This window comes from Homo sapiens, chromosome 18, assembly GCF_000001405.40.
Source record: "Homo sapiens chromosome 18, GRCh38.p14 Primary Assembly".
NCBI classification, from domain to species: Eukaryota; Metazoa; Chordata; class Mammalia; order Primates; family Hominidae; genus Homo; species Homo sapiens.
The window spans coordinates 71,196,316-71,268,404 of NC_000018.10; the positions used below are offsets into that span (position 1 = coordinate 71,196,316).

The 72,089-nt window shown below is 37.0% G+C and overlaps 2 long non-coding RNA genes and 1 pseudogene across 2 annotated transcripts, besides 2 other annotated features; 2 read left to right on the forward strand and 1 right to left on the reverse strand.

Annotated features, from left to right (window-relative positions):
- The first annotated feature begins 1,622 nt into the window (after positions 1–1,622).
- LOC105372188 (uncharacterized) lies at positions 1,623–12,051 on the forward strand. The gene is made up of 4 exons (XR_935610.4): positions 1,623–1,785; positions 3,068–3,205; positions 6,095–6,187; positions 6,917–12,051. It is a non-coding gene; the product is annotated as an uncharacterized LOC105372188 (long non-coding RNA).
- Positions 12,052–19,310: 7,259 nt separating this feature from the next.
- LOC105372187 (uncharacterized) lies at positions 19,311–40,843 on the reverse strand. Its single transcript, NR_188047.1, has 4 exons — positions 40,707–40,843; positions 27,816–28,002; positions 26,742–26,842; positions 19,311–20,586 (listed from the first exon to the last, which is right to left on the reverse strand). It is a non-coding gene; the product is annotated as an uncharacterized LOC105372187 (long non-coding RNA).
- LOC100132647 (signal peptide peptidase like 3 pseudogene) lies at positions 29,370–30,598 on the forward strand (annotated as a pseudogene).
- Positions 33,950–34,119: an enhancer, noted in NCBI's record as "experimental_49614 CRE fragment used in MPRA reporter constructs". NCBI's record gives its function as "activates a minimal promoter by MPRAs in K562 erythroleukemia cells, with activity observed for both the introgressed and non-introgressed 18:68897586 variant alleles {active_cell/tissue: K562}" and the evidence as "EXISTENCE:reporter gene assay evidence [ECO:0000049][PMID:34662402]".
- Positions 46,366–46,535: an enhancer, noted in NCBI's record as "experimental_49625 CRE fragment used in MPRA reporter constructs". NCBI's record gives its function as "activates a minimal promoter by MPRAs in K562 erythroleukemia cells, with activity observed for both the introgressed and non-introgressed 18:68910002 variant alleles {active_cell/tissue: K562}" and the evidence as "EXISTENCE:reporter gene assay evidence [ECO:0000049][PMID:34662402]".

The following is a 72,089-nucleotide window of genomic DNA, read 5'->3' on the forward strand; positions in this document are numbered from 1 at the left end:
CCACACCTGATGTATGAGAGGAGACAGGGGTTAAAGGAGACAACCAGCTTGGGTCTCTCTCACATATTTTTGCTTCAGTTCTTCTTGGAGGCAGTAATCCATGCCCGCCTCTAGGTAACCAACCCCCAAAGAATGTATGTTATGCCTGGGATAACAGCAGGACAAAATAACTCACTTTACTTCTTTTTGTATTAACTTATTTTGGGATTTTCCTATACCCTCCACACATATGGATAATATATTTCACTGGACATGTGTAATTTACTGAGCTTTGTTATTACTATGAAACCCAATTATTATAGAAAAAGAAAGATTGCTCCCATAAATACTCTCATGCTAACCTTATTTCAGACTAGCACTGCAGGTACTGTGCCAGGTATAATACGTTCTTGGTAGGTGCAAGGTAGGAGGAAATTTTTTCTGATGCGAGATGCTTACACGGCCAAAGAAATACAGGAAGCAGGTTGTGGCATTTTTGTGTTTGCTATTTCTTTTGATTTGTCTTACTAATGGTAGAGTAGTGAATAGATAATGAAAAGTTCGAGTAACAAGAATAGTTGCATATTTATTAAATAGAAGAGTGGGTGTGGTGATTTAAAAATACCTGTTAAATATTGGGTTTTTGAAATCAGTAGTTTGAAGAGTCGTGCAACTAAGAAGAGCTGAAATGTGTAGTTACATTTATAAACAGAGATTGAAATACATTGTATGTTTAGAAGTATCTTAATCGATATTTTAAAATATGCTTTCTAAGTTTTGTATTTGCTTGACTATGTTGTCCCACAGTCACACCGCATGTGTGGTTGTATAGATTGTTGAATCTTCCTGGAAATGTTTGAGTACTTTGTTCTTTATACTTTTAATTGCAGCAATTTAAGTATGTATATTTTATACATAGCTGCTTTTTAATCGTATGTATTAATTGCAACAACTCAAGAATTAAATGTTCTGTAGGATTTAGAATGTAACATATGTTCAAGAGGAACCAAAGGAACATAGAATCCTGCACGTATTTCCTCCAGCTTTTTATAAAGCAAAGCTTCAATTTTAGCAGTACTCATTGCCCTCTGGTTGCCTGTATGAAATTTCCTATAGTAGATAGTAGTGTTTTTTTCTTTCTTTTTTTCTTTTTGACGGAGTCTTGCTCTATCGCCCAGGCTGGGGTGCAGTGGCACGATCTCGGCTCACTACAACCTCGGCTTACTGCAACCTCCACCTCCTGGGTTCAAGCAATTCTCCTGCCTCAACCTCTCGAGTAGCTGGGATTACAGGCGCCACCATGCTGGCTAATTTTTGTATTTTTAGTAGAGATGGGGTTTCACCATGTTGGGCAGGCTGGTGTCGAACTCCTGACCTTGTGATCCACCCACCTCAGCCTCCCAAAGTTCTGGGATGACAGCCTCCCAAAGTTCTGGGATTACAGGTTGCATAAGCCACCACCCTGGCCAGTGGGTTTCATATATATATATATATATATATAATGGTGTGATTACAGGAAGAAATTAATTCTACTTTATATTGTTTACTGTATTCTCCATTGTCCCAAAGCAGAAAGTGTGAGCTTTACATACATTGTAATTATGGATGCTTTTGTGTTTTTATTACTTCCAAAATTTTTCTAGGGAAACAGGTGAATATTTCTTCAATGTCAACTCAAGCAAAATTGGGAGCAAGTGATACACACCCATTTAAAAACCAAGCTGAGAATGGAGTTTTACCTCTTCCCAAAATATCAAACAGAGGAAATTAGAAAGGAGACTCTTCTGACAGAACTTACCCCTGAGAGTAAGAAAACACCTTTCTTTATAGCCAACTACTTACCAATTTATGCAGAATAAGATACTGAGTTTAAACTTGCCTAAATCGTAGAATAATCTTAAATAATGAGAGACATTTTTCTAGACCTCCATTGCTAAATTATCAACTTTGGCTTTGATTCAACATTTCTTGTTACAAAGGCAGTATTAAGAGGATTTTGTCTTGGAAAAAAAATATATATATATTTATATATATTTTATATATTATTATATATTTATATATATTTTATATATTATTATATATTTATATATATTTTATATATTATATATTTATATATATTTTGTATATATTATATATATTTATATATATAATATATATTTATATATTTTATATATATTATATATATTATTTTATATATTTATATATATTTTATATATATTATATATATATTTATATATATATAAAATATATATATATATATAAATAATATATATAATATATATGGACATCAGTGGCCCAAACTGGGACTTTGTTTTTTTTTTTTTTTAAAAAAAAGAAGAAACAATTGGTTGTGAAGGGACTGCTAGAAGTGAAGGAGAACAAAGCTCTGCTTCCAGTTTGTTTTCTGAGAGCTGGTACATCCATTATTCTTTGGAATAACGGAAGATGATCCATTCTAATGGAAGAGTAGAGTTTGAGTTCTTCAGAGCCATGCCTGAGGAAACCCAAGACAGACTGCATTGAAATGGCCCACACTGGGCTGGATGAGGGGCCTCTTGTACAGAGATCACGATGTGCTGAAGACTAGTTTTTCCACCCATTTCTGAGACACATAGTTCTCTTTCCCCAGACTTCTAGTGGATTTGGTGCTCATACACAACTGAGATTGTGAGACCTTATGATCAGAAATAATATGACTTAGAAAAGTAAAATAATGTGGTATTTCTAATAATGTGATATTTCTATCTCCTTAGTGTTTGGCAGAGTAAAATAAATACTAATTATAACTTCTATTAGGGTTTGATCAGAGAGCTATGACTCTATGAATGACACACAATAAGCAATTTATTATAGGAATTAGATGTTATGTGATTGTGCGCTGGTTAAGAAGTCTATGCAAAGCAATTGACCTAGTATCTGACTGCAAGGCTGTTACAGGTAACAGGTGACAGGTTGCAGGTAAGCCAGGTTGGCAGCTGAGACATGCAGTGAGTCCTAAAAATCACACGCACTGAAACCTATTAAGATGAATTAAAATCGATAAGAACAAACTGAAACTTACATGAATTTCTCACCATCTTCAACCCAGGTGATGTCGATGAGCTACAGGAGAAGCTGGCAGCTTTCCCCACAGAGTTGGACACACACAGGCTCAGGACTCAGAAGTGAAGAAAGATTCCGTGGGGTTGGAAGAGCTGCAGGCCTGGATGAAGTCCCCAGAAACAAGGTGAGTGGGCAGAATGTATGTGAGCTGTTCTAGGGTCCAACCCCCTACACTGAACTTTAGTGTGTGAAACTAACATTTGGTGACAAGCAGAGCCCCAGGCAAAAATGTTGCTAGTGGATTACCAGAAGTAATAGAGAGAAGGACCACTCTTTGTTTCTACCCCTTAATATCTAGATCCTCAGACTATGGCTATGGGGGAAACATTGTATAGCTTTTGCTGACTTAGAGCATGCTCCACTTCCTGGACAACATTATTCCAAGCTCACAAACTGTTTCCACTAGCTAGCATGGTAACCAAGTCTTTAGAAGTCCGTTCCACTAATATATCAGGTCAGCTACATGAAGGTGATTTATTGGAGACATAAGACCAATGAATTTCGTGCGCTGGGCCCCATTTTTTTTTTTTTTTTTTACTTCATTTGCTGAAAATCTAGTTCCTTGGTCAGAAGCAATACTATGAGTAATATCAAGATAAAGACATTCTGTAATTTCAAGGATGACAGTTTTAGCAGAATCATAGTGGATAGATAGAGAAGGAAAATCACATCCAGAGAAAGTGTCTATGTTAGTGAAAGCAAAGATTTGCCCCTTTCATGATGGAAATGGTCCAATATAATCAGCCTGCGGCCAGAGGCTGGCTGAACCCCTCCCCCAACCCCTTCCCATGGGAAATGTTGTTTTATTGAAACTTAGTGGTGTCTTATTGGCAAATTAGGTTTCAACATTGGCTGCAACTAGATTGGCTGGGTGCGTGGAAGTCCATGTTTCTGAATCCATGTTATTTCCCTACCCATCACACAATGGCCACTTTTATAACAATCCTATTGGGCAAACATAGGATGTTTCCAGAAACAATGAAAACTGGCATCAAAAAATATGTCATCTGGCCAGGCATGGTGGGTAGCTCATGCCTGTTATTCCAGCACGTTGGGAGGCTGAGGCGGGCAAATCACCTGAGGTCAGGAGTTCAAGACCAGCCTGGCCAACATGGTGAAACCCTGTCTGTACTAAAAACACAAAAATTAGCCAGGCTTGGTGGTAGGCGCCTGTAATCCCAGCTACATGGGAGGCTGAGGCATGAGAATCGCTTGAACTCAGGAGGAAGAGGTTGCAATGAGCCGAGATCGTGGCACTGCACTGCAGCCTTGCTGACAGAACGAGACTTCGTTAGAAAAAAAAAAAAGTCATCTGGTCCTTTTGATTATTATGCTGATCCTCTGTTCAAATTTCTCCTTGGTAAGAATTTGCACAGGGCACAAATGTATTCAGGTTTCCTTTCAATTCAGAGTTCTATTCTCATCCTTCTTTCTGGGGCCTTCTTGTTAACAATTTTCTGATGGTAATTTTCAATTCCCTTTTCACTCATTACCAAACCGTTAGCTACTGCATGAGCATCCATGTAGATGGTTCCTCTGCCCATGCCTCCTTGAAGGCAAAGTGAATGACCAGGTACGCACCAGGTTCTGTCCACCAGGAAGTGCCCTGTATTGAGCACTGCCTGGAGTGGGGCTGTAGCACTTCAACTTTCTACCTGGAGTTACTGTAAGCATATCATGTTGCATTTTCTGCAAATAGGCTCAATTTTGCTTCACCTGTAAACTGTTTATATAGTTATTTACTTACAGGTTGGTAACAGGTATACAGGTCATGGGCATATGAACAATTTAGTCATGCAACTTATTGTATCTTTAGGACAAGCTAGAGCTGAATTAGCATATTATACTTTCATTTGATAAGGAGTCTGGGTTATTTCTCTATGGAGCTAAAAAACACTTGGTCCAAGATTCAGAGAATATGTGTAGTGAGACAGAATGGGAGTTGGAGAAGCTATGGCCCATGCCAACAAGGTGAAATAGCAGATCTGTGACAGTGACATGAGCTACCACAATGCATGGCACTCTGTGCAGACCTTCACAACATTAACAAATTGCTTTTCATGTTTACTATGTTTTATTTCTTTGGTATATTACATGTAAGTTGCTGCTGCATTTGTTTCTTTCTAAATATTTTCTTTCTCAATTTTCTTTATAAAACCATTTCCACTTTCCAAGAAGAGGCCAATGTTATATGCATCAGATATTCCACTGCCGTGCCATTATCGTGGTAGATTGCAAGACCCAGTGCTGTATAGAATGTTATTGACAGCAAAATACCACACAGTGTCTCCCAAAAGATGAATGCTAGTTTTCCTTTAGCCAAAAGCAAAGTGGAGGGATTCGATTTCCAGAAATAACATCTGAAGTCCTCAACAGAATAAATTTCTCCAAGGCAATACATATTGCAGTAAATTTCTGCCATACTGAATGCCAAAATAGGTTATCTTCCGGGGACTTAAACCATACAAGTCTGCCTGTCAGACTGTTGTCAGCAATAAATAGGTCCTCACTGCCCTTTAATACATATTCAATATGGCAGGATGGTAAACCAAACTCCTGCTTGCCCTACCCAAGAATTTCAGCACTGAAAGGAACAATAGGAATTTTCAACCTCAAGCCTCTCATTTTCAGTTGGAAAACTGAGACTCATCAAAGTGAAACGGTTTGCTCAGCATTAGCTAGGAAGGAATCACACCTGGAAGTGAAATGCTGCACCCCGTAGGCTGAATTCAGGGTAACTTTTATTTCACAGAATGAGTTGTGCCCTATTATGCTGATTCTATGGGCACAATTAGAAATCAAAGAAAAACCAGTTTTGGAAAGTGGAGAGGATAGAAATGACTAATCATCTTTCTTCGTTTTGGAGGGCAATAACAGCATTTTCTAGGCCTTTGATGGTTGAGCAGGGTCACTGGATTTGTCCTGGCTGATAGATTGTGAAAGGAAGGGACCCGCAGCACATTCAGACTGAGCAGTAAAGGGCTTCTCTAGCTTCTTTCTTCTCCTGCCACAGTGACCGTGGAAACATCCTGCTGAGATGGAGAAACTGTGACTCGCTCTGTCTGCATCCCTGAGCTTTCACCTGGAAAAGGCACTGACCTTGTGTGTGAGTAAAAAATAAATGTCTGTTTTGTTATACCACCAAGATTTGAGGGTTTGGTTATTTGTTATAGCACTGTACACTATTTTACCCTGACTAATATATTTTAAAGTATGCTTATATTAAAAACGAAGTGATATATAGAGACTTGGCAGAATGACTAATGAAGAGTTGCCAGTTGTTCTAATTTTGTCAACGATCAGCTTACTTTCAATGCATTAAGTGCTCTAAGCACAGGAAATATATCCCTGATGATAGTATATGTTGGATATAGTGTATTTACTTATTGAATATTTATTTAGAATATGCTGGAGATTTTATAGAAAAGTGAACATGAAATAATGATACTTCAGATTTTGTAAATGCTGAAGAGTGTAATTTTAATTCTACTCATTAAAGTTACCTCTCTTGCAAGTGTGGCTAAATTATATACCTTCTGCTTCTGGACATCACTTGGCCCAAATATCCCATCTTTTTTTCCAGATTTCAGCATAATATAACTCTGATGATTCTCTTTAGAATTGTACATTTGGGGATAGGCCTGCTATGAATGTCACAAGTAAATTCTCTAATAAAATAATAAGCACTTACACTATAGGAATAATCTGCTTGGTTGAGAATCATTAGAGCCTACCAATCTGCAATTATTATTTTCACTTAATTAGAGGACCTTAATGAATGCAAAATGTGTACTTTCCAAAGTATAAATGTAAAAACCTTTTTCTTATGCTTCAGGTCGAAGTCTGCAGACTTTCATTTTGGAGATATATTTCACTCTGAATAGTGAATCAGAGTGGGGTGAAACATCTGGCTTATAAAATGTTTCAAACCTCAAACCACTTTAGATACTTGGAAATCATCTTCTCCACACATTTATTATAAAACAGGAAGAGACCCAGAAAAAATGCCACTCTGTTTTGAAGATGGAAAGTAAGTGTCATTGATGTAAAATTCTTGGATTTCTTTTGTGTAGTTGTAGACTGTGATTGCCAGTATATGGTCCACAAAGTTGTTGGTCATTTTGTAAATTTAAAATTTGCCAGTTAGGCCTAAAAATCATCTCCCACATGTGATGGCAAGCCTAGAGGTGGTCGGCCCATGCTTGCCCCTTTTGTCTCTCTGCTCAGCCAGCTTAGTCTGTGCTGTCCACCCCCATGCTGATCACCAAATGGTCACTCTGTGGTGCTCCAGTTCCACCTCTCAGCTGTGTTCCAGGCAGGAAGAAAGACAAGAGCAAAACTGCATTCAGTAGAGCATGCCCACTTTGAGAGAGAGCTCGTGCAGAAGCTGGCCAGGGCAGCATCTTGCCTCTTCTTTACATTAGATCACTGGCTCCCAGCAGCAGCACCAGCTACAGAGCCTCTTGCTCCCTTCCTTCCTTGTTCTCCTCTGTCTCTATGTGTATGTGTGTGCATACATATTTATAGACACACACACATACACACAAAATACTATATTATGTCATATAGTTTTCTGAATGTGTTGGTACCCTGAATGATATATGTTGGTAGGAAAAGAGGAAAGTGTAGACATTTATGGGCAGCCGACTTTACCAGTTGGGCCTAGACTACCTAAAGATTATCAGTACAATTTATGCTCCAAGAAAGTAGTGTGCATATCTTCGTTACTGTAGTTCAAACACCTAGGAGAATACCTGGCTTATAGTTGGTACTAAGGACATATTTTCGAAGAAAGAAAGAGTCAGGGAATGCATACTTGTTTTAGGAAAGAGTGCTTTCAGCTTCTAACAAAGCCTAATTCCCTTTTCCTTCATTGTTCCTCTATTTCTTCGAACCAAACATATTGTATTGATCGACGATGGATGGTGACTATGAGTTTCTGCTTTCACTGGAGGTGGGGTGGGAGGTACACATCCAAACATGCTTAGCCTCCCTGGGTGGGTGGATCTGCGGATGAATGTTTCCATATCAAAATCTGAACTGACTACTTTCCCTTTGTAGTTTAAATTATTTCAACCACAGAGAGGAGCTGAATATTAAGTTAACTGTGTTCATCTGCCAGAAAAATTAAATATCAGTGTAGAAAATAATCTTAGCGTTCACTTAAACTGCCTTAACAGTTTTAAAAAGGCACTTAAATGTAGCAATCATATGTTTTGGTTTACCTGGAAGTTTCTGTTTGTTGCTTTTGAAGTAGCTTAATTATTCCTGTCTGAAGAGTCCTGGTTGGTGTGGTATTCAATGCTCATGCTACTCCAAGAGGGCCTGCTGATATTTACAGAGTCACAAAAGTCACCCATGATCTTTGACACTTGGTTTAATGATCTTCCCTCTATATTGTACTGGCAGTCTGCGTGCTTCCCTAAATGACTGTGCATGAAAATCATATTCAATTTTTTTTATTTTAATTGCTTGGGGGACACTTCCATAAAAATCTGGCTCAGTGTCTGGCTGGGGCATTTCCAGCAAGAACCCTGAGTGATTCTGGTGCAGGTGATACTGAGATCACAAACTGAATAACACTAAAATAAATGAAACGGGGCTTAAATTTTACAGCTCATGGAAGAGCTCATGAAAATTCTTAACAAGTAGAAACCTAGATGAAAATTTACTGCATGAAGCTAAAGACAAGTGTTTTCCTGATTAAAAAATCAAAAGCACAACATTTAAGTAAGAAGTATCCTGCTAATTCTCACCATGATAGTGCACATGCCTAATCTACTACATTGAAACATACATTTTATAAACTCTATGCCACTTGCATGGATAATTGATGTAATCGAATTGCACTGGAATTGGAATTTTCACTGCAGAATACCAGCTGTGGCTGCTGTCCAGGGGAGAACCCTGCTCCAAGTGCTCAACATTGGCTGCTGTAGTTCATGGAATATTTAATTGTCTGCTGAAAAATGAATTGCAATTAGCATTAACCAGCTTTTAAATATTTGCTTGCATTACAGTTTTTCCTTTTTATTTTGATGAAAAAGAAAAAAAATTAGAATGCTAAAGAATACAGAAGGCTTGGTTTATTTGAGAGTAATACAGACATGTTGTCCAGAACCATGCTAGTTGCTTTATTTTCTCTAATTTTTCAGACTAATGCCATGGGAGATACCCTCTCCATTATATTAAATAGAAAACTGAAACTCAGGCAGATAAAATAATAAATCCAAGTCCCCATTGAAAGTAAGAATTGAAAACCAAGACTATCTATGGCAAAATGTGATCTTCTCAACACTTACAGTGTCTTTATATCTTTGACTTCTCTTTTTCTGTCTCTCTTTATAGATTTATAACCTATTTCTCCATCCATCCATCCATCCATCCATCCATCCATCCATCCATCCATCCATCCATTTATCCATCCATCCATCCATCCATCCATCCATCCATCCATCCATCCATTTATCCATCCATCCATTTTTCCATCCATCCATCCATCCATCCATCTATCCATCCATCCACCCATACATCCATCCATCCATCCATCCAACTATCCATCCATCCCATTGCATGTTGTTTCCTATCTACATTCCTAACTCTGCCTATCATACAATTATTTGGCATTATCCTTTAATTGGCAATAGGGTTGCCAGCAGGTGTCCTGAAATTTTCCTATGCCAAAAGTTCTATTCTGTAAAGAGTAATAGACTTTTAAGGTGAGAAGGTTATTTTGAAGACTGATAAATATCTTTTCTGTTGTATGTGAGGAAATTTAGGCCCAGGGAAATTAAGCAACTTATTTACACTGGCATATTAAGTTATTGGCAGAGATTAAATATAATTAAGTCTTTTGACTCATAATTTATTTTTCCACCTGGAACTTTAGGTTAAAGGCTACTAGTTAAATATTGAATAAGCTCAAATATAACATTTCCAGGTAACCAAAAAAGGGAGAAAAAATCTATTCATAGAGTCGATTTGTTTTATAAGTTAATGCAAGGATTTTAAAAATCACATGGACTTACAAATTCCAGGATAAATACCTTCCTTTCTAGAGACTGACACTGCTGTGTAGAACACAAGGCAGCATTTCTGAATGAAATTGGCCTATTTATAAGGTTTGCCTCCAGTAGATTCTGCTAAACCTATGGTGTCAGCCAGATGCAGTGACTCATGCCTATAATCCCAGTACTTCAGGAGGCCGAGGAGGGAGGATCACTTGAACCCAGGAGTTGAAGATCAGCCTGGACAACATAAAGACACTTCTCTACAAAATAACAATAAAAATAATAATTTTAAAAGTAAGTAAAATAAAACCATGGTTTCTCTAGTGTTAGATTTGGATAAACCAACCCAAATAATATCTAGCAGTTCTTAGAGCTGTAACAATAGACTAACCATTGGTGTATCATAGACCATTCTTAAAATTTTCAAATGTCAGTACTGAATGGCATGGAACAGGAATAATATTTATCAGAGTATCTACTAGTGCCAGTCAACATGAAAATGCTTACATGTAATATTAATGCCAATCCTTACAACCATTTTCTAATTAAACAGATATCTTAGTAATTATAGAAATATTTTGTTACTTATTTTAAATTAGTGTTGTCATTTTACCAATTTTTAAACTAAGATTAAGAAGTGTTAACTTCCTTAAGCTCACATAAAGAGGATTACATGAAATACATTACCTGAAGAAAAATGTATTTCATTCTTGTATGAATCACAATATAGTAGAATATGGTAGAAAACATACTTATCACACAAAACAGCATGTTTGAAAAAAATAAATGTAATGGTTCAGGTTGCAGTTAATAATTGACTTAGACTAGTTTCACAGATAGTAAAATAGTTACGTTAACAATTTTAAAAGGATGGGTATGTTTTTGTTTCTTCCAGAAAATACTTCTCTGTGATTAAAATATTCAACTATATTCAAAATTCAAATATTTACCAAACTTCTAAAATATCCCACTGTGTTTAGCAATATAATAACTGCTGTGGGTTTTAAAAAAGAATCATGACTTAGGACTTTAATTAAGTTTGAAAAATCAGTGGAATCATCCATACTAATTTTTTTTACTCTTAAAAACTTTCAGAAAACTGACTTTATATCACCATATTTTAAACAACATCTTTTAGTGAAAGCATGTCTCATTCAGTGATCTAAAGCAAAGTGCATATAGATGAGGTGTGGAGGCAGATTGCCTGGGTTCAGATCCCAGTTCCGCCACTATTAGTACCTACCTTTGGGGTTTGTTGACATTAAGTGAGTTTAATCATGAAAAGCACTTAACATTTTGCATAAGAAATTGGCTAGCGTGTAAATATGAAACAAGTAGTAGTAATTATTAGTCAACAAAAACTTTATAATTGCAAGTTCTGAGGACTTTTTTTGGTGGAAAAGGGAGATTTTAATAAGTAAGGATGGTAAGGAAAATGTCCCATTTATTCTTGTGGTAATGTGTAATCTTTTCCTAATTAAAATGAGTGTTTATCATCAGACACCAACTTGACAGACAAACCACAGAGTAACAGGAAAACAGCTGAGTGATGTAGGAAAGTTAACTTGCCCCTCTGCCTGGAAACAAATACAACATTGGACATCAGAGAGTGCCAGAGAGACCATCTTCCCATCTCAGGATAGGCACCTAACCCAAGAAATAGTTTACTATTCTAGACAGAGAATCTATCACCTCCCCCGACAACTTACTCCAACATTTAATCCCCTGACTGTGGGAGTCAAAAATTCAATTTAGAAACAAAAATTTAATTTAACTCTAGAAAGAGAATTTCACATTTTTGCCTGAAACGCTTAGCAATTGTGAGATCAATGTTTTATGAAGGCAGGATTGTAATTTATAATTTCATAATTATAATTTATAATTTCAACAAAGTAGGATTAAAGTAGGGTGGTATTATCAATATTTAACGTAGTTTTTAAAAATTTACCACACTTATCACTCATTTATTCAAACAATATCTTTTTTTTTTTTTTTTTTTGAGGCAGAGTCTCCTTCTGTTGCCCAGGCTGGAGTGCAGTGGTGCAATCTCAGCTCACTGCAAGCTCTGCCTCCCAGGTTCACACCATTCTCATGCCTCAGCCTCCCGAGTAGCTGGGACTACAGGTGCCCACCACCACGCCCGGCTAATTTTTTTGTATTTTTAGTAGAGACGGGGTTTCACTGTGTTAGCCAGGATGGTCTCGATCTCCTTACCTCGTGATCCACCCACCTTGGCCTCCCAAAATGCTGGGATTACAGGCTTGAGCCACCCCGCCCCGCCGCAATATTTATCTTGTATCTACTATACATCAAGAGCTATGGTGCCCTGTTTATACCTTGTCTAATTCTCTGGAGGCTATAAATGTTGTCATTTCTTTATTTTTAACTCTCCTAGTGATTAACTCCATAATTAGTAATATACCAGTGTTTGTTAAATTATGAAATTTAGATGTCATATAATGTTTACCAGCATAAAATATAAAAATTTAACTCAGTTTACTGATGAAAAGATACAGTCCTCACTTCTCAGATGACAAGGCACTGGGTATTATTTGATATTTACACATTTTACATTTTAATTGACTTTATAGTTATAAATTGATTTTATAATTTGAATATAAAATTTTATCCACTTTTTTTTAAAGAATTAAAGTGATTTGTAATATGTCTCCCTGTCCTATGAAAATAAACAATATTCTGTGGACTCAAAAGCCATTTGTAAATATCTGAACAATTTTGTTTCCTGTCTCAATGCATTTGTAATTTCACAAGTACATATTTGCACTATCCACATCACTTCTGCTTTTTTCGTTGTTGGATTATAGTCAATACTTTCTTCGCAAAGCTCTTCGAATTCCTATAAACTTTTCCTTTTTTTTTTTTTTTTTTGCGGGGGCGGGTGGAAGGATGAAGAGGTATTGCAACTCTATTGTCTGATTTGCTCAATGTAAAAATAAACTATCCATCTCACAGTAAAATTATATGATTGGTCTTTTTTGCCTTAGTTTTTTGTTTTAAAGTTATAGATGCCTACAATCTCTTTTTCACTATTTTTGAGCAATTTTCTTAAAAAATTCAACAACATTTGTTAGCTCCCTAAGTTTGACAATGTGCTCCGGGTCAGTGGCTGCAAAATGCTGGTCTCTAAATCAGTACTAGCCTGGGTTTGCAGGGTTATGGGGTACTGTAACAAAAATGTACATTTCCTATCACCACACATAACGTTCATATTCAGCATGTCTACAGTGGGGACATGGTGCAGTATTGCTACTATAGATTTAATGAGGGTAATAACTGCAATTTATAAAAGTAAAAATCAAGAAGGGTTTCTGGTAGAAGGCAGCCATCTTCCTTCCTCAGTCCTATGCACACCTTACCTTAATCACTAGGGACCACAATTATTACGGTTATTTCAGTTTTTTTTTCCCTCTCCTAGTAATTAATTTCATGATTATTAATAATATATTTATATCACTCTACTAAAATTGCTAACTTAAAATTTCACCTGTTGACTTGCAATCATGAAATACTTATGAGATATTATTTGATAGGAGAATGACTTTACCTCCTGGTAATAATGCTCCTTATTTATTATGGAAATCCACTTGTAACCATTTTTTTTTTTCCATATGGTTGGAATCGTATTTCCTCTAACCCGAGCTCCAGGAAACTACAACAACTATTAATACATTTTTGTGGCATGATTCAAGACTCCAGCCTGAGAATGGAGTGAACTCTGGAAAGCAGAGGAGTAGTATAGAAAGAAAATAGCCTGTTGTGATACAATTTGAGCCAAAAAATCATCTCTCAGTAACCTGAAATTCCACTTCAGACTTTGTTTATGAGCCCTTAAGTTGAAACAGACCCAAAAATCCCATTGACTGTTCTTTTGGATAAACATAGAAATTGATCTTTCTGATCTTAAAGCTTGAAGCCTACATTTGTTTTATGTGAGTTTCTTCCTCAGGAAAGGACCTTCAGCCCTCTCAAAAATGTATCAAATAACTGAAACTCATCAGATTACCACAACCAGACAATGAGATGTGGACCCCTCCATCATGATTGCTTCCATGCCCCTCCCTTGTTCCTTTTTTCTTATACATTGTTACATGTCTTCATTGCTATATAAACCCCTGGTTTTAGTCAGAGAGATGGATTTGAGACTCAGTTCCCGTCTCCTCAGCTGCAGCACCCGATTTTAAAGCCTTCCTTGGCAATACTTGTCATCTCAGTAATTGGCTTTCTGTCCAGCGAGCAGCAGGACCTAGACACTGGTGTTTCAGTTAACAACGTTATATTTATTTTTCAGTTTGAATTGTCTTTCTGAATTAGTTATAAGGTGGTTGAATTGAATGACTGAATATTGAACTTTATTCCTTTTTTTTTTTTTTTTTTTTTTTTTGACGGAGTCTTGCTCTTTCACCAGGCTGGAGTGCAGTGGCGCGATCTCGACTTACTGCAACCTCCGCCTCCCGGGTTCAAGTGATTCCCCTGCCTCAGCCTCCTGAGTAACTGGAATCACAGGTGCACACCACCACGCCTGGCTAATTTTTTGTATTGCAGATCAATGGAAACCTAGGAATATGGTTAGAGGGGATATGCTGGGGGGTAAGATAGAAAGATTATAAAGAGTTTAGGAAGAAACTTTTGGTAGTGATTTAAATCTTCTTAACTTGATTGTGCTTATGGATTGATGTCTGCATACATGTATCAAAATGCACCTGAAATATGTGCTTTATTGTATGTTAATCATATCAATAAAGCAGTTAAATAACACACTAATTTGAAATTTTCCCATTTCTACCTTAACTTGAAAAGTAATCTGGAAATATTATACCTCCAAAGTGATAGAGACATGTTTAGTAAGTCACATTTAGGTTAGAGTTTTACATTTTTATTAGAAAATATTAATAACTTTTTAAATTTAATTCTTTGCGATTGATAGGATTTTTAAATTTGACATCTCATGTCAAAGTATTTGGCCTTGTATACTCATATTATGATGTAATGAAATACGATTATGTGGACTTTCACACTGTAAATGGGATTTGGGCAATTGGTAATCTAAACTACATGAATTTTATTTCTCTCTTTGGTATTAATTTAATATTGAGTCTTGTTGAAACTTTAAGAAGAAAGAATTGTGTATGGAATTGGGTGGGTTCTTGGTCTCACTGACTTCAAGAATGAAGCCGTGGACCCTCGCGGTGAGTGTTATAGTTCTTAAAGGTGGCGTATCCGGGGTTTGTTTCTTCTGACATTCGGATGTATTTGGAGTTTCTTCCTTCTGGTGGGTTCGTGGTCTCGCTGGCTCAGGAGTGAAGCTGCAGATCTTCGCGGTGAGTGTTACAGCTCTTAAGGGGGCGCATCCAGAGTTGTTCGTTCCTCCCGGTGCATTCATGGTCTCGCTGGCTTCAGGAGGGAAGCTGCAGACTTTTATGAGAGTGTTACAGCTCATAAAGGCAGTGTGGACCCAAAGAGTGAGCAGCAATAAGAGTTACTGCAAAGAGTTAAAGAACAAAGCTTCCCCTCTGTGGAAGGGGACCAGGGTTGCCAGTGCTGGTTGGGGCAGCCTGCTTTTATTCTCTTATCCGGCCCCACCCACATCCTGCTGATTGGTCCATTTTACAGAGAGCCCATTGGTCTGTTTTACAGAGAGCTGATTGGTCTGTTTTGACAGACAGCTGATTGGTGTGTTTACAATCCCTGAGCTAGACACAAAAGTTCTCCACCTCCCCACTAGATTAGCTAGATACAGAGTGTGGATTGGTGTATTTACAAACCCTGAGCTAGACACAGAGTGCTGATGGGTGCATTTACAAACCTTGAGCTAGATACAGAGTGCCGATTGGTGTATTCACAATCCTTCAGCTAGACACAAAGATTCTCCAACTCCCCACCAGACTCAGGAGCCCAGCTGGCTTCACGCAGTAGATCCTGCACCGGGGCTGCAGGGGGAGCTGCCTGGCAGTCCTGCGCCCTGCGCCCGCACTCAGCCCTTGGGCAGTCAATGGTACTTGGTGTGGTGGAGCAGGGAGCGGCGCTCCTCTGGGAGGCTCTGGCTGCGCAGGAGCCCATGGTGGCAGAGGGGAGGGGCGGCGGGGGGCGGGGCGGGGCGGCGGGGGGCGGGGGCGGCGGGGCGGGGCGGCGGGGGGCGGGGCGGGGCGGCGGGGGGCGGGGCGGGGCGGCGGGGGGCGGGGGCGGTGGGCGGGGCGCGCGGGAAGACTCAGGAATGGCGGGCTGCAGGTTCTAAGTCCTGCCCCGAGGGGAGGCAGCTAAGGCCCTGCAAGAAATCCAGTACAGCAGCTGCTGGCCCAGGTGCTAAGCCCCTCACTTCCTGGGGCTTGTCCGCCGGCCGGCAGCTCTGAGTGCGGGCCCGCGGAGCCCACGCCCACGAAGAACTCGCGTTGGCCCGCAAGCGCCGCGCAGCCCTGGTTCCCGCCCGCGCCTCTCCCTCCACACCTCCCCGCAAGCTGAGGGAGCCAGCTCCGGCCTTGGCCACCCCAGAAAGGGGCTCCCACGGTGCAGCGGCGGGCTGAAGGGCTCCTCAAGTGTGGCCAGAGTGGGCTCCAAGGCCGAGGAGGCGCCCAGAGCGAGCGAGGGCTGGAGGGCTGCCAGCAGGCTGTCACCTCTCAGAATGAACTTTTATTAAGAGACTTGGCCATCAACCTGGCTTCCATACTGTAAGTAATCATTGATACAATCTTTTGCCTGCATGTCATTCTTAAGGCTTTTATAACTCTCGCCGAGTTAATGCTGAAAAAAGTAGGCTACACATTGACATCAATGTGAGTCGCACACTCAAGACTAAATCCTTAGGTGTTATTTTTATTTTAATGCCCCTAGTTCTATTGCCTAAAACCAATAGAAAATATAAATTTTGCCCTGTGCTACTCTTATTAGTCCTTTATTCTCCTTAAAAGGTAACATTTATTCCTTCATTTCCTGCTGTATTTGTTCTTTGAAATTCATGTTAATTTTTCTGATCCACGTCGAGATGCCTTATATTCATAAACTTGAATTTTACTCCTCACGTATTCAAACACTAAGAACAAGTTGTCATCATAAAAATATTATTTTGCCTTTTTTCTGAGTTATTTTTGTTTACCATTTTTAATTTATGCATCTTTATTTTTCTAAGCCCCTGTTTTTATTGCTGGCTCATCCCATTCAATACCACCACCTTACAATGTCTCTTTATTTTCACAGTGTGATATGCAAAACATGAATGCATGACAGATGTTGTAAATTTGCCTAATTTGATTTGGGGAAAGAAATTGGGTCATTTATCTTAGTAAATTCAAAACATGATTTCAGTTAATTTTTTTTTTTCTGTAAACATTAAACACTGAGACAAGCCCTGATGCCCTAGCTTTTTAAAATTTTCCCTGTGACTCCACTACTGCATGATGAGAGGGGTTCTCTGTGTTCAACAGTGCTGTTCACATTATTAGTAGAGAGGTTTATAAATTATAAAGTCTTCATGATATCTAACAATCACAGGGACTGTTGGCAGTAACTTATGAGGTGCACTCATTTTCTTTTACAAGATGGCACTGTTTCCATTTATTACTTGATGAATTGCTTAAAATCCATCATAGTTTATAATTATTCATTCGTTCATTAATTTCTTTTTCTTAATTCAATATTGATTTGAGTGAGGAGGATGTTGATGTGGCATTAAACAAGCAGCTATGTTCAAATCTTCTGAAAGACCATCCGTACCTAGAGAATACCTATTTGGAACTAAATCCCTCACCAAAAGCCTATTAAAGCCTTCATACATTTTTATAAATTTCACAAATAGTAGCCAAGATCAGAAATAAGTGTCATAAATGATTGGAAGATACAGGTCTGAGTGTGAAGTCTTTATAATTTGTCATGGTTTTAGATGCATGATGACCCCAAGGAGATATCATAACCTTGGGTGAGACTGCTTCCCAATTAATTCCCAGAAAAGGGGCGATGTGTAAGAGGTCAGATCCAATGCTCCAGGATAATGGGTGTCAACAAATAGGAGGCAACTCTGTAAAATATTTGAAGAGATTTATTCTGAGCCAAATGTGAGGACCATAACCCATGACGCGGCCCCAGGAAGTCTTGAGAACATGTACTCAAGGTGGTTGGGTTACATTTAGGAGGGCAGAAGTTATAGGTAGAGACATAAATCAATAAATGTATGGTATACATTGATTCAGCCTGGAAAGGCAGGGCTTTTTAAAGTGAAAGGTGGCAGGTGAGGGGAGAGGGTTGGGGAGACATCCAGGTTACAGGTGGATTCAAAAATTTCCTGATAATTGGTTGAAGGGGTTAAGCTCTTCCTGAAGAGCTGAAGTCAGCAGAAAGAAATGTTTGTAGTTAAGTGGGAGGGAGAGGGGATTTAGAGGCCAAGGTTCTTATGTAGATGAAGCCTCCAGGTAGCAGGCTTCAGAAGAATAGATGGTAGATGGTAAAGGTCTTTTATCAGACTCTAAAGGGTGCCAGACTTTTAGTTAAATCTCTCCTGGAATGGGAAGAGACCTGGAAGGGGAAGGGGATTTTCTACAGAAGAAAGATTTTCCTCAAGAGACAACTTTGCAGGTGCCATTTCAAATTTTGTTCAAAGAAATATATTTCAGGGTAAAATACTTTGATTAATTTCAGGGACTTCTATCTGTCATGTGATGGTATACCAGAGTCAGGTTGGACTGTGATGTCTTATTGCTGTAAAAAGCCTGTTCTGTCAATGTTAAGATTTCTGTTTTAATGCTAATGCTGATCAGTTGTGTCTGAATTCCAAAGGGAGGAGAGTATAATGAGGCATGTCTGACCACCCCCTTTTCCATCATAGCCTGACTAGTTTTTCAAGTTTTCTTTGAAATGACCTTGGCCAAGAGAAGGGGTCCGTTCAGTCAGTTGGTGGGGGACTTAGAACTTTATTTTTGTCGTACGTGGAGAAATAAGGTTCTAAGTTCTGGTTGGGGGAATCTGGGTAGTGTATGAATGACAGTTGTCAACCAGTGTGGCCTCTCTTATCCTTGGTGCTTACCTGGAATATTTTGTCTTTGTTGCACATACATAATTTGGAGGATTTATAACTGGTCCTGTGTAATTCTTGAACTGTTCACTAGTTGAGAGTTAGTGAAAAACAATCTTATGCTTTGTGTATTAATGCCATTAGAATATTTAGTAGACAGTTATCTCATAATGAACTTGAAAGGCGAGAAACTAATCAAAAGATATTAGCTAAAGCCTTTATTAAAACATTGCAACATGAAACACATTTCAAGATGACTATGGGGACCAAGTAGATAAATATTTCATAAGATAGAATTGGGAAAGGCCACATGTAACCCAGTGGGTTAATCTTGCCCACTGCCTAGACAGAGCTGATTTATCTAGACAGGGGAATGGCAATAGAGAAAGAGTTTAATTCATGCAAAGCTGACTGTACAGGGGACCAGAGTTTTACTCAAATCAGTCTCTCCCAAAACTTGGAGACTGAGGTTTTCAAGAATAATTTGGTGTATAGGGGGTCAGAAAGTTGGCAGTGCTGATTGATCAGGTCAGAGATAAAATAATAGGGAGTCAAAGCTGTCCTCTTATGCTGAATCAGTTCCTAGGCAGAGGCCACAAGTCCAACTGAGCCAGTTTATCAAGACCTGGGTAGTGCCAGCTGATCCTTTAAGCACAGAGTCTGCAAAATATCTGAAGCACTGATCTTAGATTTTACAATAGTGATGTTATCCTCAGGAGCAATTTGGAGAGGTTCAGATTCTTGTACCCTCCAGCTGCATGACTCCTAAGCCATAATTTCTAATTTTGTGGCTATTTTGTTAATCCTGCAAAGCCAGTCTAGGCTGTAGGCAGGAAGGGGGTTTGTTTAGGGAAAGGGCTGCTATTATCTTGGTTTCAAAGTTAAATCATAAACTAAGTTTCTTCCAAAATTAGTTTAGCCTACACCAGCAATGAATAAGACAGCTTGGAGGTTAAAAGAAAGATGAAGGCAGTTAGGACACATCTCTTTTACCTTCTTTTCTCAGTTATGATTTTTGCAAAGGCAGTTTCACAGTCATAGTTCAGTTTTATTCCGAGAATTATTCACTGGCAAGTTCTTGGAAATTATGGGGAAACTGAAATCGTGTTGCTCATGGGATAAGATGCAGGAAGAGCAAGGTGTGGTCCTAGTTAAGCAGCTATTGGTTGGTCAATTTGAATTTAGCAAAAGTAGTGGAAAGAAACAGTGGAAACTAAGTTCTTGTAAGGATCAGTACAACGTTTTAAGTCCTTCTCTTTGGCCAGCATTGGCGTAAAAGATAACATGCTAAGGACAGTTGTCAGAGTCCAGATTTCCATTCGTGCCTTCCAGTATCTTTGGAGATTGTTGAGTCTTGAGTGCATTCAGCAGCTCCTTATGTGACTTATATTTCTGTTGTCACTGTAATAATCTGTCCAGGGGGTGGCAGTTAACAGGTATTTAGGGCTGTAAGTAGGATACGATGTAGAACTCTGAAGCCTAGAAACACAAGAACTAGAATCATTAACAGTCTTTGAAAGGCTGTCTATCCAGCCCACCGTTTTACCTGGTTTTAATCATAAAACCAAGTTCCACCCTCCATCTGGATTCCTTGATCCAGACGACCCAGAATGTGGCAGAAGAGCCAGGTTGTCAAGGTTTGTTTCCTTTGTGTCTCATTTTGTATCTGATTAGTGAGGTATTTTCAAAATAACAGAGTCGCTTGTATAAATCAAAGCATTAGTATTAAAGGAGGACATTTCTTGAAGTTTTTAAATCCTCGTTAATTAAAAATCTTGAATTTAAACTCAAAAGACAGGAATAAGACAGCTAGGAAAAGAAGAAGAAGAAGAAGTGTTTGGTGGTCACAAGGATGCAGGAGTCAAACTGCTAGCAGCAGTGAATTCGATGGGTCTGCAGCAACTCAATTCTTGCCTCCTTGGAGGAGAGAATTCAACCAAGGGACATAAGGCAGAGGGAGAGACTGAGGCAAGTTTTAGCGCAGGAGTGAACGTTTATTAAAAAGCTTTAGAACAGGAATGAAAGGAAGTAAAGTACACTTGGAAGAGGGTCACATGGGCAGCTTGAGAAATCCAAGTGCCCTGGCCAATGGTTGACTTGAGATTTTTACACACTGGATGGTTCTGAGGTTTGTGTTTCTTCTGCCTTGATTTTTCCTTGGGGCAGCCTCTCTGCATGTGCAGCGGACTGCCAGCACTTAAGAGGGGCCTCATGCAGAATGTGTTTACTCAAGTTGTGTGCATGCTCCTTTGAGGCATTTTTCCCTTACCGGTTGAACATTCCCAGAGAATAGTCATATGCCAGTTAAACTCTGCCATTTTGCCTCTTAGTGCACATGCTGGAGCGCACTTGCCCAACTCCAGAGATCTTATCAGAAAGCTAATCACCAGCTTCAGGTGTTTTATATTTATTGGGAGACTACCTTTCCCTGGCACTGGCTGTGACCAATTATTATTTTAGAGAGACAGTTTAACAACCACCTGAGCATCACCTGATGGCTGCCTGACATTCCTGCAGGGCGGGGCCTCTCCTGTCCATGTCTGCAGAGCTACCTGCTCTAACAAAACAAGAAATCTTCGGTAGAGGTTTTCCACCTGTTGCTTCATCAAGGTTCTTTGAAAAACAATCCCCTTTGTGATGTGCCTGCTTCTGAAGAATCCTGAGAGATTCTGTGTGATAGCTCCCATTGGTATGGAGATGCTGGAGATGCATAATGACTTTTAACTGAGAGATGTGACTCCAGAGTTCCATTCTGTGAAGTTTTACTGTAGTATTTATGATTGATAGTGCCTGGTCAAGTCTCTTTCTGTGGCCCAAGAGCATTCCGAGGTTGACGTCATTTTTAGCAAACCAGTAATCTTGGCAGATCATGCAGGATTCTCTTATTTGTCTTTGGAAAAAGCCGAGTGCAACTGGCTTTGTTGATTATATACTTGGATATACAGCATAAAATCTCTACAGCAATTGTCAATTTTGCAAACTTTAATTTTGGGGTAATATTTATTCTTTTAATTTCCATTGATGACTTAAGATGATAAGAACAGTTGAGTTCTGGAAGATGAACTGTCTTTTGCAAACTCCTTGGTTATAGTCCCTACAAAGCTGGTACCTCTGTAACTGGATAAGTAAGTTGGTGTGTCCCAAGTTAAGAATATATAGTCTAGAAAAAAAATTAAGCTAGTGGCAAGGTAGTTGTTTTTTGACAGGGAAAAGCTGCCATCCAGAAAACAGACAATAGTTGGAAGATATTTATATTCATTGGAATGTGACCATGTATAAAATGCATCTTCAAATGTTCAAAGCCTTCATTGAAGCCGTTATTCCTGTTAATGCTTCACCTTTACAGCTTTGCTAGTGTCATTCATTTGGCAGGAAAAACACATGCCAGAAACATCCTCAACAATGTAGAGTAAAATGGCCAGTGTTTTAAGCTTACAGCCAATTTTTCTCTTAACCTTCTAGGCAATAATCTGTGTTATCCAGCATTATCAAGGTGAAAGAGTGAAATCCTCTCTTACAAGATAGCCTGGAGAATTAAGTTACAGTTGGTGATTATTCTGGAAATAGCAGCACAGTGTTCATGATTACCTGGGAGTAACAGTTTGTGAAGCACCAATCCCCAACCTTTTTGGCACCAGGCACTGGTTTTGTGGAAGATCATTTTTCCATGGACAGGGTTGGGGTTGGGGGGATGGTTTCAAGATGATTCAAGTGCATTATTAGATTTATTATGCACTTGATTTCTATTATTACATACTCATCATAAGGTAGGATCAGTGGGAGCCCTGAACTTGTTTTCCTGCAACTAGATGCTCCCATCTGGGGGTGATGGGAGACACTGACAGATCATCAGGCATTAGATTCTCATAAGGAACATGCAACCTAGATCCCTCGCAAGCACAGTTCACAATAGCGTTTGCACTACTATGAGAATCTAATGCTGCCACTGATCACTCACCTGCCACTCACCTCCTGCTGTGTGACTTAGTCCCTAACAGGCCATGGACTAGTACTGGTCTGTGGCTTGGGGATTGGGTAGCCCTGTTGTAAAGGGTAAGAACAGACATGGGGACAAAGCTGCCTGGACTTTCCATTTACATCACAAAGCCACTGTATTTGCCACTGATTGTCCCTGACTGAGATGTGCATTAACGTCGCACAACAAATGTTAATAGGGAGAATCATTCACCAGTTTTGATGCTTGAACATGAATATGTTTCTTTAACTTGAGAGAGAAATATTGAAGTGATTTATACAAATACATTTTATGTGCATATAGTGAAACTATGAAAACTGAGCTTCTCTTAACTGAGATTCTTTTTCCCACTGCATGTTAAATTATATAAACAACAAGTTCCCATTATAGTTACATTTATTAAAAATTGAAGAATGGAGAATGCCAAAGCATTTTATTATCCTTCTATTTTGAAGGTAAGGGAGCAAATTTTTTTGTTATTCATTGGAATTTCAAAGATATTCAAAGATATCTGGGAGAAGTAGGAACGATCCACATGAGTCCACTGTGAGGACAACTGGAAATGCATATCTGGTGACTCCTGGACCCACTCTATTTGCCTCTTGGTTGAATTTAATCTGATCCTTTTGCCACAAAGAAAAAAAAATAACGCTAAATATAATGCCTTTTCTGAATTCTGTGAGTTCTTCCAGTGAATTATTTGAATCTGAGGGTGGTCTTAGGAATCCAAACTTACAGCTAGTATCAAAAGTTAAGGCTGTCTTGGGGACTGCCAAACTTCATAATACGTAAAACCTAAAATATCTGTGACTTTCTTGAGTTTCAAAACCAATGTATTTAGAAAATTTAAAGCATGAAAAGCTTGACCTTGGTATTGAATAAAATTAGACTTAGTGTTGACATTAATTTTATATAATAAAATGTGGAAGGAGATAAACAATATTCTAGAGAATACCCTTATTATATACTAATTCTAATTTGTCAAAGGATTCATGTATTTGTTCAGGACTATTATGAACCTACGTAATTCTCGAATATAATTTATAAACCTCTGAATTCATTAAAAATGTTAAAGATGGCTGGGAATGGTGGCTCATGCCTGTAATCCCATCACTTTGGGAAGCTGAGGTGGGCAGATCACGAGGTCAGGAGTTCGAGACCAGCCTGGCCAACATAGCGAAACACCGCCTCTACTAAAAATACAAAAAATTATCCAGGCGTGGTTGTGGGTGCCTGTAATCCCAGCTACTTGGGAGGCTGAAGCAGGAGAATCTCTTGAACCCAGGAGGCGGAAGTTGCAGTGAGCCAAGATTGCACCACTGCACTCCAGCCAGGCGACAGTGTGAAACTCCATCTCAAAAAAGCAAAAACAAACAAACAAACAAAAAATTTCAAAGACTTTCAAAATCGTAAGTTCCATCCTTTCTATTGCAACTACAGATCTTATAAATAGCAAGAAAGTCTGTAATTAGATTATATTTTGTTGTTGTTCTTACTGTTGCCTTTTTTTACATGGCCCGTATGTTTTTAAGCAAAACAAATGCAGTTTAATAATTTTTAGCTCTTTTTTCAAACTTTGTCTGAGCTAGATATTATTAGGATACATACATAAAGACAAAAAACAAAACTTTGATCACTGAGTCTCCAAAATTCCCCCAGAGAGAAGAAAAGAGTGGGAGAAGAAAAAAGGAAAAAAGTAACAGGAGAAGCAAGTGGGAGCTAGCTTCATACAAATATTAAGTTTTCATCAGTAAAATGTAATTATCTTTCCTCTTCAAGGACGAAAGGTTAGAGGCAGGAAACCCATTTTGACACAGACATACACACTCACACAAACACACACACGTGGACACAAACATGAGATTTATTACAATTGGTTAAAATAAGATGACCTCACTTAAATAATCTCTTTTAGACAAGAAAGAAAATTTCATGAAGGCTTCTCCCTTTTATGCCTCTGAAAGAACAATTTTCTTTATGTCAGAAATTCTTCAAATTGATCATTGGAATTATAAATTCTCCTTGGTGAGATTCATATATTCTATGTTTGGTGTTGTTCACATCAACGTAAATATTAATAAGCAGAGGGCCACTGGCTTCATTGTCTACAACAATTCTAGTGGTGAGAAGCAAACACGTGCTACCGCCCCTCTGTCACAAACAAACAATACATCTTTATCTCACACATAAAAGCCCCTATCAGTGACAATAGTAACAATGTAAAATGTGAGTGTCACTCAACACAAAATGAAAGATTTCCATGCAGAATCAGAGCTCATCTGGTGTCTAGCCACACCGGCCCCAGTCGGGGGAGAGAGCAATGTTGCTTCAGTGTTGTTGTGCTTCTTCACTAAAGTATCCGGTCCAGGTAATGGGAATCTTGTCCTGATCCAGTTCTTCTCAAAGGAGAAGCAATAGTGAATGCCATTACCTCAAATTAAATAAACCCACTGCAGCATGGCAACAGCTCAAGGTGAATGGCTTTCAGAGCTGACAGCATGGATTGGGAAAGGACAGTTTTTCTCTGAGAGCTGTTCTCTGAATCCTTGGAAGGTATGAAAACCTGGATTTATCAATCAGGTTGTAGTATTCAGGGGTAGCAAGTTTTGGGGCATCATTTAACAGCTATTGTTGGTCAATTTGGATTTAGCAAGTGATGGGAAATACAGTAAACGTCTTGCAAGGGTTAGTGATGATTGGTGTGTGTGTGTATATGTGTGTTTCTGTTTTTTTTTTTTTTTGAGATGGAGTCTCGCCCTGTCCCCCAGGCTGGAGTGCAGTGGCGCGATCTTGGCTCACTGCAAGCTCCGCCTCCCTGGTTCATGCCATTCTCCTGCCTCAGCCTCCCGAGTAGCTGGGACTACAGGCGCCTGCCACCACGCCTGGATAATTTTTTGTATTTTTAGTAGAGACAGGGTTTCACCGTGTTAGCCAGGATGATCTCGATCTCCTGACCTCGTGATCTGCCCATCTCGGCCTCCCAAAGTGCTGGGATTACAGGCGTGAGCCACTGTGCCCAGCCGTGTATGCGTGTTTCTTAATCCATCTATAAGCATCTTTCACAAACACATATCTAAAAATGAACCCTTGATTTTCCACTTCAAAATGTAGTCCTCAGATTTCCTCACCTCTGTTAATGGTAATTGTATTAGCCCATTTTAATACTGCTATGAAGAAATAACTGAAACTAGATTATAAAGAAAAAGTGGCTTAATGGACTCGCAGTTCCATATGCCTGGGGAGGCCTCACAATCATGGAGGAAGGTGAAGGAGGAGCAGAGGCATGGCTTATGTGGCAGCAGGCAAGAGAGAATGTGCCAGGGAACTGCCCTTTATAAAACTATCAGATCTCATGAGAGTCACTCACTATTATGAGAACAGCAGCATAACCACTCCTTATGATTCAATTACCTACAACTGGGTCCCTTCCATCACACATGGGGATTATGGGAACTACAATTCAAGATGAGATTTTGGTGGGGACACACCAAACTATATCAATAATCCAATGTTTTAATAGTATATGACTGTAATCTTAGTGTGATCTTTGCTTCTGCTGTTTGTCTTGTTTCCTTAATCCAACATATAAGCAAATTTTGTCAGCTCTACTTTCAAAAATGTGCATACAATCTGACCAGCATTCAGCATATTCACTTACCTTTTGATCCAACACTCTATCATTTCTTATTTGGACAATTTTAGTAGTTCCCTAACGGGCCAGCCTCAGGATTTTATTTCCATAAAGTAGCCAGAAAAGTCCTGTTAAAATATGAGTTAGATCATATCATTTCTGCATTCAAAATTGCCTTGTTGTTTCCCATCTCATGAAGAATTAATTCAAAATCCTCATCTTTTCCTCTAACATATGATTTGGCTCTTGGCTACTTCTCTAATTTCAAAAACTATGAATTTTATCCTTTTCTCATGTGATCTAACATATTGTCATTCTTTGAACAGCCCAAAGACATCCCTGCTTTCTGCTTGTTTTTTTTGAATATTTGAATATCTAGCATTAAACAATAATAGATTAACTCCTAAAATCTAATGTCATCAGCAAATAATTACCTAGTATAATAATAATGATGGACACATAATATACTTCTAGCACTTCAATATAGACAGTAATTAACATTTAATAAACATACAAAAAGTATTAACATTTTACAAAGGAGAAAACATGTTTGGAGGATTTAAGTAATGTGCACAGTATTATCTGACTTATAATTGGGTACTCAAGATTCCATAATATCTGATTGTTTCTGAACCATGTTGCACAATAACTAAATATTGTGCAATGCTACAACTGAGAAAATTGCAAAGGCTATTTGCAACTATCAGAAATGTAAGACAATTTTAGAAAAGTGCATAATCACTTTTATGACATATGTGTTCTCAGTACCTGCTTTGTCAGATTTTCTATGCATTAAGTCAGTGTCCTGATGAAATTTCATTGAAACTAGAAAGTTATCTTTAATCATATGTATATATCTATACCATTAAGTTATGCAAATGAGCATATTACCACATTTTCCAACTTACATCCATTAGCACTTCATGGATATATAGATACTACACTATTTAAGCTCAATTCCCACTCATACTTCTTGTTGAAGTTAGTCTTCTTAAACTCTTAGCACATTTTTTGTAAGATTTTTCTAAAATCAGGGAGGATGGATGCTGTGGCAGTGGACACGAAGAAGAAATGCCCTTGCACATAACCTCCTCTAACTACCTGAGGTGACTTGCCGACAACTTGACCTTTCTTTCCTTGGGTCTCGCCATCTTGAAGAATCCAGGCATCTCACAGGCACATGAAACGTGCTTGGTTTTTTACTTCGTTCCCTGTTTCCTTGGCTTACTTTTTGGTGCAAGCATATTTTGCAGCTCCCAGAAGATAGGGTTCCTCCCTGTTAAACATTCTGGAAGACACAGAAAAGTTGAGAAATTAAATCACCCAGAGGTAACTACACTGATAAACTAATTTCCCTTTATTCACTACAAATGTTTTGCAGCTGCTCCCACCCTGGTTCTGGCACTGAACTTGCCAATGGATCTTCATGAATCGGGGTATCCTAGATCTCTTTATATCTTTAGTTTTATATTTCCAGGATATTGTCACAATTTCATCTCTCCAACTCTTAAATTTAATTATTTATTTAGCAACCATATTTTCAGTTCTTTTTAATTTATTATGGCAATTTTATTTTTAATATCCAAGAGCTCCTTTCCACAGCCTATTGTCTCGTGATGTAATACATCCTAAAGTCCCTGGGAGGTACTATTATACTTAGAGGTTTTTTTGTTTCATTTTTAAGAAACTGCGTCTTCTAAAAAATCGTTAGTGTTTCCTTTGAGTTTTAATCTCCTTTCTGCAGAGAGGTAGGTTCCTTTCATGTCGCAGTGTTTCCTCAAAGGGCCAGAGAGTCTTCTTTGCTCATTCATATTTAAGAACAAGGCAATGCAAAGGCGATTGCTGAGGTAAGTACAGAAGTCAAACTTAGTGACTCATGAGCTTTAAACGGTGAAGATCTGGAGAAATGTCTAAATACTAGCCTTCATTTGTTTAAAAAAGAGTTTCATCTTTCTTCCTGAGTATTATTTCTTGAAAGAATAATTCCCCAATTCTTGCCCAGGGTGGTATGTCCCCGGGCACTCAGCTTTTGTGAAGGTATGCAATGTGCTATCTGTTGGGTGAGTTTTTGATTATTTCTTCCTGAACACATCCACTTGGAGCCATGTATTTTCTGGCTTCTCAGTCTCTGAGTTGCAGTTCTGTGAATTTTCTGGGGTATATACTTCCTCCAACTTGTTTCATCCATTGTCCTCCTCCATTTGTTTTTTGAATTATAGATGTGTGTAAAACTATCTTATGGCCTGATGGTCTTCCATTTCTATGTATCATTATGAGTTTACAATCAACATACCTCATAATTTCACGTAATTTCATGGTATCTTGGAGGCAAGAAGAGATGCTCATATGTGGTCAGTCTGGCATCCTAAACTGGAAGTTTTATTTCTTAAATATGTCATTTGAAGATTAATTAAATTTGTATTTATTTACTGTTCTTAATGATTAGAAATATATGTAGTTAACTTTAATACCAAGTAATGATTTTGCTTTAGATATATGTTTATCAAATTCATCCAGAAAATATATCAGCTTTGGTTTAATACTAAAATAACAATTGTATAGATTTCAGATTAAATACCCTTGAAAAAGGTTATATATCTCTATATTGCAAATTTCAACCTCCGATTCTCAACAGACTGGTGTGTAGAAAAGACAGAAAGACAAGAGAGTACACAGAAAGACAATAATAGTTCTTCTGGGTCTTTCAATGGCAACAGCACCAATAATAGCATCAAATAATTGAATCTACCCAGGCTCTGTTCCTTCCGATTGGAGCATCTGTCTCTCTTTTATTGTTGTTTTGCTTCTTTGACTGAGCTCAAGTAGTTTTCACAATATGTACAGCAGTTCTTACAATGATAACTTTTGCTTTTCTTCTTCTCCTGATGTGCGAGTATTTAACTAGACTCTATTCACCTCAGAACAAGATTTCCCTGGGTTCCCCTGGATGTTTCACTGCTGCTGAGTTGTTGTTATTATCTCTGTCTGTCGTGCTCATACTCACCTGGGTTCTCACTGGCCATTGACTTCTCATGGATGCAATGGCTGTGGGTCTCCGTCTCACTGTAATTTTCTTTGTCTGCCTGTTGGGCTTCAAAGTCCCCTGCCTGCTTCTCTCAGGGCTTTTAATCTATGATGTCTTTTAGGTAGTTTTCTCAGCCTACATCTTTAATAGCAGTGTCATGGTGAATGTGGCCATGGCAGCTGGCCGAAAATCCCCTTTACGTTCTATCTCAGAAGCTCAGCCTGGGGCCTGGTGTTGGGCGTGATGTTCCTCGCCTGTCTCTGCCTGGAAAACTGGTCTTCCCACGTTCTACTGGGAGCCACTTCCTCATGTTGGGCATTGGAGACATTGTTATGCCTGGTCATCTGCTATGCTTTGACCTTCACTATGACAATTACAAAATCAAGCCCGTGGGGACTCCTGTGGTGGCCCTGGACCTGCCAACATCTCTGGGCGCATGCAGAAGGTCTTCTACTTTCACTGCACGCTCATGGGATACTTTGTAGATCTGCTCACGGCTACTGTGGCCTCTCACATTCACCAGGCCGCCCAGCCTGCCCTTCTCTGTTTGGTGCCATTTACCTTATTGCCACTCCTCATGATGGCCTATTTAAAGGGTGACCTCCGGTGGATGTGGTCTAAGCTATTCCACTCCAAGACCAGTAGCTCCCAATTCCTGGAAGTATGATGGATCACGTAGAAAGTGACCAGATGCCCATGATAGTCCTTTTCTCTCAACTTGTGGTTTTGTTTCCTCTCAGAACTGGCCTGGTATTCAGAGATGTACCTATGTAAGGAACTGCTGGGTGACTGGGTTTCACATTTAAAAGGAGCTTGTTTGCAGGAGAGAAGTGCTGGAGCCCTGTTTGGTTCCTTCTCTCTTTTTTTTTTTTTTTTTTTTTTTTTTTGAGACGGAGTCTCACTCTGTCGCCCAGGCTGGAGTGCAGTGGCGGGATCTCGGCTCACTGCAAGCTCCGCCTCCCGGGTTCACGCCATTCCCCTGCCTCAGCCTCCCAAGTAGCTGGGACTACAGGCACCCGCCACTACGCCCGGCTAATTTCTTGTATTTTTAGTAGAGACGGGGTTTCACCGTTTTAGCCGGGATGGTCTCGATCTCCTGACCTCGTGATCCGCCCGCCTCGGCCTCCCAAAGTGCTGGGATTACAGGCGTGAGCCACTGCGCCCGGCCGGTTCCTTCTCTTTCTGCAGATGTAGAGGTGGAGCCCCTTCCAGAGGGACAGGCCTCTCCCTGGTGCGCCTTCCTCCCTGTTTTTTATGGATCTGCACTACGTGGTTACTTTGTGGGTAGAGAGAGATGTGACTGTTTCAAAACTGAAAACAAGGAGTTGTTCAGATCTTTTGACCACTAAAAGGATAAAAAAAAAATTAGTAAACTAAAATTTCTTCAATGAGCCCTCGAAAACTTTGGGACTAGCTTCCCATGGAGATTCTTCTTTCCTATTTTTTGATTTATTAAATATTTTCTGTGGTGTGACGCTTTCTTTCTTTTCTTTTTTTATCCAAATCTGGACAAACTAGAAATAGAAAGTTTGGGTGATCGCAATACACTCTATAGACACATTCTAGCATCATTTCCACTTACCAGGTATCAGAGGATCGTGGTGCCTGCAAATGCGTGCTCCTATATGCAAACACATAATTACCCGAGACTGGGTAATTGATAAAGGGAAGAGGTTTAATTCACTCACAGTTCCACATGGCTGGGGAGGCCTCACAATCATGGCGGAAGGTGAATAAGGAGCAAAGTCACATCTTATATGATGGCAGGCAAGAGAGCTTGTGCAGGGGAACTTCTGCTTATAAAACCATCAGATCTTGAGAGACTTATTCACTACCATGAGAACAGTATGGGGGAAACTGCCCCCATGATTCAGTTATCTCCACCAGGCCCCACCCTTGACATGTGGGGAATATTAAAATTCAAGGTGAGATTTGGTGGGGACACAGTAAATAATACTTTACTGAGGCCCCACTCCATGGAGAATAGGGTTCAAAGTCTTAGCCTACCCCTAAAGGTCTATGAGCCACAGCTTCAGTGCAGCATGTCGTAGAGCACCACACACTGAGGGCAGACTTCCCAGATCATTTCCAACCTTTCACTTAATAGCTTTGTTACCTGTGGCCAGGTTTTTACACACATCTCATAGGGTTGTCATAGGATTTAATAAGGTAATTTTTATCACATGGCTTTAAGTTGTTTTTTCAAAGTAATATCAAATATGACATCATTTGATTATCCAGGGAACTCAATTATTGATACAACTTAGCTTTTTCTCTGAAACAAAAAAAGACACTCAATGACACAACAATAAAATTAAAATAAAAACTATATAAAAATAAAAATGCACCATGAATTATTTATATTTAAAATTAGCTCAATCCCATGACATACGATGGAAGGTAAATATAAATCAAATCATGATCTTCTTAATTAAATAGAGAAGGGAAAACACTCATTATTTGCTTATAAAAGTTGAAGTTAGATGAGGGAACCATTTACCTGAGGCTCCAGAAAAGTCGTTGCTAGATGCTTAAAATAGGAATGTAAGAAAGAGATGTGAGAGAGACAGAGAGAAAGACTGCATAATAGAATCTCAAATATACGCATACTATTCCTTTCAAAATTTTGTGCTGCAATGTAATTTTTAGACAGAATTACCATATACAATTTTCTAATTCCTGTTTATAATGTTTCTCAAATGATTATATAAATAAGTTTAAAGTATAATTATTTTAGAAAATTGGGGTAAATCACTCTCAGAACAATCTTCAGTATTTATGTAACTGCTAACTCTAGAGTATTCCAGTATTCCCAATTAAAAATCCATTTAAGTAGGGAGCCATTGGAAAATAATATATAACAATGGGAAAACCAAAGGATATATTTTGGGGGATTAGTGGTAACTAACAAAATAGTGACAAAAGATGTAGTAATAAACAATAATGTCAATAATATAACCTTATTTACAAGAGTCTGATATGATTGTAAATGCAATTATTCTGAAAATTTTAGACAGGAATAACTAAAAACATTACAATCTCTCTTTGAAAAACAAGAAAAACAATTGAGAAAGGGAAAGGAGAAAATGTCCAAATGTAGATTATAGCATGAATAAAAATTTGTAAATGCTATATAGCTCTACTGGATTTTGAAAATAGAATAATAACTCATTAATTTCTCATTGTCCTAACTTAGTGTGTGTAAAATATTATCAATTCTCCAACTTTTTTCAGATAGATTTTGAATAATGGCCTAAATGTACCTAATTGTGCTATCTTCTATTTTATGTCATTGTAGGGGAAGGAACAGTATATTCTTTTCCTATTGCTGCAGAACAAATTATGAGAAATGTAGCAGCTTAACACAGGTTTATCATCTCACAGTTTCCATAGGTCAGGAGCCTTGCTTGTTTTGGATAGGCCTTCTGCTCAGTGTCTCATAAGGCAGAAGCAGGTCTCAGCTGGATATATCCTCATCTGGAGGCTCTATTAAGGAAGAATCCACTTCTGAGATGTCTCAAACTGTTGGCAGAATGCATTGGCTACTATATGACTGAAGTCCCTGTTTTCTTGGTAGCTGGGAATGCTCTTAGCTCCTAGAGACTCAGGTTCTTGGCGTGTGCTCTCTCCATAAGCCCTGCCCGCAATATGGCAGCCTTCTTCAGTGCCAGCAGCAGAATCTCTCTCATGCTCTAAATCTCCTCCTTCAGATTAGGCCAGGCTCACTCAGGATAATTTTTGATGAACAGAAAGCAAACATATCTGGTGTCTTAATTTCACAAATATTCTATTATTTGAATATTTCAAGATTTGTATATTTGAATTATTCAAAAAAGAATATTGGGGTCTATCTCAAAATTTTGCTGCCACAGCCTGAGTAGGGTAATTTTAACCTTAAAAAGATTTCGATATATACCCAAAGCAAATAAAAATAGTTTTGTGATATTCAAGAGTGACACCTTCATCAAAATAATTGACCAAAAAATTAAAGTATAATTTAAAACCCTAAATATATTTTTTGAAGAATATAGTAGAGCTTAGAAGTATAGCTTTAAATTTAGTATTTAAAATATGTTTCAAACAAATAATGGGAATTGATAAATTCATATCTCAATGAGGTAAAATCATTAGAGAAATAAATTCCCTAGAGGGAAAATTTTTATAGTTCATATCTTGATAAATTGTTTATCTTCTTGCATCACTCTTGTAACCAGTGTTCAAAATAGTAATAGGAAAACTAAAGACTGTAGAACCTAGTCCTCCAGCATATTTATCTATTTAAGAAAACAAAATGTTATATTTTATTCTAAAATAATACAAGATTATAATGGCTCTTTAACTTAGGTAATTGAATATTTAATTTATTGATATTCTTAAAATGTTTCTTTCCAAACAGACTACTTTTTTTCAGTTTGATCTTCTTTCAAATGTAAACATGCAGTTTTTTTGTTTCTGAATTTTTATATTAATTGCAGTTTATTAATCAATATTGATAAGCATTTCATGGGTATCAAGACCATTTGATTTGAGAAGCATTAAATCACCCCTTTATTAAGAAGGGTTTCTCTTATAATATACAATGTATCTTACTTTAAATAATTTGTTGGGTTTTTTAACATGCTACATAAAAAGAACAGCACAAAAACATGAACTTGATTAACCCATGACAGCTTAATCTCATTTTCTCTATTCCATGGAGAAATGCTGCCTTCCATCCATATTCTGTGTCTGTCTCATGTTCAATAAAATCAAATGTGGTATTGCTTGGTGTCACTGAGCCATGTACATGCCTGGGTGGATGCCTGATCATAAAGCTGCTGGGAACCTGCAATAAGGAAGTGGGCTGGGAAGATTTGGAGAACATGCTAGAATGTTTATAATAAAAAAGAACCTAAAGTTAAACAGATAAGGCTTAATGAATGTATCCAGATATCTCACAAAGCATAACTTTGTTTTGGAGAAAAGTACATTTAGTCAACTTAAAATTTCAAAAAGTTTCATTCATTTCATCCAATCATTGATGGCCATGGTTCTACTGCCTGTTTATTTTGCTACTTTTCAGATGGAAATGATTTTCTTGCCACCGTTCTGTTTCACCCCAAATGTTTGTTATAATAATAATTATTATTACTGTGGTCCATCTGACTCATTTTGTAACTTTCTGTGATCATTATTTTGCACAGAAACAGATTAAATAAGAAAAAAATGATGAATGTACTGTAATGGTGAAAGAATAATGATAAGAATGTAAAAACCCTTTAAAGAAAGTAAATATGTTTTATACACAAACATTTATTGTTCTTTCTGCAGTATCCAAATTTTAAGGGAAAGGAATAATGCATATGCACACGATTAAACCTTTATTTCTTTATCAGGTTAAGTAGAATAGCAACAACAACAAAAGCATTTATATTTTGGTTTGTTTAATTCCTCCCACTTGAGGTAAGGTAATGTATTAGAAGGGAATGGGAATGGGCTCAGAAGTTAATTTTGGTCCTACCATCCAAAGTTTCTGGGTTTTGACATTGAAAATGTTATTTATTTAATTTCAGTATTTCTGTTATTTTCAATGGGAAAGTAGAGATGCATATGTATCTTGGAAAGTTGAGATGATTAAATTAGGTAATAAATTAGGAATAGCTGTCCTGATGCCTGCCTTGCAGGAAGGCACTCCATGAGTGATTGCTATCCCTTAAATTGCTCTACAGGTAATTTTATGATGTCCTCATTGCTATAATAGTTGACTAATCCAACTCTAGAGTCCACTAGTTAATGTATGTTCTAAGTACAAATCTTTATTCTCAATTTATGAAAGAGTTAGTATAGGAAAGAGTTATATTCTTTCCTTTTTATTAACTGACTTCTATAAAGTATTAATGACTAACCTTGTGAAAGTGTTAAAGTACTTCTGAAGATGTCTGTTCCCAAGGAGCAATCTGTTTGCTTAAAGAATCTGCTTAAACAAATGACTTTATTAAATAACCAGGTATTTCTAAAAAGAATGGTATTAAAGAGGCAATACGAAGAATATTAATTACAAAATTTTCATTTTAGCCCACAAGGGGGAAAAATAAAATGGAACAAGAAAATGGACATAGAAAATGCTCAGTCTGTTTGGATTTTTACCTTCCAAACATTGCAGAAAAGCTTAACACATAAGAACTAATAATATTTAAATTATAATATCCCCCATTCCAAAGATCCAAGTGAGAACAGTAGGCCGTTGAAAGATACGTGCTTTTATGTGACATTATTTATGATAAAATTAAGGTAAACATCTAGACATGCATTAGATAAACAGCAAAGTCTAGGATCTTATTATTTACATTATTTGGTTCAGGTACTTTTCTCTGAAATAAGCCTTAGATTTCTTCAGAAAAGGTAAATATAGAGGATAAATGCTTTCTATTCTTCTATACCATACTCTTCTGTAGCTTAATACATTGCATGTAGTCATGATATGTCATAGTATAAAATAGTGGCAACATATGTTTCCTTCTAGCAGCATATGTTTAGAACAGTCTCATGCCTGTAATCCAGCACTTTGGGAAGCCGAGGTAGGTAGATCATGAGGTCAGGAGTTTGAGACCAGCCTGACCAACATAGTGAAACCCTGTCTCTACTAAAAATACAAAAGTAAGCTGGGCGTGGTGGTATGCACCTGTAATCCCAGCTATTCAGAAGACTGAGGCAGGAGAATTGCTTGAACCCAGCAGGCAGAGGTTGTAGTGAGCTGAGATCGTACCACTGCACTCCAGCCTGGGCAATAGAGCGAGAGCCCCATCCCCCCAAAAAAAAAACAAAACAAAACAAAAAAAAAACCAGTCTATCCATTTTCTCTTTTTTATTTTAGTTTCTATTTTTAAATTAAATTAAATTAAATTTTTTATAAAGACAGGGTCATGCTACGTTTCCCAGGCTGGTCTTGAACTCCAAGGCAAGGAATCATCATGCCTTGGCCTCCCAAAGTGCTGGGATTACAGGTATGAGCCACCATACCTGGCCTTCTATCCATTTTAGAATCATGTATTTTAAAGCTTTTTTGGAATTCAAAGTATTTTTAATGGAATATAATAAATGGTGGATTTATATGTGGATGCATTAAAAATAATAGAATATATACAAATGTGATTATCTAACTCTATGTGTGTGCATATATAACATTTTTTCTCCCTTTGCCATTCTTTTAAATATGTTTTTCTATGGGGAATATTAACTACATGTATTAGAAAATAAGATCATTATCACCATCAAGAACGTTGGTGGGAAAGCTATGTTGTAAGGGCAGGAGGATTTTTTAAAGTCTCGCACACATGGCAGTTACTGAATAACACGTGGCACAGCGTCCTTGCCCTCTATATGCTTACTAGTATTTGGCTTTAAAGTATGTCCAGCTTCTTTCATTCATTGCCATTTTTTCTTCAAAATGTCACTTTACTGATATTTTTAATTATAATTCAGTGTGCTGCTTAAACTACTAAACAAGAGAAATTGTAAAATAGGGCAATATTTTTGTTTTGCCATGTACACTCACTTGTTTACGTAAATAGTTTAGTATACTGTGATGTAAGGCACAGGTAGAGAAAGATGTGAATATAGTAATTTGAATATGAAGTGTATATATGCATTAATAAACATGTTTTCATGCAATTAAAATAATACATATGCTTCTTATCTTGACATCTAGACATTATCTAGGCATATACATTTTATGTTACAATGTCAGTTATTTGTATTTATTATAAAATTATCTCCATTTAATGCAGTATTCAATATATTTTAAAGTATATGTATTACAGATGTATACTTGTACACGTATATGTTTGTGTGTATATATATATTTTTGTTTGTTTTTTTTTTCTAGATGTAAATGTAGTCTTAGTTTAAATCTGGAATATCTTGCTAGGCTGGTTCTTTTCTTTCCTACATATACGAACATGATATAATAAAACAGATCATCTTGTTAACATACCTTTTATTTTATTCAGAAATAAAAAATCGTTTATTTACATTGCTCTAAAGACATTTATGAGTATTTCTATGCGATGTTATTTTAAACAGAACTTTTATCATTGATTGTGATGAAAGCTATTGTCGATAACCTTTCATGGACTTGATTTAGTGTTATTGGCAATCGCAGAAATGTCAAGAAACACTGTGGTTCTGGAGACTTAACAAGGTGGTGACGATATTTCATAACTGTGTGGTGTACACTTGAAATTTACTGAAAGAGAAGTATTTACTGAATTTACTAATTTACTGAAAGAGAAGTATTTTCATCACCAAAAAATTAAGTGAGGTGATATGTTAATTAGCTTGATTGCAGTAATCATTTAACAAAATATATGCATATCAAAACATGTTGTACACCTTAAATATCTATCATTTTTATTTGTCAATTATATGTCAGTAAAGCGAGAAGCCACTTTGGTCACTTCCTTCACTTTTTATGCCAGATTGAGACAGTTTCTTCTATTTGGGTAATGAGTGCAAGGGAGGTCTTCTGTGATTTCGTGAAGTAGAATTAGTTTGGAATGTTGGAAGATGAATTTCCTGCAGCTTCTTCAGTCACTTTTCTTCAAATCAAGGAGTAATTTTATTGAAGAAAGTCCAGGGTACCCAGAGCCAATAGATTACTGAAGAGTTCAAGAGGTGAACTCTTTTTCAGTCTGTCTTTTCTGAACAGCTTATTTGAAATCTAAATATTTTATATATATGTAGAAGTTTTTTCCAGTTATAAGATCAATATGTTTCTATTACATAATATAATATGCAGTTGTCTCTCACCATCCATGGAGGACTGGTTCTAGGATTCCCTACAGAGACCAAAATACACCGTTGTTACAGTCCTTTCTATAAAATAGTGGCAGCATATGTTTCCTTCTAGCAGCATATGTTTAGAATAGTCTCACGCCTGTAATCCAGCACTTGGGGAAGCCGAGGTAGGCGGATCACAAGGTCAGGAGGTCGAGAGCAGCCTGACCAACATGGTGAAACCCTGTCTCTACTAAGAATGCAAAACTAAGCTGGGCGTGGTTGCATGCACCTGTAATCCCAGCTACTCAGGAGACTGAGGCAGGAGAATTGCTTGAACCCAGCAGGCAGAGGTTGCAGTGAGCTGAGATAGCACCACTGCACTCCACCTTGGGTGACAGAGCAAGAGCCCCATCTCAAAAACAAAAAACAAAAAACAGTCTATCCATTTTGTCTTTTTTTAGTTTCTATTTTTAAATTTAATTTAATTTTTTATAAAGACAGGGTCATGCTATGTTGCCCAGGCTGGTAGAATTTGCATATAACCAATGCACCTTCTCCTTTTAAATCATCTCTGGATAATTTATAATACTAAATATAAAGTGTTATTTAGTTTTTATAGAGAACTTTTAAGTCTGTATTTATTGTTCTATTTTTTTTTTAATATTTTCTATCCACAGCTAATTGAATCCATAGAAGCAGAAGCTGTGGATACAGAGGGCTGACTTTAATACATATAAGCCAAAAAAAAAAAAAAAATGAAAGAAAAAAGGAAGATAAAAGAAGGAAAAATAATAAAACGTACAGAGAAAGGGAGAGAAATCAAAAAGTTGAAACAAAAAAAGAGAGAAAGGAATAAGGAAATAGAGAAAACTGGACATAAGAGGTGAGGAATAGAAGGAAGATGGAAGTTAGGAAAGATGGAAAATGGAAAGAAGTGAGGAAGAAAAATGAAGAGGAAGAGGGAAGGAAGGAAGAAAGGCAGGAAGAAAGGGAGGAAGGGAGGGATGGAAAAAGGAAGAAAGGAAGGGAGAGAGGGAGGGAAGGAAGGAAGGAAGTCTTTATACGTGTTATGCATTTAGTAATACTATAACTTGTGCATCTTTTTCTAAGTTCAATTTGTTTCCAGTCCAGTATGCATTTCCTTACGGATATTGAGCACAGAATGGGTTTTCTAATTTGCAAATTTCTGCTATTTAATCCCAATCATTTCCCCCAGTTTTTATTTTTGCTTGTTTATGTTTACCATTTTTTTTTTTAACAAACTAGGATTTGTCTTCCTATAGAAAAATGGAGATTGTCAGTAAAGAGAAACAGAATAAGAGGCATAAATTAGAGGTTGAGGAATCGCTATTACCTGTCTTGATGCATCACCCAGTGGATTTAAAGGGACACATGACTGAAACAGACCCCAGGTATTTGAGCCAGGAAGATGGACAGAAAGGATATAATCATATGCTTGTGTTTTTGTCTTTTAAAAAAATATTCTTTAGTTACTTTGAGGTGAAGACTCACTGGATAAGTTCCCTTGTAGCTGTCAGGCAGAGATGTCATTTTCAACAATTTTGGAACTTGTGAGCCTACTTTGCAATAATTCTGACTTGTACTTCTGGCTATAGAAATTTCTAGGTTTAACATAAATATTCAGTACCCATTTCTGCTTCCTTCAGCTGTCAGCTTCAACTCATCTTTAAAAGTTTAACACGTTAGATTTGTATAGCACTTAACTGTTTTTAAGTCAATTTCAGGAATAAAATTTCATTTTTTCTCAAACAGCCTTCAGATGTCAAAATTAATATCCTAATTTTAGAGAGAAAGGAACTCAAGTACACAGGGATGAACTGTTCTTTCCTGGGTTACCTGGACAGCCCCAGAAAGAAATAAGGTTACAACTCAACGTTTCTGAAGCCTACGTTAGTGAAATGAAGATGATTCTGTTTTGCTTTGCTTTTCATTTTATAAGACAAGCATCTGTAGGAGGAAATGGACGATCTGGCTAACCTCTCCTTTCCCTAGTCAATGCACTGGATCTTCCTGTGTTTTATCAGTCCCACTCTAATTATGCCTCTAAGTGCCTTGAGTGGGAAGATTTTTTTTTTTTTTCCTCTGTCCTTCCACACAGAAGTGCTCAACTTCTAATAGCAACTTAGGTTGTCAAGTGACTCTGGCCATAAAAGGAACCTGGTAGCGATCCCTTTGACATGCGTTAATACCTGAGTGTTATGGTTTGGCTGCGTCTCCACCCAAATCTCATCTTGAATTGTAATCCCCATGTGTCAAGGGAGAGGGCTTGGTAGCGGGTGATTGGATCATGGGGGGCGGTTTCTCCCATGCTGTTCTCGTGATAGTGAGTGAGTTCTCACGAGATCTGATGGTTTTATAAGGGGCTCTTCCCCTTTTGCAATCTCCTTCCTGTCGCCTTGGGAGGAAGGTACTTGCATCACCTTTGCAATCACCGTGATTGTAAGTTTCTCAGGAACTCCGCAGCCATGCTGAACTATGAGTCAGTTAAACTACTTCCTTTATAAATAACCTAGTCCCAGGTGTTTCTTCATAGCAGTGTGAGAACAGACTTATATGCTAAGATATGTAAGTGGTCAGAGAGATTTAGAAAGTCCCGTCGCACTGAAATCAGTACCCATTTCATTTGATACTTTTCCATTTTTCACTCACTCATGCATTCATTTCCTCATTCAAATGTTTTTGCTGAGCTGCTATTTCTTGCTATGTATAAACCACTGTTCCCAATCCAGCTAATGCATAGCGAAGTAGCACCCCAGATTTCAGGAACATTTGCCACCAACGGACAGGATTTTTTTTTTTCCAAGATAAAACTAAGACTGAAGAAAATAATGTTTAAAGATTCAAAAATAAGGGGGAAAGTATATTATGTAACCCTTAACAATACTTGGAGTGTGGGAGACTCAGCTTGCAATAAATGGTTGAATTCTCATTCCAATTTGTAAGACATCCCTGTATCATCCCTGTGGTTAAGGCTTTTGGGTGATGAATGAATCAGACTTTTATATGCCTGGGTAGTTAGGCTGTTTTTGTTAAATGATTCATTAAACTCTGTAAATCCAGAAAGAAGAGCAAGTTAGAGGCAGTACAGTATTTCATGCATGCTTGTTAAGCTCTTTCTTCACATAATGAGCAGAGTTTCAAAACTTTTGACTACACTGCCGCTAGCAATGAAATACTTTCCTGAGATAAGTGTGGAGCATCTTCCTATTTTGAGAAGATATTTGCTGTGGATAGAGAAAATGGGCAAGAGCCAAGTTACCACACGTGCTCCATTGTCTCCAATGAATTTGTGTTGAGCATCAAAAATTATTTCTTATCCTATTTTGACAACTTTACTGTTTCCTTTAACTCATCAAGTTGTAATTCATTATGACAAAAAGTTCAGCTCTTTAAAACATGTTTGCAAGAAACCTTAATGAAGTATGATTTCTACTTATTAAAAAGAGAAAGTGCAAACACAGTTCTTAAATGTGCATGTATATTTGTGTGTGCTTCTGCTTTACATTAATCCCTGTGAAGTATAGGATTAAGTTTACCATAGAAGTTACATTTTGAAAATAATGTTTTTATGTCATACTTTAACATAAATTTAGATAATACAGTAAAATGCAGGAACTAACAAATCATAGCATTACAAAATATAATTGAATTTGACTGGCTGTTGGTGAATTGGAATTTCATAGATGACTTTACCACTAATTTAATCTATGGTCTTAGCAATATTAAGTAAAAATATGTCTGAATTTTTCTGTTAACAAGAAAGGCAAATTATACACTAACATATTATAGGGATATTTCCATAGGTAATTTATTTCTTTTTATCAATTCACTGCAGTCTTCATTAAATCTTTAATAAAATTACATCTTCATGTATGTTTTTCATATTTATTACAATGGCCCTACTTTATTCTTTAAAGAGATGTACATTATCTGCTACTATGGCCTATGAAATTAAAGCACATCAGAGAATAGAAAATATGTTCTTACATTGGAAGACTTTATGTTAGTTGCTGTAGTGAATTTCTATGATTTTTATATCGCCTTGTCCTTTATTTTGAATATAGTTCTAACCTTTTCAGACCAGAAGCAGGTCTCAGTTACCTGTGACACAGTTTCCAGTTCTCTGCCACACCCAAATGGCTCAAGCTGGTGGCCAGAGTAAAGAACTTAGGGTATCTCTCCTGCCTAGCAGGCGGGGGCTCCCACTTTCCCACTGCCTCCTTTAAAGGGACCATTCAGGCATTTCCCCATGAACTTAAAGTGACCCACACCCTATTGCTTTACGTATACACTGCTGGTTGCCACGCGTATTCTTTTTCTCTGCCTGCCTCTTCATTCTTGCATGAATGACTTGTTACTGCTCTCCTAACTCATTACACTCTCCTTTCCCAGAATCTGAAAGTAATAAATCCTTGAGCTCATTTTCTGCTGTAGTGGTGGGTTGATTTTGCACCTTCCATCCGAAGAAAAAGGGACTTCCCTAGCTGTGGAGAACACAAGGTCAGGCTCCTGGCACCAGAGGGAGAGCCAGGCAGGCATAAACTGCACACGGGTCAGACAAGAGCGATAAGGGCATCTGCTGGTATAATCACCTTCTGGTCGTGGTTGTGAGTCACCTTCTGGTCGTGGGTGAGACAACCAGACATTAGGCCATCCACCAGGTAATAGAGCTGTGAAAGGCACGCTGTGAACACGTGGATCCACCTCCCCTTCATTTCCTAGTGGGTCAGGGCTGCTGGTGGATGTGGTACTGAAACCCCAGTTTAGCTTGGGGCTCTCAAAATAGTTGCATTACTGGGAACTCCTCTTTACAATATGAACATTTAAGCTTTCTGTATTAGGTCTTAAATAGAAGTGAAAATATTTGATTTATATATAATTATTTAATTTCCATAATTCACCTTCTGAATTGAGATATTCTGCACTGATGTAGGAACTTGTGGCTAATGTTAGAAAACCTGTTAATATTGTAATGATGTAGGAATAAAAAAACTATAATTGATTCTAAATTTAAAATATGAAATTTAAAGAAGGCTTTATGCCTTTTGCTTCCCACTTACAGAAATAAAATTTTAAAATATCTGAATGAGAGATGTAATCATTAGTCAATTTTCAGTATGTTATTCTATGTAAGCAACCTAGAAATATTTCTGATTTCTTTTATAGTAATAATATTTGAAGTTTCTTCAGTTGCCAAGTATTTTATAATTGAGATCTCTCTCTCCTCTCAACCCTGAAAACCTCTAACATTTTCTATGGGAAATTTCTATGTTTTACCTTTACAATGTCTGGGGAAGAAGTTGGGATTCTCTTCACCTTTTTGTTAATGGTTAAAGATGTCAACATAATTTTTATTTGTCATATTTAAAGCCTTTTTAAATACATATTGACACTACAGGTGATTGTCTAATTGCCGGCAGGCAGCTGTTCTGATGTCCAAAGCATTAGATTAGGGGTCAGGACACCTGATTCTCATTATGTGTAATACTATACACCTGTGTCCAGGACCAAATTGCTACTATTCTCTGGGGATTATTTACCTCATCTGTAAAGAGAAGAGTTTGGAAATAATTGATTATATCCTTTCTACTCCAAGATTGCATAATTTCTTCTAAGGAATACTACTCATAAGTATGACTATTGCTTCCTATAAAGGAATTCTATTAGGAAAAAATTAGTGATTTTTTAAAAAGCACATGTTACTTGCCAGATGCCCATGGAATTTGCCACATATTTCATATGTTGAGGCAAATTCTCTTAAAAGTGTAAGCTCTGAGACTTAATTACAGAAGGACAAAAAGAATAACGTGGATCAATTTCACATAAAAATTCAAAAACCAAAAATTTGAGGTCATGAAAAATAGGAAGGTGAATATGAGCAAAGCCATTTCTACCCATTGAAACTGTAAAATCAATAATATATGAACCATGGAGGTTTCCATTAAACTGGTATGCAGATAAATCATATCCATCCACAAATGGTTTCAAAACATGGAATTCTGGCATCAAAAAACAATCTGATTATTTTAATCTCTCTCTAATGTTTTCTTTTATTACTTTTCCATGCTTATGTTTTAAATGCCTGCTTTTATCTGAACAATGAAATTAGGGCTAGATTACTTATATTTGCTTATTTAGATAGTGAAAATGAGTCAAAAGTGTATTACTATTAGAGAACAAATATTACTCTATTATTATTTACAAAAGCAGGTGAATCTAAAATTACCTTAAATTAAAAAAAAACATTAAAACAATAAACAAAGCAAGAGAAGCCTTTAATAGATTTCTGTGCAAAACACACTGATTCAGTTCTTAATACCATGTGGTTGCCAGCTATGTAGGGAAACTCAGACATGTATAAAGACTGATTCTAGCCTACTGCTTCCTCTCCTCCCACCCACACCACCCAAAAAGTAGAGGCGATCTAATTTTTAACAAATTCCATATGTAGTATCTGCATATATAAATCAGAAGGCTTGAGGCTCTTGAGTATTAGGCAGCTGTTCTAAGGGGTACACATTGATCTTCTAAATCCTTCCACATAACCTCTAATTCCTATAGGCCACAGACACTTCTCCTGCTTCTTCATTGAATGCTGGGCTTTCCCGTATCTCTTGACAGCACCGATGTTTTCGACAGTCTATTTTTTTCTCTGTTTTGTGATCATTTGTCTCTACTGGTCCCTGAAGGCTGCTTTGCTCCATCTTGACTTCTCAAGGCAGAGTCAACATGGATGAGTTTTTTGCATATACACCAATGGATAACTCTTTGAGTAGAATGAGCCCACAGGATTACTAATCATAATGTAACCAACGCTCACTTTGCAGAATTGTTTTCAGGACCGAAAGTAAGCTTTACATGCTTCTGTGATGTGGAGGTATGTTCTCTGAGCTTGAGCTTTATCTTTTGGGATTTTGAAAAACTTGTTTAGAGAGGCAACATAGTTTGTGAAACGGTGCCCTTCTGTACTCCTTGAGTACCCTGGACCTGGGCCTCCACAAGTGTCATAATTCTTTTGTAACTCTTCTGCTTTAGGATACATTGTTTGACCTGGTGGCATAAAACAATAAAGTAAATGTAGCAATGGCAAGGCTGTGTCTTTCTTGTTTAGATTACTGAATGTACCATAGATGCTCATTAAATATGTGAATGAATGCATATGAGCATGTACGTATATGATGTACCATCACTCGTCTCTCTTTCCACAACTCTAGCTATAATCGAATTTCTAAAGCCATACCTTTCTAGCTCCAGGATTGCCTTAGGAAATCTGTGGCCTAGGAGTTTTAGTGCTTTGCACTTAGATCAAGAGGGAGTTAGAGTCCATATGTAATAAAACCTTCTATCCACCTACATCTGATTACAGGCAACTTCTGATAGCAAGCATTGATTAATCATAGTTTGTAATTGAAACCACACACCAGGTCACTAAAATTCAAAATTATAATCAAAGCTTCTTAATAAACCAAAGCTAAGTAAAAGTCATAAAAATTGTCAGAGGATAATTCTGTCTAGGTTGTATTCCCTACTTTTGTATATAGGGTCTTCTTTTTCAAATCTTCCTGAAAAGCATGTCTCTAATTATTAAGGAAGCATGTAACCACCAGGACTTCCCATTTCATATATGAACAATCTGAACTTGTTAGGGAAAATTTTCTTTAAAGTAATCACAAAGATTAAGGTTTTTAGGACAGAATCTTTATGACATTCTGAATTCAGCCCATCACCTGGAAATACATGCACATGCTCTTTATAAACACATGTGCCCATACACAAACACACTTATAAACCTATCACACCTTAACATGTGACCCAATGTAATACAACCTTAAGAAATTTTTATTTAAGTTCTATAAAGCTAGGTGGGATATTTAAGTAGAAGTAAAAAATAGTATTGAATTCTAGATGCTGTTATTCAGAATATGAGTCCAGATAACCATTTATCTTTAATGAGTCTCCTCTTATCAGAAAATAATGAGACTTTTTAGAGCATTATGAAAAATCTTCACCTGTAATTTTAGGATGGAAGGTCCTTCAAATACCAAAAAAGTGCATTCAGAAAGGTGGGCTTAATTCTTCCCCTCTGCATTTTTTTTCTAATAAAGTTAAAATACCCTTGAAATCTAGCAAAGTGTTGAGCCATGTTATATAAGAAGGATCCAGGTACATCTAACAGGTAACATTGATTGCTCTCTTACGCAGTGCTAAGAATTTCTGTTAGCATGTGTTATCTGCCTTCTGTCGTTTAGGCAACTCAGGCATGGTGAGTTTAAGTGACTTAAACTCACCACTTGCTTAAACTCACCACTAGTTAAGTGCGAGTTCAGGTCAAACCCAGGCAGCGTTACTGGAATGCTGACCTCATATGGCAGCAATCTGACTGGTGATTGCACTGAGAGACAATGCACATGGCATAAGAACAGCTCCTTTACGCTCCTCTTGATGAAGAAGAACAGGTGGAATACTTCATATACTTTAGATATTGATGTCACTATAAGCAGCTTTGACTTTGAGTTCAGAAAGCAATTGATGGGAATGCAGGCTTCTAGAAGTATAGCTGTCACACAGATTTAGGGTCTGAAAGCAGTTTTCTGGTTTACCTTTTGGCACACAAACCTTCTCTGGTAAGGGACTGAACTTAATTGGAGTCTAAGATCCGGTAGAGAGAGCCATATTGATACTTATATGAATTCTAGAGTTTTGGTGAAAAAAAATCAAAGGTAAGTAAGTGCAAAATAAATTGTTTTGCAGGCATAAATATTCAAACATATAAATATATGTCAGGTATAAATATACATATTAATATGTGAATATATTATATATAAATATAGTCAGATATAAATATTTAATCATCATAGATTTAGACCGAAGGAGGACAACATAAAGAACATTACTCATTTCTTTGAGTTGCTGGGTATAGCTCAATGATGGTGGATCTTGGGTACCAGAAAAAAATGTTGTTAAATGGGGGCACTTGAGTGGGGGCATGTCTGGGTCGTGCAGTCCAGGCTCTGTAACTGAACAAGGCTTATGAAAGTGTCCCATATGTCACTCTCTGATAATATGAGATTAGAGAAACCTAACTGGTATTCTTAAACTGTGGGGCTTTGACTACACTTGCCCAGTGGTCATGATTTGAGGCTGAAATTCAGTTCTAGAATAAAAGCAGTTCTCAATGTAAGATTTGCAGAGAGCTAGGGCTGCTTGAGACCTTTTTAAGGTATTCTGGAAGTAAAACCTATTTTCATAGTAATAATAATAATATTAAACTGTTAAGCTTTTCAGAAACTACATGACAAGTGATGTTGCAACAAATTGAATGCAGAGGCATATGTGAGAATCCAGCTGATGTTAAAGGATTTACCAAAATGTAAAATAATGACACACTCCACAATATGTATTTCTAAAAAATGTGGCTATGCAAAAAATGTTATTTATATTAACACATACTGATTTATTATTTTAAATTAATTAATCAATTTAAAGTGTCTTAATTTCTAATATGGTAAATATTGATAGTTATAACCCACATAAGAAAAAACTCTGTAGGGAGGGTTCTCAATAATTTTTAAGAGTACAAAGTGGCCCTGATGCCTAAAATCTTGAGAATACTGAAATTTGAGAAGAGATCAGACCAAGTGTTTTTGCAGTAGTTCTTTGCTGTTTTTGTTTTATTTGTCTTTAGCCCTTTGTTGTGTTATTACTTCAGTATGTGGAAGCAACTTAAAAGTTGAGTGGCAGAAAGGACAACAGGAGATAATAAGAGTAAATCCTTTTCAGTACTTTTTGATATTTAGCAAAGGATACCTTTGGCTGTAATGGCAATAAGAGTGAAGTGATAATTGAACTTAGCAATGAATTTTCCTTCCAGAGAAAGGAAAAGGTAAATAATTTATCTACATATAAATAAGGTATTTTAGAAAATTTCTCTCTATAACTGTTAGATGTAAATAAACAAAATGACAACTTATAAAACACATATAACTTTCAAATCATAGCACCAGTTGTTTTTCAAGGTCCCAGAAAAATGACTGTAGTAAAATGAAGCATATTGTTTGCAGGTAGGCATTAATTATATCATTAGTTAACCAAATACAGAATACAGGACACCCTACATACATATCAACTGAAGCTAATACTAGGTAAGAAAGACCTTTAATGAGATTTAAATGAAAATTAGTTTTGATGAAAGAATTACATATGTAAACATAGGTAAATATTAATAAAACTTTGAGATTAGCCAATGTCTTACAAATTTGAACAATATGGCTATTTGCAATTTTTCCTATTCCTGCATGTCTGAAATCTTAGAGTTTTTATTTTATGTATATAAAACTTATCCTAAAATTCTCCTGGTAGCGTGTTTGACACTTTACATTTTGTGTTTGAGCATAACACTGCCTCAACTTGTTAATACTTCTTTTGTCATTTATTTTACCAGAAGCATTTCACTTTCTTGAACTCTCCTCTCCACAATATCACTGAATACTAAATTGATTATAGTTTTAGCAATAATTTAATATGTAATTGTTGTAAACAAGAAGCATGGCTTATACCATTTCGTGGTTGTATTTATGTGGTTGAGTATTTCATTTTCCAAATCATGGTGACTATTAAGATGATGCCAGAAGTAAAAAATCACTATGGTTTGCAAGAGGTGGACAGTGGGGTTTATATCACCTGAATTGCAATGAAAATATATACATATTTTATAGCTCAAATATTTAGTATGAATGATAAACTTTTCTGAAATTCTTTTTTGTTATGTTGAATCTTACCTTAGTTTAGAAATAAATAGCATTATCCAACTATTAATTAGAAAAAATATTTCCCAAACAAACATAACCATAGTTATCTCCAAAAATAATTTAGAAAATGTATGCAGCATTTTAACTCCTTTTACTTTGACATCTGGGAGTAATGCAAAAGAGCATATTGTCAAATCAGGCTTGAAAGAATAAGATATCGTACTTAGAATTGAGCTCTACTAATAATTTCCACTATTCAGGTAATGAAAAGGGGCACAGTGAAGTTGAAAGAGGCCCAAATCTATCAGCACAGTTCTTCAACTACTCCTCATTTCAAATCTTTGCCCTACATATTGCATATAAGTTTTTTCATGTCTGAAGTCTCCAAATAATGCATGCAGTCACTTTGCTTACACAGAAAGCAAATATTATATTATGAATTAGCACCATTTATAGTTACAAAGTCTAGTTGATATTTTTTGGATGGCTCATTTAATCTCATGAATGGGAGCTATCCCTCATAAATCCATAATTTTCAGGTTTCTTTACTATGAGCAGCTTAGACAGCCCAGGTACATCCTGTGAATCGTGTTCCATCAATAAGGACTCTCCCACAGCAAATACCATTGACTCACTGCCCAATAGTCTGTTATTAGTATATCTACAAGAGATTAAACTGTGATAACTTAATTTTTTTCTTTTCCAGAGTTACTATTTTGGTAAAATGAGAGAGTGTTTATTATTATTATTATTATTATTATTATTATTATTATTATTATTATTTGAGACAGCATCTTGCTCTGTCACACACGCTGGAGTGCAGTGGCATGATCATAGCCCATGGCAACCTTGACCTCCTGGGCTCAAGCAATCCTTCACCTCAGCCTCTTAAGTAACTGGGACCAGAGGCACATGCCATTACGCCTGGCTAATTTTTAAATTATTTGTGTAGACAGTCTCCCTGTGTTTCCCAGACTGAAGAGAGTATATTTTAACTTGTTACTAACCATCTCTTTCCTACTTCTTCTAATTCTTAAATTGCTTAAGTTTTGATCAAATAATATTTAAATAGTCATATAGTGTTATTGTGATTATTAGAAAGTCATACCCCAGATGTTTCCAAACTTCTCAAATGTGATACACATTTTTTATCTGAGTAATAAATATTTGAGGCTGGATGCGGTGGCTCACGCCTGTAATCCCAGCACTTTGGAAGGCCAAGGTGGATGGATCACCTGAAGTCAGGAGTTCGAGACCAGCCTGGCCAACATGGTGAAACCCTGTCTCTACTGCAAATACAAAAATTAGTTGGACATGGTGACACGCACCTGTAATTCCAGCTACTCGGGAGGCTGAGGTGGGAGAATCACTTGAACCAGGGAGGCAGAGGTTGCAGTGAGCCGAGCTCATACCGTTGCTCTCCAGCCTGGGTGACAGAGCCAGACTCTGTCTTAAAAAAAAAAAAAAAAAAAAAAAAAAAAAAAAAAAAAAAACTTAAAAAAATGTTCTTATTTACTTGATTGTGACAAGATTTTGGAATTTTAGATGTAAAAGGTAAGAAAATTAAAGCTTAGAGACCTTAAGCAATTTTCCAAGGTTTCACGTATATTTAGTACGAATGCTTCTTTCACATATAAATCACAAGTCAGTATTTTATTCTCTCTACTATCATATACTTTGGTAAATCTTATTTGTAAAGTTAATTTTGACCTTATTTTCCATTATTTATTTCCTTCCATTGAGTTGTGATATTACTAGATATTTTATTTTTTTCACAGTGATGTACGTGCCATTTTGTATGAAAAGTAAATTCATTGGCACAGGAAATTAAAGAGAAAGCTGAACTTAAATGAGCATATAAGATCATCACAAAAAAATGATGCTATAAAACAACATTTTCATAATTGCACTTTGCCTAAATTTAGATTCAGATAGCTGTAAAATCTAATCTGAAATAATTCTGATATCTTTAATATAATTTATCATAAAGTACTGAGTGTTATTTTGTAGAAAAAATATTTTTTATAGATGAATAAGAATTGTGTGAGAGGATATAAATGTTGAATTACCTTTATTGACATGACTGATGGCAAAATTTATCACTGAGTCCTTAGAAATATTTGCCAATCCACTTCTTTTATAATTGGGAATATTTATAAATAGATTAGGACATTGACAAATTACATGAACATCCATTGGTAAGAATAAACAAACAAGATAAAAGAGATGAAAGTTTATATTTATAATTGAAATTTTTATGTTTATGTCTGTCACACCATTCCTATCAAAGTGGTTGCTCATTATACCACAGAGAGAGAATAACTTTTATGTCTGAAATCCTGCTTATAAAGATTTTGAGCAAAGCATTTTGTGAAGATATCAAGAGCAATTATCAAAATAGATACTGAAATTATTGTGACTGCAATGTGCCACTCACAGATGCTGACCATTTATTGCTTTTTATAGTGGAATGCAGTTTTTTAGAGTGAAAATAGAGATTGAAGATTTTATTCATTCAACGTGAAACATTTTTAAATTAACATCATAAAATTTATTGTTTGTTATTTAACCAGATCAAGATGAAAACACATTCAAACATCTTTCTTTTTCATTCTCAAAAACATTCTTTCTTAACACTTACAATATCTTAAACGTTTAAAGGGGATTGGACATGATCTCTGAGAGCTCTCTGAGGTGAAAGCTCTCTGAGAAAGACCTTTAAATTTTCACTGTATCTTTGCTTTTTAAACTATCATGGTAATATTTTAAAGAAAAGTTCTAGGCCAGCCATTTCTGCCTGGCTTTCCAAAATAGAGAAAAAATAGAGAAATCCAGGTAGAGATATAGGGCAGTATGTGTAAATTCTTAGGCTTTGTCCATTGTGATAACATTGCTTCACAGTCCAATGAAGCCTGTACCATTTGCATCCAAAATCATACATGCAAATACTGCATGTGTTTCCACTGAAGAAGCTGACCTCAGTTTTCTGTTAGTCCTTTAACTATATACACTAAGCAATAGTTTGTCTGGCTGCCCATCTATATTGCCCTTAGGAATATCATAGTCTATTGGCCATCACCATATATTCCTGTAAGGATCTGATCATTCCAGACTGACTGCCATTACAAATGTGTCACCCTCTGTGGTAATTACACCCACCTTGTCTCTGCTTGTCTGGTATCTATTCATCCTACTGGCAATATAGAAACCATCATTTTTTTTCCATCAGCTTCAACCATTGGAAAAAGACAATCTACTGAGTTAGTAACAATGCCAGTTGCCTCTCACAAGCATATTTCTTAGACAAGCTCACAAGGGCCAGAGGAATTGAGACATTTAGGATTCTGTCCAAATATCTCTATTTCTAGCTTCAGTGTAGACATGGGACATTTGCTGAGCCTGAAAATGTTGCCTTCTCTGAAATTTGATCACTCATATCATTGAGTTCTGTGCCTGCTTTCTGCTATATCAGTTCTCCAGCTGCAGGTGACGAGGGTCCTTAAATGCAGTCATGGAACCCTTTAAGCTTGTTTCAAGGTAATAATAAACTGGCTTGAATCTACTCTTTATAATGCATCAGCGGCATTCAGCAACAACCACCACCCAGTTTCATAGTCCTTATAGTTACTAGTTACTCATACCTCTCAAATGTCAAAGATACCACACATGTGAGTGCATCACCTTCAACACGTATTATGCCCCAATTCACCCAGTGTAGACCTTCTTCTGCTGGATGGAGCCAGGTAGGATGTGATACGCCAACGTTCAACTAAGTTGCCAAATCCATATAGAACAGCTGCACCACAACCCGAACCAAGGGAGATGAAAGCTGTCCCTCAGCCGTTGAGCCTGCTGAAGTGCTTCTTCCTCAACATAGAACTGTCCAGGGTGGGTGCAGTATCTAACTCAAATGCCATGGCCTCCAATTGTTCTCGTCTAGCTCTGCAGATTTTGTGGAACAAATGCCTCTCTGTTTGCCATAAGCTCTTTGGTCAATTTCCAGGAAGAATTGACCTGGAGGATTCTCTTTGCTAAGTTTGACCAATTAAATCGATTTCTCTGGAAGAGAGGTTTCCTTGAGCTCCTCATACCACCATTCTGCAAGTCCTGCCTGCCCAGGTCAGCGTTGATCCTTTTTTATGAACTTTGTGTGTCCATCATCCCTGCCAAGCTCCTGTGTGTTTTACTGCTACTTGCACCTGCAACCTTCTTCAGGGGATAATTTCTGGCCACCAGAGCCCCCTTACTCATATGGAGAAGTCACAAGTGCCTAGGACTTTATGTTGTTTCTCTACTCCTGAGGAAGCCTGTAGCCAATAATTACTTATTTGGAGTGCAAACATGGTGCTCATCTGTCTTAACATAGAGCAAACTCAGGGGCATAATTTACATTCCAGAGCTCTCCACAGCATCAGGCAGATTTGGCTTCTCCTGCTTCCCTATCCTGTTTCTTATTCCCTTGCCACTACTTCCTGGGAGCATTTCCTTAATAAATCACTTGCACTTGAATTCTTGGCTCAAAATCTGCCACTGTGGGAACCTGAATTAAGACAAATATTTTTATAACATCCCCATGACTTTGCAAGAGTAGCACCTCACAGAAAGCAGTGAATCCATAAAAGAAATGGGCTGAGACAGAAAAAGGACAGGATTCAGTATTAGAGTCTTAATAAAGAATTTCTCTTCAGGAGGTAATAAACAGCAAGGTAACAGAAATTTATTAAATGAGTCAACTAACTGTATCAAGTTTGGGCAGCAGGAAATTCATTGTTGTGGAACAATGAAATGACATCTTGCATTGTACATGATTTAAAAAGAGAACGGAGATAGGGCAGGGCTACACATACTGTGTTCAGTTCATTCTGGTTTATGTTCCTGGTCAACAAGTGACAACAATGGAATTCAGACAAGTTGTATTTCATGAACCTTCCCTAGAACTTTAGGAGAGTTATCTCAGTTATAAAGACTTGTCAGTTCCAGGAACATGGTAGCAGAGCAAGTCTCTGGATATTTAACTAACAATAAAAAAGGGAGAAAATTTTCCCTTCACTTCTATAAATGCTTATTTGTTTTCCTTGTTAGTGTACCAATTTAGTAGACTTTATCAATTAAAATTGATCCTTCTGTATGTATGTGTGTGTATCATTCTAATGGAGGATTCTGCAAAAATACATATGACATTTATAACAAAAAATTGTTATGAAAAAGGGCTTGATGTATACATATGTAATAAACCTGCACGTTGTGCACATGTACCCTAAAACTTAAAGTATAATATAAAATTAAAACAAACAAAAAAAGAAAAAGGGCTTGAAAGGAATGCTAACGTATTTTCAGGATTTAAGTGGGGAAGGGGCTTGGGCAGGACAATAGCCCATGGATAGAATACAAATAAATGGCATAACGGATATTTTTACCCATGGGGAGAAGGTGGGGGAGGAAGGTGAAGATAGGTCATCATAAGAAAGATTACAGGCCAGGCACAGTGGCTTATGCCTGTAATCCCAGCACTTTGGGAAGCTGAGCTGGGTGGATCACGAGGTCAGAAATTCAAGACCAGCCTGGACAACATGGTGAAATGCCGTCTCTACTAAAAATACAAAAAAGTTAGCCAGATGTGATGGTGCACGTCTGTAATCCCAGCTACCTGGGAAGCTGAGGCGGGAGAATCGCTTGAACCTGCGAGGCGGAGGTTGCAGTGAGCAGTGAGCCAAGATTGTGCCATTGCACTCCAGCCTGGTGACATAGTGAGGCTTTGTCAAAAAGAAAAAAAAAATACAGAGCTTTTATGTTTTGTTGATTTTTTAAAAGTAATAAGCTTAGCAGAAGTTATCCTTTCATCCACAAAAGCCTGGGAAGTACATACAGTACTCACCATTGTAACACTGAAGAGAAATAATAAGCCAGTCTGGAATATTCATGACCAGTTGCAACAAGAGCATTTTTCCAGTTGGACAGTAGAAAAGGGACGTAGTACTGTCTTATTTTGAAGTGTTCACAAGTTGGATGTTAACTGTGAGTCTGTCCTTGATGGCAAACTAATTTAAGAGCATAAATGTTGGGTAATTTTATATGAAGCAATATGTAAGTCTCTAATGCTAAAACACCATCTCAGATTCCAATAACAATGTTTCATTCTTGCCTTTCTCCAGGTTATTGAGTTTCCCCAGGTATTGAGAAGATAACTTATAAGACACCCCAGGATTAAATTAATAAATTTAATTAACATAATGCATCATTAACTCCCTTGTTAGTATGAGAAACTGGCATATTTCTCTCCTGTTATTACCAAGTTCCTGAATTTGTGTGGGTTTGACCTAGTTTACAGTTGCTTAGTATTTGAGAATCATGGCATTTTTGCTTCCACGTTGCCCTGCTAACTTTTGCGGCACTCATGCTACAATACCCTGGGGATTTCTCGCTTATCCCTGGACCACAATACCAGGCAGTGGCGGTCTCAGCAATTAGTTGGCTTGCCTTTCTCACTCAGAAAACTGTGGTTCATCCACCAATCAATCACTAGGGGAAGTGAACACATTTCTTACCACCTGCAGCCATATCCTTTTCTATCCTCTTTTCTTGAAGTCTTTTCTTTTTTCCCTAGTGTCTCATACCCTATTTTTTTTCAATCCAAGCAGAGTATTCTTCCCACCTTCTGTGGAAACATTTTCTCTTCATCTAACCTATAGGATTGCCTCTGTTTGCATCTTCCAGAATACATCATTAGTTCTTCATTCTTTACTCCAAGGTTATAGAGGAAAGTGACAACGTGGCTTTAATTAACATGTTGCACCAGTTAGCTGGAGCAACACTGGAAGAGCAGTAAATGATACGGATATGGTTTAGCTCTGTGTCCCCATCTAAATCTCATGTTGAATTATAATTCCCAGTGTTGGAGGAGGCGCCTGGTGGGAGGTGATTGAATCATGGGGGGCGGACTTCCTCCTGGCTCATGATAAGAGTTCTCACGAGATCTGGCTGCTTGAAAAGTGTGTGGCACTTCCCCCTTCTTTCTCTCTGTCTCCTGCTCCCACTATGTAAGACATGCTGGCTTCCCCTTTGCCTTCTGCCATGATTGTAAATTTCCTGAGGCCTCCTCAGCCACGCTTCCTGCACAGCCTGCAGAACTGTGAGTCACTTAAGTCTCTTGTCTTTATTACTTACCCAGTCTCAGGTAGTTCTTTATAGCAGTGTGAGAATGGACTAATACAGATACCATGTTTGATGATGGCAAAAGGGAAGGCGCTATGCAAGCCAGACAAAGCCCTGCCCATGAGCTCACTCTGACTTAGTGTTATGTACATTTCCTAATAAACATAGTTTGTCATTAATCCGCCACATCACTATAACTATGAACAGTAGTTATAGTGGTATTTTATGTTTAGAATATATATATATGCTTGTGTATGTATATTTATGATTCAAGTCACTGACTTGGAGTCTCTATACATTTTAATCAGAAATATATAATCAGTAATTTTCCGTTATCTTTATTTCATTGTAATGTATGAGTAAGTATTCTCATCACATCTTGATAAAAGTAGGTATATAACTGGATGGGCCCAAAAAGCAATTGTAATAAAGTTGCATGAAATTTCTTTATATGAAATTTAGTGGCCAGATTTTGGCAATGGTTTCTCTATTGTCACATTTAAAACTTTTTCAACAAATCTCATTATCCTTAAGCAGATGACACCATTGACGTTTTTAAAAAAAAATTCCAAAAAATGTGAATTTTGTAAAATCATTCCATCCTGGTTCTTCCCTGTCACTGGCCATTTTTAGTCCTTTCTCCCTCTCTATCCTGTTATTCTGATTCGATGTTAAATTTTTATGTTCTTCAGCTTTCTCTATTCTTGGCTTTTTTCTCCAGATATTCTTTCAGTTGAAGTGCCTTTTCCACTGGTTGTGCAAAGAGAGAAATTACTGGCTGAAGTAACTGAAGAGTCCCGGGGTGGCTTAGCTTCACTGCGGTACCAAAATGTGTTACCAAGATCCACTTCGGCTCTCTGCAGGGCTGACTCTGCTCTCCTGCTCTGCGTGGAGGCTTCATTTTTACACAAAATACGCCAGCAAGTGGGCAAGAGCAGAGCCAAACTGCAAGTTTCTGGATGCAAACCTCGGGGAAAGCCCAAGGTTCCCTCTCTGTGAAGCTCCAGTGGTATTTGACTGATAAGAGTCATTCTAATTACTGTCTAGAGGATCCTAAGAATCAGTGGAGTGTGCTAACTAGCCTAGGTCGGCATTTGGCACTGACATTTTGGATAGGACAATTTCTTGTGCAATAATGTCTGGGCCTTTGGTGGTGCTTAACATCCCTCAATCTAGGGAAATAAATACCTGTAACATCCCCCTGAGAATGGAGAACTATTGGGTGAGACCCATCAGGGGCCCTTAAATTAATAATTCTGAATTGGGTAGAATCCATCTGAATCAATGCTGTGGGCTCTGAATACAGGAGGATAGATTTCTGTTAGGAAATGTATGTACTATTTAAGGAAAAAGGTGTGAATTGTGGCTGCAGTGAATGGATGTCGATTATAGTGTTTTTCAATTTCTATACCCTCTTCTCAGGTATTATCATCCTTAAGACTCTAACGCTCAATGGTCAGCTAACAGCAGGATTCATCTGCTGAGATCTAAGCCAATGTGTGCAAATAACCTCGTCTGGTACTGGAGCCCCCCTGGGGTCTAGTCTTGAGCTTATCATTTCCCCTTCATCCTGAGTTTGTTCTTCCACATTATCTCACTTTCCATTGCTTATTCCATCGTTCAGCACATACTGTATCCTCTGCCACGTCACATTGATTATGTCTCCTACATATTGTTATAACCCATCCTTTCCATTCAAATATTTTTGTAATGCCTTGAGTTATCAAAAGAGAGTAAGTGTATTATTGCAGAAATGATTTATCTAACTCATTCTATCATCTCCCTACTTGTCCAATACATAACTGCCAGAATATTCTTTCAGATATTAAATATTGTTATTTCAGTGCATTGCTATTATTCAGTGATTTCTGATCCTTTGTAAGAGAGATGGAACTACGACTGTTCAATTATAGTTGAACAATTCTATGGCCTGTGGATTAAGTCTGCCCTACTGTCTGTTTTTTGTAAATAAAGTTTTATTGGAAGGCACTCACGCACATTCATTTACACATCGTCTATGACAGCTTTCATGCTGCAAGAGTTGAGTAGTTATCTTTTATAGATTAAATATTTTGACAGTTGCCCCATAGAATAAAATCCTGGTCTTTTAGAGTGCCATGCCCTCTAACATTTTGCTTCTATTATCACATCCTCAGCCATCCATATCTTGAAAACCATCTTACTATACTTTTAAATACCAGATGTGATTGGTTCATGGAACACAGCATGCTATTTCACTAGTTCTTTCCTTAATCCCTGCTGTCTTCTTCATTTGATCTAATTTCAGATCTTATCCAAATACAATTACACTTTATTCAAAACATTCATCTCAGACGTAGCTTCTTCAGAAAGTCTTCTGTGATTCCAGGTAGATAAAATATTAATAATTTCATTTTTGTTTTACTTCTCTACATTAAACTTTATTCGATTATTACAATTATGTTTTTTGTTTATAAATTCATTTTTTGCAATACCCTGTGAAACTTAAAAATAGATATTATGCATCATTAATATTGTTATCCCAAATCTCCAAAACATTCTTCTTTATATGGTAGAATCATAATAAATATTTGGCAAGTGCATAACTGAATCATTTTTAATTCTAAATTGGGGATACCAGATAAACATTATCCATGCAATGGGCTTAACATAGCCTAATTTTGTTTGTGTACATCTCATTGTACACTGTGTTACCTGTGGAGTTTCTATGATGCATGCTGTTAATAGAAACTAATGTAGCTGTAATATTAGTAAAGTTAGCTACCACTTAGTATGAAGAATTAAGTTTGATTTAGATATATAACATGATGATGTTGAGGAGTTACTCTCATAGGTGGATACACATTCTCTTAGAAAGCCAGTACTGTTAGAGATAGGTTTGGTTGAAATGCTGTTAGGATTTTTCTAGCAGTTTCCTTAGCAATGCAAATACTGTCTATTGTAATTTACTAAAATAACAGCTAATGCTCATGGTTCATTATTACAATGCTGATAATACCACTCTCTAACATTGTGACTTGTTTTTTCGAAGGATGATATGATAGAAATCGTAGAATATGATTTCTATGATTGCTTTAATAATAAAATACAAATTCTATAGTGTTTGAGTAACTCTTTGGCAGTCCCTGCCTCTGACTCCCCAACTTCTCATCGCTACATCCTGGGATATACAAGGTTCAGTGTCGCTCACTTTATTGAGCTTTTATTGATAAAGGCAGGAATGGTTTTGCCTTTATCTATGATCTAAAAAATCAACAAAGATTGATAATACTGATGTATTGTACCTCACCTCCACCATCTTGGTTAGATTATAATCAGTTTACTCATGCAGATAGCAGGAAGTTTTGTACTCTTGGAGATTGCACCTGGGAAGAATGACATCGTGGCTGCTTATGTTGCCCTTAACTCAGCTCTCCTCTTCCTCTGCCCACTCCCTTGGTCCAATGAATACAGATGCCTTTCTGACATGTCCGCTATCCCATGTTTATTACTCTTGTGTAGTTTGGCTTGAAGACTAGAGACCTGGCCCCATTCCCATCCTGTTTCCTTGGGGCTCTGTCATCCTTCTTAGAACAGGAGCACTTCTGTTTTCCAGTCCTTGTTTGGCAGACTGACTCCTGTGCAGATATCTGTAGAATGTGTCAACATTAACATTCCACAAAAGTATGCCTTGTCCTGTCATTGAACCTTCATTTTTAAAATATTGCTTAAATCATCATGAAACTTGTTAGATCAGTTAACAACATGCATATCTGAATAGCTTACCTCTCTTACTCTAATGGTATAGGCTAATCCATTCCCCAAATTGAGTTTGTAACATTTCAAGTTGGATCACAGTGTCTTCCTATTGAACTCTTCTGGAGTATGTTATGATACGCTTAAACCTAAGCTTGAGTATTGTCAAAAAATATGTGAGTACTGCATGGAAATGGAGGGAAATGAAAAAGATGAGTAATATCCAGTTTTTCTCAGAAAATATTTTCATCTTAATAGAAAAGGCAGTTTGGCCAGGCATGGTGGCTCATGCCTGTAATCCCAGCACTTTGGGAGGCCGAGGCAGGCTGGTCACCTGAGGTCAGGAGTTTGAGACCAGCCTGGCCAACATGATGAAACCCCATCTCTACTAATAATCCAAAAAAAAAAAAAAAGCCAGGCATGGTGGCACATGCCTGTAATCCCACCTACTAGGGAGGCTGAGGCAGGAGAAACTCTTGAACCAGGAGGCGGACGTTGCAGTGAGCCAATATAGTGCCATTTGCACTCCAGCCTGGGCGACAAGAGTGAAACTCTGTCTCAAAAACAAAACAAAACAGAAAAGACAGTTAAAGGAAACGATTATATGCATTCTGTAGTGAACAGAATTGAGTGCTGAATAGAACTGTATGTGAAATACAGCATGAGTTTATACAAAAAAGTAATTACTTGTTACTAATGGGATCTAGGGAAATTTATCCTAGGCATGTGGCTTGAAATTCAGAGTGAAAATAATTATATATACATATAATTACATATTGAGAATTAATGGAGAGACTTTCTGCTCTGAATAAATATCTTGTAAAAATGTACAGATAAATGAACATAATGTCAAAATCGTATTACACATTTGTCATATAAATGTGTATGTTGAAATGAACCAATTAAGAATGGGTTAAATGCAGAAAAATAGGTGTAGAGAAATGGTGATTCATGCTAAGGCAGTATATGGTAATAGAGGCTTTAAGCTGAAGAAGGATATATTTCCCAGAGTGAATTTTTATTTCACAGCAGAAAAGTAGATCAATAACATTTTTAATTTTAATGGCTCATGAATGTGGCAAAATGTTCAGATTTTGGGCGTTAGAGCATTCCTCTTTGGTGATCTTTGTAAAAGTAGTCTTAAAAAAGATCTCTGAAAAAAAAAGTAGCCTAAGGAGATAATTGAAAAAAAATTTGTTTTAATTAACAAACATGATATATATATATATATATATATATATATATATATATATATATATATATATATATATCTATTTCTCCTTTCAAAATTAGGCTTAGATTCTGCTGAGCACTGAAACTGGCTTTCGTCTCTAGACAAGCATGGCAAGTTTTCTCTTGTTTGTTACTTTCTCAACTTTCCCCAAATTCCACCGAATATACTATGTCAGTCCTTTCAAGAAACACACTAACATGATTTTGAAGAGATACTTATTGATTGGGGATATTTCAATTAGAAACCATTACTAGCAAATTTGTATTCAAGTATGATGCTACCTTAGGGGTTTGTAAGTGCTCAAGCATTCCTCTTTGAAGCCAATGATTTCCATATTTTTTATATTTCTTCAGTTTCATAGAAAGCAAAAAAATTAAAAAAGCATCTCTCATGTGCATTATGACGTGGTGGAGTGAGTTTCAAAACGTGTTAGTTTTACTCCCGTGGAAGACAGTGAATTCTGCCATTGCTACCTCTGGTTACACGAGCTTGACTCCAAAATCCTATTCTTCCTAAGCACCACTTTGCAATCCTAAGACATAAAAGACGTCCTACCGGAACAGAAGAGCTGGTCCCATCCTCACTCTCTCCCTTCACTTGTGCTTTACTCTCCAAGTAAAGAGGTATTTCCTTCAGGTTTAATGCATGTAGCTGCTCAGGTTGAGTTCTATTAACATACAAAAACCAGTTAGTCAAATCCCTCAAATGAGCAGACTTTAATTTTCCCTAGGCATTTTTTTAGGAAGCAAGTGTTTTCATTTGAAATGAAATTTATCACGGATTCTAACACTGTATTGAGAGCATTGCAACTCCTAAGAGCCAAGTCGCTTTTAATCTGTTCTGTGGGCCCTTGGGATGTCATGTATTTTCTAGAAAATAGCTTTACCATGGCACAGGTACTCACTACTTCCACAAGTGTTTTAGATTTTAAATAATTGTGTGGTTTTTTAAAATATATATTAGTGGATTTGTATGTGCTGGAATACATCAAGGCTTTATTTCCCACTACTTGTGCCAATCCTTACTGAAGCCAATTAAAATGTTTGGCAGTTGGCTTGTTCGCTTAAATACTGATGAAACAGACTATACTGAGGAGGATATTGTTCACTATTCTTGGACCGTTTCTAAGAATTTCTTTATGACAATTGTTCACCCATGATCTATAAAAATCGACAAAGATTGTTAATATTGATGTATTGTAGAAGCCTACTGAGTCTTCAGAGGGAGTTATGAGAGTCTTAGACCAAACATTTTGAGAAAAGAATGAAAATTAGTCTCTCTGGAAACATTTTCATCACTAATTGTTTAGTGTCATCTTTCCTTTTTAATTTTTCTAAAATTTATTGAGCATCTACCATGTACCAGACAGTGTTCTGTACTTCAGGTTTAATAGTGAAAAAGCATACAGAATTTTTTACCCCATGCAGCTTATGGAACTCAAACACTCAGAGCTGCTTGCAGCTTTAGAAAGAAATGCATATTTTCCTTTTAGTTACGACTTACAATTTCCAAACATTTAAAATGTAGTATCAAAATAACATAATGTATATCTGACTAGGTAATGCTACTAAAACAGAGACCAAAGTGGTACCTAATTATAATGAGGAAACATATCATTAATGATGGTGGCAACTAGTAATATAAAATTGAATAAATTTATTTTATCAAAATGCAACTTCAAAATTAAAAGCACAATTTGATAAATTATTTCAGTTATAAATGTATTTTGAAAGTATTCAACAACGAATAGCAATTTGTTATTGAAAATTTTCTTATTCAGTATTAATAGGGACATACGATATGAATAACCAAGCAAATTCAAGAGAGCATGATTAAAGTCCAAAAATAAATTTAATATAGTGAAAATTAAAGGGCACATTTAAATAGTTGATACTATCTGAAAAGGATAAAAGTTTTGCTTCCATGTCAGCTATAATATTGATGCAAGGGAGGCAGCTTAATTCATATAATGACTAATAAGCATATTGTGTTACAAAAATATATTTGTGCATTCCTTGGAAGCTGAAGAAAGCAGCACTGTGAATATTTTTCCCTATTGGAATAAGCAGTTTCTATTCTGGATCTCTCATGAAGTGGCTGTCTTCTGGAAAAAAAAATTAAAGATTTGTGGGAATTATTTATCATGTAAAAAACTCTACATGAAGCATTAAAGTTTGAAAGAAAAATAGGACAGATAATTTAGTTCTAATTTTTGCCTTACTTTTGCATGTGTTGCTAAGCAAATCACTTAATCTCTTTGCATCCCAGTAGGTTACCAGGTTGGAGAAAAGAAAAAGAAAAACAGGGTAAGGGGGTTTTCAGGGGTGGGTTTGAGGCACAGTTAGATGCATTACAGAGTATGTTAGAGAAACCTCAACAAGCAGTTGGGAATGGAGCAAAGAACCAAAGAAGGATGGTTTGCTGATGGATGAAGGCCAACAGTATTTTAGGCAATATTAAACCAGAAATAAGGGATTAAGGTCAAAATTTAGGCAAGATAGGTAAGGATTTGAAAAGGAAATAAGTGAGAAAATTAGAGATAAAGTACAGACAGTTTAATAATTGACTATCAGATGGTATGGAGTAAGCTCTGAAACCCAAATATTGTGGCAGGGTTAATGATACCAGTGAGCTATATTGAAGGAATGTCCATCATAAATATTCAATAAAAAACATTTTGTCTCAAAATACCACAGAATTTGAAATTCCACCTTTTAACATTTACTATTTTGATTTCTGAAAGGTTTAGTTCTTCAAATTTCCCTAAATAAAACATAAGTAAACTAAGGACAACAAGCTCTTGCGGGGGTGAGATCCAAAAGGAAACACAGAGAAGTATCATACACTTAAAAAATAAATCCCTTACGTGATTCTCTGGCTATCTAGTTAGCAGTCTCTTCATCAGTGCCGCCTTGGGTGACTTTGCTGAAGTTGCACTTGGTTCACATTTCTTCACGTAACCTGCATTCTTTAACCCTTTGCGTCTTTTGGGCTCGTATTACAGGTTCACTGAAAGTAACAATACGCATCACACATCTATGAAAGTAAAAGGCCACAAAATCCCTAGTTGCCTTCTTTTTGTATCCACCTCTTTCCAGCCATTGCTAAGCTGGGACAGTGGTTTATCATTCCGAGTAACTAAAAAAATTAAGAGGCTAGTATTCCACTGGTGAGGCGCCATAGAGAACAAAGCACTCCGATTGAGATGGTTTGGCTCTGTGTCTCCACCCAAATCTCATCTCGAATTGTAATCCCCATATGTTGAGGGAGGGACCTGGTGGGAGGATTATGAGGCAGTTTTCCCCATGCTGTTCTCCTGATAGTGAGGGAATTTTCACGAGATCTGATGGTTTAAAAGTGGCAGTTTACCCTGAACTCACTGGCTCTCCTGCTGCCTTGAGAAGAAGGTGCCTGCTTCCCCTTCGCCTTCTGCCATGATTGTAAGTGTCCAGAGGCCTCCCCAGCCTTGTGGAACTGTGAGTCAATTAAACCTCTTTCCTTCATAAATTACCCAGTCCCAGGCAGTTCTTTATCAGTGTGAGAACAGACTAAGACACTGATTATGATTATGCCAACACAGAATGTGTTGATTTCATTTTACCATTTCTGTTGAACTGTTTTAGATTTCTGGAGAGCTAAAAGTCTGCCATATAAAATGTACGATAATTAATTGGCCATCCCTAGAATTTGTTCAAAGGTACATCCAGGTTTTGTGAGGCCTATAACTTATATAATCTGGACAATAATCCATTTAAAATGCATGTAACATTGGTGAAACTAAATTAGGTGCAAGTCACTGGAAGGGGCCCATGCCAATGAAAGGCCCTGAAGCTTAATCTTCATTAGCTTCATGATAAGTCAGCCTCTATACATGATATAATTGGTCCTCACTTCTTAGTGAGCGAGGAAGGAATGGTAAAATCAGCAACTGGCTGGACTTGAAGCAGCAAAATAAGTCTAAGTTTGGCTCTGCCGTCAGGCTCACTGCTTTCACAGACTCTGAGGCTGAGGATGTTACCACTAAAATATCATCTAAAGAACAGATGAGGTCTAGAGAGAAGCAAATCCCAGCTCTTTTACTTTTTAATTTGACACTACCCAATGTCTTTGCATTGTAGTGTCTTTCATTTTTAAAGGTTCACTCTTACTGGCATACAACACAGGCTAGATCTGCTTTCCAGTGGTTCAAAAATGGAAAACTTTTTGTGTCTGCATCTATTCTTACACTAAATGTTTTAAACAGGCCCTTGTATCCTACTGTATCATTTATCCAACTATTAATTATTTAAGTGTCTATTTGGGGTTGAATTGTGAATCCCAAAGAGATATGTTGAAATTGTCACCCCTAGAACCTCAGAATGTGACCTGATTTGGAAATAGGTTGTTGCAGACATAATTAGTTTAGTTAAGATGAGGTCATACTTGACTAAGGTGAGTCCTTAATCCACTATGACTGGTGACCTTATGAGAAAAGGAGAAAAAACAGAGACATGGACACACAAGTGAGAATGCTGTGTGACAACAGAGATTAGACAACTGCAGCTGCAAACCAAGGAATACCCAGAATTGCCAAGGAACCACCAGGACATAGAAAGAGGGAAGGAAGGATTTTTTGCTACAGGTTTCAAAGGGAGCATGGCCCTGCCAACATGTTGATGTCAAACTTCAAGCCTCCAGAACTATGACAGAATACATTTCTGTTGTTTTAATCTACCCAGGTTGTAGAACTTTTTATGGTAGCCTCTGGAAACTAATATGGCATCTAATCCCAATTATGGGGCCTCAGTGCTGGGCATACAGCAAAAAATGTGATGATATAAACTCTGTGCTTATGTAATTAATCTATTGAGAAATATTGACTCTAAACATTATTTCTATCTATCTATCATCTATCTAGCATATCATCTATCATCTATCATCTCTCTATCCATCTATTTAACAAATGCAATAAGAGAGGGAATAATTCTTCAGATCCTACTTTATTTATCTCTAATGTGGGAAAATATCAAACATGCAGGTCTTGCTCTGATTATTAAAAAAGATAATGTATATATGAAACTCTCTTGGAAGCTAGAAAGAACACCAAATAATGGTTGGAAGGCAGTGCAGTGGCATTGAACGACTGGGGTAAGCACAATGTTTTTGGTCACAAATGACAGCAATCCAGCCAGTATTTCGTTAAAGTAAAAAGAAAACAAAATGAACCCAGGAAATTTAATCAGAGGCTTGAGTAGCTCCATGAAGAGGAGCTGGCTCAGAAAAGTCATTTGTGGACAGTTGGGAAAAAATCATATATGAACATGTAACACACCAGTATAATTATATGACTAAGAAATAGAAGTATATTTTGCCCGATGGGCAAAGAATGTTGCTCAGAAAAACAATATTCATGAAAGGCATGTCATTCTAGTCTCTCCACTTGCCCTTGAATCAAGCCTCTCCCACTTGCTGTTAGATCTTCGGCCAGTTAGTACTGTGAACCTCAGCCATTATTTTCCAAGCTGCGATAGATATCGCTATTCTGAAGAGTTTTTGTAAAGATTGATTTGGAAAATATCTATAAGACATATTTATTCATTAGAATAGGTAACCAAATTGGTATTGTTTATTATGGCCAGCAGAAAATTCGCAAATCCCATCCCTTACCTCTGTTCACTTCCTAATCCCATTATGTTAGCCTACATGGGAAAGGGGAATTATCGTATCAGATGAGATTAAAGTTGCTAACCAGCTGACCGAAAAATAAAAAATAGGGAGATTATTCTGAGTTATTCAGCTGGCCCCAAATAATCATGCTTAAATGCTTAAATGAGAAAAAGGGAAGTGGAAGAAACAGTGTCAGAGTGATTTGATGTAAGAAAGATGTGACTAGGCTTTGAAGATTGTGAAAGGACAGACCAAGAAATGAAAAAGGCAGGAAAAAGCAAGAAAACAGGTTCTCACCTGGAGCTTCCTGCAGTAAACGCATTCCAGCTAAGATGTGCAGTGAGCTGAGTGAGACCAATTTTGAACTTGTGACTTTTAGAACTGTAAGATAATAAATCTGTGCTCTTTTCAGCCACTATGTTTGAGGTAATTTGTTGTAGCAGCAATGGGAAACTAATATAGTTATTTTAATCTTACTGAGAAATATAGGACACTTAGTAGGATGAGCAAAGTAAGAGGCTATAGCAATGAAGAGGAAATACATGAAAATAAATTCATGAAACTTACAAAAAATCTAAGGAAAATGTGGGCATATCATGGTGATTGCAATATGCTGTGATTAAGTGATTGAAAAAGATAAAATGTTTTCCTGACTGGGACATTAAACTTATGAGAGTTCCTGGAAGAGTATAGGTGCTGGGGAGTTTCATGCGTCTGAGATTGTGTGATTTTTCTTACCTTGAGAAAAATTGGGGGAAAAATAGAGAAACTGAAAGGAGTTCAGGTTGAATAGAGTTTAAATTCAAAGAGTTAAAAAAATGACAAGAGCTGTAGAATAGTGTAGAAAAGCATTAGAATACTTTTGTGAGTCTTGGAACTCATAACACTCTTGAGTCTAACAACAAATAACTATTGAGTCTTATAAACAAATAAATTTAATTATAATGATGAGTTAATCATTTGTGTTACTATGTGTAAGCTGGATAATTTCTAGACACTATTTTTCTTTAACTGATAGAAGAGATAAAATACAAAATTATTTCCTCATGGTTTGTTTTGAAGACTAAATGAAATAATACAGTTCCTAGCACATAGTAATGAATAAATGTCACCATCATAATATAAATAATAATTATTATCACGTTACTGCAATTACTATTATTATGACTATAGTTAGTATCAACTCAGAAAGATTTTGAAAACCATTTTTAGAAGCTTGAGCTTTATCTTCAATGCAAAAAAGAACCAAAGAGGATTTTCCATGGAAAGAAAATGATCTGATTTGCATTCTACAATAATCACTTTGGAAATAACACAGAGGAAACATGAACACTGACCTATTCTCCCTCCCATTATACACTTAAACCACAGTGAATGAATACAAGTTATAAGCCCCATAGATGGAAAACAAGGAGAAAACACCCTAAGAAAAATATAATTTTGGAAAACAGCAAAACCAGTGCATGAGTAGGAACTGATTTTTCAAGGCAAATTTGAAATCTGGATGTCTGTAATAAGGAAAACAAATAAGTCAGTCCGCATGTAATAAAACCTTTGAAATGTTCAGAACACTGAGGAATGTGCTTCTCTACAACCAGATGTTCAGGGAGGGGCTGAAATGAAGAGAAGTTTCTACTCTTTCAGCCACCACTGCTTTTCCCAAGTCCACCATAGCAAAAAGATGAGAGCCCTAAAGATTCTGGAAAAGTGGAAACAAGACCCGGCTGGGCTGGGAATGAAACACTGTACTGTAGAAGGAAGTTTGACTTATGCCTGCACTTAGACAGGAAGGCCTCTTTCCCCGCTGGACATCTAGAATTGGGGCAGCCAAGCTAATTCTGTTCTGGTATGTGATTGGAGTGTTTCTCTCTGGGGAATATTTCTTTTTATTTCTTTTCTTTTTTTTTTTTTTTTTTTTTTTTTTTTTTTGAGACGGAGTCTTGCTTTTTCGCCAGGCTGGAGTGCAGTGGTGGGATCTCAGCCCCTGCAACCTCTGACTCCCTGGTTCAAACCTGATTCTCCTGCCCCATTCTCCTGAGTAGCTGGGATTACAGGCACGTGCCACCACGCCCAACTAATTTTTGGATTTTTAGTAGAAACAGGGTTTCACCATGTTGGCCAGGATGGTCTCAATCTCCTGACCTCGTGATCCACCCACCTCAGACGTCTAAAGTGTTGGGATTACAGGCGTGAGCCACCGCGCCCAGCCAGGGAGCATTTCTAATTAGGGGAAAAAAAAAACAACAACTGTCGTTGATTGTATTTTGTGCCCTTGGAAGAACCTGCCAATTCTGCCATTGTTACCTTATTGTGGGGCTAACACATGAATGCCTTATAACTAATTACTTCTTACTGCCCTTCATTTTTTTTCTCATTAGAATTTCCCACTCTTTACAACATTGTTTATATACATATAGGCCCCCTGAATGATTTTGTTTCCTAATGTTTCCCCAGTTGCTAGAATATTGCCTGACCCTATGTATTAGTTAGGGTTCTCTAGACAGATACAGCTCATAGGACACACACACACACACACACACGAATATAAAGGGGATTGTATTAGGATAAACTCACACAATCACAAGGTGATGTCCCACAATAGGCTGTCTGCAAGCTGAGAAGCAAGGAAGCCAGTCTGAGTCTCAAAACCTCAAAAGTAGGGAAGCGAATCGTGCAGCCTTCAGTCTATGGCTGAAGGCCTGAGATGCCCTGGCAAATCACTAGTGTAAGTTCAAGAGTCCAAAAGCTGAAGAACTTGGAGTCTGATGTTTGAGAGCAGGAAGCATCCAGCACGGGAGAAAGATGAAGGCGGGAAGACTCAGCAAGTCTGCTCTTTCCACGTTCCTCTGCCTGTTTTATTCTAGCCATGCTGGCGGCTGGTTAGCTGATGCCCACCCTGATTGAGGGTGGGTCTGCCTCACCCAGTTCACTGACTCAAATTTTAATCTCCTTTGGCAACACCCTCACAGACACACCCAGTAACAGTACTTTGCATCCTTCAATCCAATGAAGTTGACACAATATTAACCATCACACCCTGTGTACATATATATGTAGGTATACACATATACATATATGTACGTACATGTATAGTGTTTAAGTAAATATTGAAAAATAAACTTTTACTTTCCCATGTTGTATGTTCTTTACAGACAAGTAGGGAGATCAAATGAAACAGACAGATAAATGGATCTCATATGATCAGAGGCAAGGAAGTGAACAGACAAGAACTTAAAAGGAAAACCAAATAATGAGAGAAAAGATACTGCATGTTACAAGAACAGATGCTATGAAAAAATCAGCAAGTACTCCAAGAAAAGTTTTGGAAATTATAAAATAAATAATTTTTTTTAAAAAATATGAGAAGTACTGAATGACAGTCTTGACAATATAGCTTGGACATTAGAAATGGTCATCAAATGATGGTGAATAATAAACAAAATAATGGAATTAGCTCTGGAAGCCCAGTGTCTGAGTAAGAGAAATTTCAGAATAAAACCCCCAAACATAATAAAGGAGAAATTAATGAAAGGAAGTGAAGGAAGCCAGTGAAGTGAGTGAAGGAAGGGAAGAAAGAAGGATTCAGAACTAAATAATTTATCCAGATTGCATAGTGCCCGTGGATAGCTCAACAAAATGAATGAAAATACTATACTTTCAGTAGACAACTTGATGATTATTCATTTCCTTTGCTAAGACAAGGTAGATAAATAGCATCCTTTATAAATGGGTGTGATTTGGTGTTAAATAATGTCTTTCCTTGTTCATTTTTCTGACTGCTTATTTTTTGGTATGCTGTTTTGTTTTAATAATAGAAGAAAACTGAGCATGTTCTAATGTCAAATCAATGAATCAAGACAGGAAGAACGTGAATATACCGAGAGAGTATCCATCACAAATGATTACATCACCATTAGCAAAATGTCTGTTTTTTTATTTTATCTATATTTATTGTTGCAATTCTGAAGGAGGTTTCATGACTCTAATATGAGAAGAGAATAAAATTTTCAAGGTCCTAAATTGAAATGTTTGCTTATACTCTTTTAATTTATCTTGCTTACATATATAAAACAATCAACAAATTTTAAGTAATTTGCCAATTTTTAATTGCAAATCAAATGTAATTAAAAATAAATAATTTGAAATTTGGATAGCTTGATTGTAATTGTAGAAGTTATACATACAACCAGTATTAACTATGTTCTTATTATGTTCTTATTAATTAACAAAAATTAATTAGTAATTAATTTTCAGTAGAGACTATTACAAACTTAATAAAACCAATAGTAAATGTTATAATGAACTAAGTTATTAATATATCTATCTGGTATAGCATTTAAAAAAATTAATCTATTGAACCCGAACATGAAAATGGAGATGAATTTTTTTTCTGGTAGTGACTTACACTTGATATTTTATTTTGTTTAGTAATTGAATAGGGCTGAAAATGGAGAGTTCCCCTTCTTTACCACAAATCAATGAACATCCTTCTTATGTCATGTGGACTGATTAACACTCTAGACTGGAGATCCCAATTAGATATATAATTAAAAAATGATTCATTTTGAAAGATGCATAAGTAATTTTAATACATCACTTTCAGTTTAAACAAATTGTAATGTTTAATTACAAACATAACACCTGCATTACCATGTATATATTTTACCTTATCGCTTCACTAGTTACTCAAGAAAATGACACCTAATTTAAGAAAGGAATAATGGGCTATTATTTAAGATTGATGTGAAAGTTAGTCAATCACACACTTGTCTTATTTAACTTTTTTATTTAATTCACCATCCTGGCTCTTATCAGAAACTGATGAGCTAATTTGTTTGCTTCTGCACTTATCAATGGGATTCCATTAAGTTAAATGGCTTTGCAAAGGAAAATCTATAAAGGAACAGCAAATCTACTGGACATGATAATGAAAGGGACTCTGAACATAATGTTTTACATGAAAGCTACTCTAAAACAGTTCAATACTGGATCAATTAAACTGGAGAAAATAATTCAGTTGGGATAATTGTGTTTTACTGAAAGTTTAAATGTTTGTT